Raw genomic sequence first — 71284 nt, 5'->3', positions numbered from 1 at the left:
AATTTCCCACACAGCAGATGATGCACAGCTCATGTCCAGGCAAACAGCGGGCATAGAAAACAAGCCAGGGAAGGAAGGCTCCTATGACTCTTCTTGCCATAGAAAAAGCAAGTAGATTCAGCCTCTTCCACTCAGCTCTTTTCTGAAACAGGATGATCTCAGGTTTTCCTCCCCTCAGAACAGTATCTAACTACACAAGTGACCCATCTCATCTCATCCTGCTCTTTAGAGCATACAGATAAAGTCATTCCTAGCACCTACCTTTTGTAGGATCCAGACTGAAAAAATGGAGACCAGGTTAGCATCAGGAGAGCAGGGAATAGACTGACTTCTCCACACAGACCCCAACTACCCTTGCACCAGTCCACATTTCCCTCCATGTGAACATGGTTGGTCCTGGGGTTGGTCTCAGGTTGGGCCAGGTGACCCCATAGGCCCGCTTAGGGATGCAAGCCTTGACATTGCGTTCCTTCCTTCTCTACACATCCAACCCAAAAATCCACCTACCCAACCACTCAGCCCCAGACCGATGCTCCCAGCAGCTCCCCAGGCTTGCCCTAATGGCTTTAGCCCAGGAGCTCAGGGATGATCTCCTGGAGCAGAGGGAGCAGCCTCCTCCAGCCTGTTTGCTGGTTACGATAATTCTTTCTTTGACTGATGATCAAGAAGCTATTACGTACGGAGAGGGAGCCATTTGTTCTGTAACACTTGTGGCATTGCTTCAGTGCTTGGCAATTCTGTCTTGTTATCGCTGGTGGAGAATTTTACAGGCCACTGACAGACCTTCAAACGCAGCCATTGCTGTGTGGAAAATCCAATTTGCTTTGGAAGCCTCCTGACACAAGGCCTTGTCTTCATGGTCCTTTGGCAAACCATTTCCAGCACATGCACTAGTTCATGACCCTGTGATTTAACGGACATCATTAAATTTTAGCACAGGAATCCATCACTTTGAAGGAACCCCTAACAAGTGTGTGACCTAAAAGTGAGACCTAATATACTGGCATCTCCACACAAAGGACTCCTTTTCTCTTAACTTTTGGCTTATCTCCATGCCACTCCCAGGTCAAGTTCAGTAGTAAGTCTCCCATGTCAATGCACCATTGATGCTATTTACTTTTCCTGGAGCAGCTCAATGCCATAAATGTAAATGTGCATTTCTTTGCAGCATCCCCTGCTGCCAAACAGATAACAAGTTTATGTAGGCATGGAAAAAAATTCCGATTTGAATAATTGTTTGCTTATAAATTAACCCACAGAACTGTGCCACATGCCGTAAAACAATCTTACATTACACGGGCTTAAACGGTAGGACTGGTATAATAAACCCTATGTTGAGTCACCAAATTCCTCACATTCTTTGACTTCCCATTCTGTCTCAAATGTCAGATATCTCACTGGGGTAACACAAGCAGTAGCAAGGGCCGGGGGTTTGCGTGGGTTTTAATTGTAAAAGCAACATTCTCGCAGAGAACAACAAGGTTCACAACCCCGCTTCGCAGCTTGGATGGGCTGAGGAGCTCCAAAAGCTTCTTGTCTCCCCACTGGCCAGTCTGGGGTTTAGGACTCCACAGGTCTGGCTGAGGGTCTCAAAACTCTACAGCCCCCATAACCCCGGGTCACTGAGCCAAGCAGCACCTCCGCAAGTTACTGATTTCCCATTAAAAATATGTATGAGTGGGTCTGAGCACACCAGTCAGCTTAGGGCTTCTGCATCTGGGCTGCAAACCACAAAGTCACTGCAGCCACCTCACGGCTACTCCCCATTTCTTCTGTACCCATCCAAAGCAAGGGCAGAGCAAACCTTCATCATCCAGATGTTATTCAATGGCAGCTGGGTTTTATTTATGACTTTGGTATTTAAAGGTTACAAAAGAGGAGAACCCACAAGACCTTACCGCAGCAGCACCTTGACTATGTATGGGACATTTGTGCTTTGTAGCTCTCTTCTGGTTGCTCCTGTCTCCAGATGAGCACCAGTGAAGGTGCTGCATCTTCTCCATGGAGCCAGGAACAACCTGTCAGCATCACCACTTTGACATAACCCTTCTCCCAAAGATGTAAGTGATGCTCAGACCTTGTGCATCTCCTTCCACACAGATGCTCAGTGGAGACACTGCAGGAGCTCAGGAAGAGCCTGAGAGACAGAAAATATTCCAGGACATTGTAAGAAGCTGAAGTGGTCTGCAGATGGACAGGTGGTTCTGTTCTGAAGTGCAGGGAAGGCAGCCACAGCAGGAGCATGCTGCAGCATACACAGTCTGAGAGGCAAAGCAGCTCTGCACCAGAGGGCCTGATTTGGTTCACTTCCCACTTCCAGATAACATTGCTTGAGGCTTAAAAGGCCTGTCACACTGTGAACGTGCAGCCACAGGCAAGCACTGCCTTTGTGAGCATGTGAGCACACATTTGTGTGCAGGCCTCGATTAAGAGAGATGCTCCCCAGGGGCAGCACAGGAGCTGGATTTCCCTTTCCTCCCCATGGAGCATGGGGCTGGTTGGTGTCTGACTCCACACCAACCCCGGAGGTGACGCAGAGCCTTAGGTCTCAGCAGAAGATGCGAGGATTTGGTGCCTGCAAGCAAGGCAGGAAACAGACTGTCCTGGAGCAAGGCTGTGCAGCTCTGCTATCCAGCACCCATCCATCCCCACCACCCAGCAGAGGAGGGTTTGCTCCTGTGAGCATTTTCACTCCCATGATGTGGTCCTGTGACTGAAATTTTCCCAGCACTGGGGGTGAGAAGTGAGCTGGATGCTCACAGGCAGATCCCCAGCACTCTGGGCTTCAGCCACTGCCACAGGAACCAGGGCAAGGAGGGCAGGGACCCAGCACCCTGCAGCTACAGGAGTCAAACATCGTGTGTCTGATCACCAAGATCTGTGCTCCCTCTCTCCTGCCAGCAGGGAGACAAGGGCTGTGCTGCCACAGTATCCTCCCCAGTGTCCCACACCAATTTAATTGAGCCTGGAAAAACCACAAGTGAAGCATATGAATTTAGCGTTCAAGGTCTCTTCCCAACTATGACCAACAGAAAACATCTGTAGGAGAAAGGAACTGCTCATTTACTATCTGAAATGTCAGTGAAACCCAGGAGAACAGGAACCAAATGCAGCAGTTAGCCAGGCCTCCTGTAGCCCCCTGCAATAAGCAAGCGCAGCTGATTTGCACTGACTCAGAGCAGCCTTCTTGTGCTGACTCTAGGCATAGAACAGAAAGATCACAAAGGAAAACCACCCCAACATCCTTTTCTTTAAATTTGGGAGCCATGGCTAAGCCATTGGAGGAAAACAGCCAGCAAGAAGGGCAGGAGCTTTAAAAGTTTAATCCTTTCAGGCAAATGCAAAATACTTGTGTTTCAGCTGGAGAATGAATCAGAGATGATTCCCAGAAATCCCCCATTTAATAACAGCAAAAGCCGAGTGCAGGCAATACAGCTTTCCCTCTCCCTTTATCTGCAACATCTATCTCCAGTTTTTGATATAGATTCAGGGCTGAATTACCTCAAACCTGTGCAGCCTGTCCCCATCATCAGCAGAGCCATGTGGTCAGCTGGAAACCAGAGAAAATCTGCTCAGTCATTTCTGAAAGCCAAGCAAACCATGATGGTATCAGTTTCCTCACAGTGTTTCACTGCCAGAGCACCTAGTCCCACTGCCTCAAAGTGATCAGAGACTTCAGTGAGCTGTAAGGCAGTCCCTTGCTTTGTTAATGAAAACCATTGGTTTCTTTTCAGAAAAGCTATCAAAGCTGTGTGCAGGGCTGTGGGGACAAGTGGGACCACATGAGGCTTGCTCAGCCCCATGGTGTGCTGGCATGATGGAGATCATGCCACCCTCCACACCATGGGCTGTTTGGGGGAGCTGCTTGCACCCACCCTGAGCAGATATCCCTCAAGTGCATCAAGACTTTGGTAGTAAAGGTGCTGGCTTCACCCTGTCCTGTCCTCCAGCCTCCTCCTTCAAGTTTCCCACTCCCCAGGCAGCTCCAGGCTGTCCATCCCCCAGCAGGATGCTGCTATAACCACGCTGCATAGAGAGGGCAGATGCAGCCCCTGGTCAAGGCTGTGGGACATCTCCTGGAGACATCAGCAGGCAAGGTCTGGAAGCCCCACACTCTGAAATGGCTGCATCCCTTTGACCCCAGGTGGTGAATTGTCCCAGCACTGTGGCCCTGAGGAGACCCAGCCACCTGGGGAAAGATTGTCCATCCCCACCTCTTCATGGGAAAAGGCTGAGTGGGAAAGGGTGGACCAAGAGCACAAGGTGAGGGAGGCATGGCCAGAGCCAGCACTGGACAGCCCGGGGCACTGAACAGCAATAACATGATACTGCACACTCTAAAGCAAGTAGCTCACAGCTTTTGCAGTTTCTGAGGTAAAGCAGAGCCAGTCCCCAAGTTCAGCCTTCCCCCAGCACTCCTATACACCACAATGAAAAAGCCTTTTCCAACCCGAGGACAGCAATTTCCATCAGCTCCTGATCTTCTGCACCTGCAGGACCAAGCAAGGCTCAAGACCTTGCAGTGCTCAGCCTGCAGCAAGCAGCACCACTCCCAGTGGCTTTTGCACTAAATAAACAGGATAAATAGAGAAGGGAGGCTCAGGGAGAGGAAGCAACTTGTCCCTGAGAGCTAGAAACAGACTGCAGGTCTCTCCTCCAGACCTGCCCTACTTCTGTTTGGGAGTTGTTGTCCTGGGCTGTGTCACCTCCTCCCTGCCTCTCCCCCAGTGCGGTTTCACTCTCTCCTCCCCAGCACTGAAGTATTTAAGCCGCAAGCCCAGGGTTGGTGGTCCACTAAGAAATGCAGGCAGGGAGGGAACCCCTCCCTGGGGACCAGAGTAGGTGGCCTTTTTTAGTTCATGAGGAATTCAAGGGGGAGGAAATAAAAGGAAGAAAAAAAAATCCGTGTCCAAAGCTTTTTTCAGCAACTGCAATTGTTTCTGTTTCCTAATAAATCATGTAGGCCAGGGACAACCAATCTGCACAGCATTATTATTGTCTCAATACATTTGTTGAAAGAAAAATAACACTGCAGCTTTGCTGGAGCAGACAGGATCTGCTTTTCCAAAAGGTTTGTTGATATTAGCCCACAATCTTGTCGGGCTCCATGTATACTCTGGACTCAAAGAGCTTTGCTGCATTCCCATCTCTAAGATACGGACAGTCACCAAACCCAAATATTACCCTCAGCAGCTGAGACCTCAAAAGGTCTTTCTTTATTTTCCTGCACTCTGTTTCCCATTAACTCTTCAGCAGCATTTGTGTGTGTTAAACTTACAGGGCTGAACACAGCTCCAGGCTGAACTATCTCACATCCATCTAAACAACAGCAACAGTTTGCAATGCACATGATTTACTCAGAGAGATGTTGCACGGGGACACGAGCAGGGCAGGTCTCCAACTCAGGGGCCATCCAGGGGCAGCCCAGGCTCCATTTTGTGCCTAAGAATCAGATTTTGGGCCATTCTGACCCAAGTCACCACTGTGCTGTTTCCCCAGCAAGTGACTCTGAGCCTGGGCAGCACTGAGGAGCTGTGGGCTCTGCTCCCCACCAGCCTGGCCCTTCACTGCTCCCCATAACCCCAAGTAGTAGCAGGGCTCTCAGGGTAATGGAGTGCCCACACCTGTCCCTGCTCCACTTACCTCTGAATGAGTGAAGCCTGTTTTTTTTTTGTTGTTTTGTTTTTTAAACATACATTTCCATCTCTCCTGGTTTCCATGAGCATTCTCCAGGATTCTCCCTTTCCCCATGGGGAGAAGGCGGATGTGACCCCATCACAAAACAGGTCCACAATGCCAAGGCTGCAGGTTGCCATGAGGCAGACTCCCCAGGCTCGCTCTGGTCCTTCTGAATCAGAATACCTGACCTGGGAGGGGCTGTCTTATAAGCAAAAGTGAAACCCCTGAGTTGTGCTCGCCCCCATGTCCCCAAACACAGCCTCATCTTCCAAGAGTGGCCAAGTCAACCTGCAAGTTTGGGGAAACAAGGCAAAGGTAGTCCCAAAAAGCCATGAGTAAGCTGCAGCATCCCAAGGTGTGGCTGTTCAGATCCAGGCTGATTCCAGCCTACAGACATGGAAAGAAGGGAAAAAATTAGACAAGACAACAAGGAATGCTGCCCAACAGCTCTGCAAATCATGGCAGTCAAATATCTCTACAGCTGGTATATAATGTCACAGCAGCTAAAATTTGTCCCCAGTATCTCCAGATGTTATATACGCTGATAACCATGCCTTTGAGAGGGGAAAAAGTTTAATTTACAGCTGTTTAGTTAAGGCTGTGTTGTTTTTGGAAGTTCAACAAGCAGAGGGGTTTTCCACCCAGCTTCACTTCTGCTGCCTCTGCAGCAGTTCCCCAAAACCAGGCTGCTTACGCAGGGGTTGCTAGCAGCATCGCCCGCTCACTCATGGGCCCGTGTCACGAAGGGGGAAGCAGAGTGCAGACGGCAGCGGGAGGGAGAGCAAGGCTGCAGAGGTGTGCACATGTGGCTGGGCTCAGCCCTTCCTCTCAAAGGGTCTTCAGAAACAGTTGAAAAAAATTAAGAAACGTCAAGGTCTTGTTTTAGACTTGGCAACATCTAAAGGTCTCTTAAGCACAGCCAGCACCCATGCTAGAGTCATTTCTGGGAGCTGCCTCTGTGGCATTTACAACCTTTGCGTAAGGAGGCATCTGTGAGTCAGCAGAAGACACTTGGTGTCCTCTCCATGCAGACGGGGATCAAATCAGACAAACCCAGTCAGCCAGGGACTTGTCTCCCTCCCTGGTGACCATGAGGTCACTGGCACTTCAGCCAGCCTGCCTGGCACAGGTCTTCCTTGGCCAAAATCAACTCCTTGTGCCCAGCATTTGGGGCCAAGATGTCCCCATTCCCCAGGCACTGACACGGAGTCAGGGCTGTGGCTGCCAGCAAAATGCAGCCACAGAACAAAACATTCCTAGGAGAGTTAAAGTAAAACTATTTCAGAGTAGGAACATTTGGGGTGGATTTTGAAATCATTCTTCCGTGGGCTGATTTTTAATGGATGAGGCCTCCTTGCGCTCAGGACACAGAAGCATGCAGGCTGTCTGCTCCTACTGCAGAGGAATCCAAGGAAGGGCCCAAGCCAGGGCTATAACACCACGCTGCTGGGAGCCTGCAGGCCAGCCTGAGACAGGACCACAAATCCTGCCCATGCCATCCCTGAGACGTGCCTGTCCCCACGTGTCACCACATCCACACGCAGGCATCCCACATCTTGTGTCCCCGTCCAACACACAGCTCCCTTGTGAAGCGCTGACACATCTCCAAGAAGCTCCAGCATCCAGAGCAGAATGAAAGATGGGTTTCTTTGTCTTGGCTGAGGCCATGCTTGTCCTCCCTAAAACCACAGTGTAAGGCAGCTCGGGACGACTCCAGTTCAGCTGGAGTGCCCAGCCTGGGTGCCTGAGGCCCCCACCCCTCCATCCACAGACTGCTGACCTTCTTTTATTATTTTTTCCCCCTCTCCAGGCAAATAAACAGGCATAAACCAGCCCGACAGACTGGATTTGGCACAAAGGAACTGGAGAAACTGGTTGGTGATGGGGCAGCTCCCCCAGCAGCACAGCACTCACTGGGGTGGCCATGGCACTCCCATGGCCTCACACACCCAAAAGAGACCACTGGGGACAACCCCAGTGGTGGAGGTGGCGAGGTCAGCATCCCTCTGGCCATGGGGGCACCTGGCATATCCCATGCTCCAAGCTAAGAAATCACTCCCCTCCTGAAGCAGGTCACTGTGGGTGGCAGTCCCGAGGGGGTCCCAACTTCCCTACCCCAAAGATGGAGCTCTGTAACACCACAGGGGGGCACAGTGCTGCAGAAGCAGCCCAGCACATGGCACTCTGCTGCCTGCAAGGCCTGCACTGCCACAGGGCCTGGAGGTGGCACCCAAAGCGATGAGGCAGAGCCTCACCCAGCACCCCACGCGCTGCCGTCACCAGTAGATGACTCCAGCAGATTAGAGGCACAAGTGGGTCCTAATTAGACACACAAGATGTTCCACACACTGCAGCTCAGAGCTTAATATGACACGGCCAAGATCTGCAAAGGGCAGAGCCAAAGGGCAAAGCTCAGCTATCACAGGGGCAGCTAGCTCACTGTGTCCCCCCCATCATAGCCTGCCCCCATTCCCAGCAGGAGACCACCTCCAGGGTGGTTTTTAACCCACAAGCTGGTCAGCACCTCACCCAGCCTCCTCCAGAGCAGCTTTGCTCTGACATATGCATGAGTAATACCACAAAAAACAGTCCAGCAGTGCTCTGGAAGGCAGAGCCTCTGCAGCCCTGATCCATCACCACCCCACACGGGGGGGGGGGGGGGGGAGGACATCACAGCACTACTGCAGCACACATTTTCCCCAGTAATTAGTCCAGGCTCACCAGCTACACCATAAAACACAGACCAAAAGCAGCCCTGAACCATTTACCAAATTTCTTGGCTTGTGCCCCAAAACACCCAAGATGTGACTCTCCCAACAAGGACTAACCACTCACCCCTGCTGCAGCACTGGGGCCCCAGGAGATGCCCCCAGAAAAAAAAAAAAAAAAAAAAAAAAAAAAAAAAAAAAAGGCAAAGCAGCTGAGTCAGCTCCCAGCCATGGGGAGAAAGCCCTGAGTCAGCCCTGCTGCTAGCACAAGCCAACACGCTGCTCCTCTCCCCATCAGCACTCTTGGCAGCCTCACCCTTGGCACTGGGAGCACTGCATCAGCCTCTGCACTGAGAGCACGGGGATGAGGAGCACATCCCAGGGGCTTCGCAGGCTGGAGACCCCAAACAATCAAGAAACCCGTCAGCATGCACAGCTCAGGACCAGCTGACACCATGCAGGGACCAGGGTCATCCACGGAGCTCCTAGGAAAGCCCCCAGCAGCACACACCACCACCCCCTAGGGCAGAGTTTGGGAAAGGGGCTGTGAGCCAGGTTATATAGCACCTGTTTCCTACAGCAGCCTCAGTTGCAGTGGGCTTCAGCTGGGGAAAGGAGACAAATGAAGAGGTCCCAGCTGCCCCAGCCCTCTGCAGCATTCACTAACAGCAAGCTGAGTGCTTGTTGCTGTGCTTCATGGCCCCGAACAAGCAGAGATTCAGCCATCCATCCTAGGAACTGCCACGGCTGTCTCTTCAAAGCCTCCCTACAAGCTGGGCCCCTTTGAGGCTTTGCAAATCCCCATGCATGCGAAAGCTGCTTGCCACAGCTTCCTCCAGATTATTATATTTGGAAGTTCTGCATCTCCTTCCCCGCAGGGACCAGGGAAAGTAATAAAATATGAGATGTATTTCTTTAAACTAGGTGAGGACTACCGGGAAGAAGCCTTTCTTTTGCCTTCCCCACTGCTACCCTTAGATCTAGCTGGTTATCTCCATGCTCCTAATCCCAGAGAGCCAAAAGGAGTGTCTCCATGCAGACACTGCTGCAGAGCCACCCAGAGACCTGCCAGCACGTCCTGGTGCCAGTGCACGCTGCGGGCTGGTGGCTCCCAGCCTGCCCAGGGCATCCGCACCACCCACACTCAGCTCCAGCACACAGCCCAGGAGGGACACAAGGCAGCAGCTACAGGTTATGTTTACTCTGTGATAATTTCTGCCCAGCCTTGGCTACAGATTTCCAAAGGCTGCTTGGGGCAAGATGAAGGCACCTGGGTCATGCTGAGAGGTGGATGCGATGCTGTGAGATAAGTCCATGGGGCTGTGGTGGTTCTGCTGCCCCGCAGCATCTCGCTGCTGGGGAGTGAGGAGCAGGGGAGGAGGAGAGCGCTCGTGGTTCCTCCTAGGGCCTGGCCCTTGGCAGCTCTCAATGAAGCCCTGGGGTGGACTGATGGTGAAAGAGAATTGCTGCTGTTAAGCTGGAAAGGTAAAACATGATTTCTTCTCCTTCACCCCAGCAGCTCCACTCCTCCAGGCCTGAAACTTGCTGCCATGAAGTTTCTGCACATTGTTTTGGCTTTGTATTGCTTCCAACCTCTCTTAGAAACTTGTGCATATCTCCCTCCAGACATTTTTCTGCTTTACTTGACAACCAGTCTGGCTCCCAGTTTGATATCACCTGGAACAGCTGGTCCCAACATTGCTACCCTCATTTAGCATTCAATCAGCATCTCTGACAGGCATCACTAAGAGACTTTTCCAGTTTCAGAAACACTTATCTTCTAATTAGGCTCATGACAAGCAAAAGGAGAGCTCCTATCTCCCTTGGAGGTATTGCACCACGTCATCTGGCCAGGCTCAGAGCTCATACGAGTCCTGCTGCACTTCAAAGGCAGGATGCACAGGAAACACCTGCGGCGTTGCCTGGCCTTGGGAGCACACCCGAGCATGGTGAATGCTCTGGGATGCTCAAGGGAGCTTAATGCAAGAGCCAGATCACCTCTCCTACCTTCTGCCAAGTGACTAACACCTATCACCTTTCTTCTCCTCTTATTTTGAGCAGCACAGGACCAAGCAGGTCTCTCTGTGCTGAACACACCAATGCTGGTGTTTAAGTTGCCAACAACTTGGCTACCTTGAGTGTTGCCGCAGCGTCCTCCCCCACAGCCTGTATGCACCCTTGGAGTACAGAGCAGCTGTACCACACCGTGACCACAGCATGCCCTGACATGGTAGATATATCAGGGCTGAGCTGTGCTGCTGTGCTGATAGCAGGGTGCTTCCTAGCATCATGGCAGTTCCCTCTGGGAGAAGAGAGAAGCAGTGCCTTGCTGTTGAGCAGCATCCAGGGCTTTCCAGCATGGGGACTGGGATCACCAGCAGTAGGACTGAGCTGGGAGAGGACTCAGTAATAGAGAAAAGCTCGCTGAAAAGCTGCTTGCAAATGGCTCTGCTCTTCCAAACAGTTGACTTAAGCATGTGATGGGGCATCGCCCAGCCACGCTGCAGGGAGGTGCGTGCCTCGCAGCTGGCCAGGGCTCACATGCAAGAGGCAAAGCCTATCAGTGGAGCTTGGAAAACAGCCTGTTCTCCCTGAAGGGGAAGCAAACTGGTGTTTTCATCAAGATCCTCTGGTCAGGCTGTAGGCAAACCAAGCAATAATCTCCTCCTCCCAGCACTGGGCACTGAGGTCATGGTACTTTGAGCAGAGATGATCCTGTCTCTCCGCAGGATGAAAGAGAGCAAACTTTCCCCGAGGCAGGCAGGATCTGACAGACCTCAAACAGACCAGCGCAGACACCCACATGAGTTTCTCAACCTACTTATTTGCCACTGCAGTAGGCTTGGCACAGCTCTTACTTCAGAGGTGACAGTGCTCACCAGAGGGCTAATTACTGATGCTTTACGGAAAAATCAGAGAAGTAGAGAGTTGCCATGGCGAGTGTTTTCACCAACAACCCAAACCACGCACTTGCCAGAGTTCAGATGCAAAAGCACAGCAGATGCCTTGTGCGTATGTAAGGGTAGTATTGCCCAACCGAAGGGGACTCTAACAAAGGCAATTCAAGTTCATTAGTTCTGCTTTCTTAAGAACAGATAAGTCAGAGTGTTGCTTTTAAGAGGAATTTAATTATGTTAATTAGGTATCAAGAGGAAGCTCTTCATCTTCAGAGAGCTGCAGCAGCAAGACAGGCAATGCTGTGCAAGCACCTGCCCCACCTCTGTCCTGGGTCACCTTCAGCCAAGGTGTTTCATTACGTGGCAGCAAGCATGTCCTCGCCTAGCACTACATCAGTGTGTCATTTGCTGCTCATTATAGAGCAGATTCAGCACATGTGAGCAAAGGTGGTAATTTTTAATCCATCCTTTCTACCCACAGCTCTGCTAACATATAGGTCAAGCTGTAATCATGCTTCAAAGTCTTAAGGGCGAGCATTTTGGAAGTGGATTTAAGGGCTGTGGGTGGAACCCCTCCTTTAGCCTCCCGCTGCATGAAGCGCACACACCTCACTATGGAGAGATGTGGCACCGGGCCCCGCGGCCAGGAGCAACGCCTGCAATTACTGATGACTTGCTGGGGATGCTGCACATCAACCAACCCTGCTGCTGCAAGCAGGGCTCAGGCCAAGGACAAGGGCGGAGGGGGGGAGAAAATGTTGTAGAGCAAGACCTTAATGCCGCTTTGATTAAAGATCTGGGCTCTGAGCTGGGTGATTGCTCATCCAGCCACTCCTCCGACGTTCTGTCATTGTGCTCACCCCAGCAGCGTGACGGGCACGCAGCAAACACGGAGCATTAAGGCTGCACCCCAGCAGTGTGGTGTGGAGCTGGGACACAGCACAAAGAAGCAGTGCAGTATCTCTTCTCCTGCCAAGGATTTCCACTGAGCTCAGAGGATGTGGGCAGCATCTCAGGGGAATTCAGCAGGGAGTGCCCCAGGGCCAGCACCTCTGGAGGAGGGTGAAGACAAAGCCCTGCTCCTCCTCAGAGAGCCAAAGAGGACAGCAGAGTGAAGAAAAGCACCAGATCAACATTTGGCTCCAAGCTTGGTTAAAAGTGTTTTTACTAAAAAATCTACCACTTTAATTGCCATAAAAAATCAAACTGCAGCCAAAGCTGAAGCTCCAGTGGGCAAAGTCTCCCTGACAGTATTTTACTAGCACAGTCCTCTCACAAATACTGGCTGAACATTTAATTCGGCCTCTTCCCCTCATTCCCACAGCCTCGCATAGGAAGAGGAGAGTGGGCAGGTTGGAGACAATTCCAGGAACATGTTGTTCTCCCCTCCTCGTCCTGCCAGCAGCCACTCTGTGCTGGAAAATACTCATGAAACACAACAGGGGAGGAGAGGTTAGGTACAAGGCTTCCAAAATGCCCCCTTAGATGCACTTGGGATACCTCTCGGTGCTAAATCACAGAATGATTTTCAATGGTCTAAGACAGGCTGGCCTAAGGTCCCTGAAGTAGTGGTGAAACCAGCCAGGGGGGCGATCCCACACAGGGAAAGCAACCCTCCAGTGGAGGGGCTGGGGCAGGCCAAAGACAACAAAGGAGTCATTTCCCTGTCCACCAGCCCTGACCCATCCCTTTTAAAACTCCAAGTAGGCTGGAAGAACCTCGAGCCATACAGAGCTGGTACTGGTGTTTGCTGGCAGGGCAGCAGAGACGGGTGCTGAACAGCAGCAGCAGACTCCTGAAGTCTCCTAAGATCTTCTCTGCATGACCAAAAGAAACTCCCCTTCCTCCGTAAGCCCACAAAATAAGTCTGTCTGGGAGAAGTCCCTGGACATAGCTTCAGAGGGATTTCTGTCCCACTTCAGGCAGGCAACAGTGTACCAATGTTTTGGTACAGCCTTTTATTTTAACCACTAACAAGTCTCATAGGACATCTCTGTCCCATCCATCTTAGAACTTCCTGCTTCCACTTGAGAAGACCAGCCTCCAAATCACTCCAGACCTCCTCCCCGAGCCTCAGAAGCAACAACCACACAGAGGAGATTTAGGAGATTTGAGGGAGAAGGCTCAAGACTCACTAAGAGGAATTCTTTTACATAAAGTAGGTGATGGCCTAAAATAAAAGTCAGAGCAGTAGAAAGTGCTGAAGAAGTAGCACAGGCAAGAGGTTAAAAATCCTTGGGAAGGTACTATTAAAATGATATATTGCAGGTTACAGAGAATTATGGGACTGAATAGGGAGGGGAGAGCTCCTTTAGCTCCCATGGGGCTCTGCCTACACGAGTGACCCTGATGAGAGCACTCATTTTTATGAGGTGGCCTGGCCCTAGGACTCCCAGGCAGGCACAGGCACCCACCCCATGCCCAGCTACCAGCCAGGGTGATCAAAGGCTTCGAGCTAAACACGAAGGGGCAGCCTGTTCCTTGGAGCCATTCCCAAAATAACCCCAAAGGCATCAGAGAGAAGAATGCTTAGAGCCCTGCCTGGCCACGTGTTTAAAAATCTCCAAAAATAGCTCCCGCTTCCCCTTTGAAAAACTTTGCGGTTCCCAGTGCCTCACAGGAACTCTGCTTCTGCTCAGAGAAGCCACAAAATAAGGGAGCAGCCCAGAAATTGATCCATGAGCACATCTGGTGCAGCCGAGATCGGCCTTATGGAGAAGGAAAAAGACAGATTTTCAACAGCATGTGTCAAATCCAGGGACCTTTATTTCTCTGGAATGGAAAGAATTTGCCAGCCTGGACGAAAAATTGCAGGCGGCGATTGTACATTCTTTCAAATAAAAAAAGAACACACACACAAGAGTTTGGCTCCATAAATTTCTGTCGTAAGAAACAACTGTGAATTGTACACCAAGCTTTTTACAAAGCATCAATGTTAGGATGGTTTACCGTGCTCTATCACATTCTCGGCCATTTATACAGAATACACCATACCAAATGCTACATCAGCTTAAGACATTTTTAAAAATTAGTATTAAAAAGATACAAAGGCATGTTGGCTTTCATTTGGGTTTTTTATTAAGACACGGGAGTTTTCTTGGTTTGTTTTCCTACGGAAGTCACTAAAAAAATATAATAACTTAATTCATAAGGACAAGATTGGTTAAAAATCCAGCCTTGCTTGCTTGGCAGCCTTCTGAGCTCGTACCTCTGTTGCTTCCATTAGTCTAACAGCACCGCAGGCTGCAGATGTGTCCTGCGGGGTCTCAGCCTGAATCCAGATCTGGCCATGCTCTCAGTTACCGTTTTTATTCAGAGTGTTCACCACGGCCAGGAAATATTCCCGGCCAGACGCTAAAAGCGGTCTTCAGCCAAACAGGGGATTTCAATCTGGGCCGATTTCACATGGATTTAGCCCTTTGTCTTTCGCCTCTTTGTACATCCTTTGGAAGTCTTTAAATCGAGGGGCACAGCCTAACCTGGCTTCCCCAAAGTGCATGCGTCCCGTGAAGAGGAAGTCTCCATCTCCTGGTCTCACCCCACATTCCAGCAGGGTCTTTATTTGTCCTCGCCAGTTCCCACTCTCCCCCGTGAGCTGAAAGACTTTGCTCTTCTGCCTGTACAGTTTGTTGACGCCGACATGAATTATTGATTCTTGCTCTTCTGCCTCGTTCGTTACATCTCGAATGGAGCCTCTGATCACTGGGAACAGAAAAAGGACATGAGGAAGGGTTTCCCAAAGCCCCCTCTGGAAGGAAGGGGTCCAAACTCAGCCCCCTATAACTAGGCAGCTCAAGGGGAAGTGATTTCACTACAGCAGCCCTGTTTTTGGTCCCTTGTTATTTTTAGAACTGAGTTTATAGTAGTAACCTCCAGCACATATTTGTGTTTGTTACAGTTTATATTCATAACCTGCCCAGAAAGGGCATCCACATATTAAATTTAAACACAAAAATAATTTCATTGGAAAAATAGCATCAAACCCAGCAAAGAGTCATAACAACAAGATAGATGCTTAGGGCTCTGTGACAATGTACTTTCTGTTCTGCAGCCATCACGGATACCAGCCAGTATTAATTTCCCCTTTTAAAAGGGAAGCACAGAAAATTATTGAAACTTTTGGTGTTTCGTCAGCAGCCCATTTTAGGGCAGCAAATAGATGCACCCAAGAAGTCTTTGAACTTCTACTTCCACCGTGGTAGCAGGGTCATTCTCTGTCCACCCTGGGGAAGTGCCAGATGAACTTTTTTAGGTTCTTCACACCATGTCCTCCTCCCTCTCCCAGGCACACAGCCCCTTAGGACAGCATTTACTGCTGGTGGAAGCTGTCAGGCATGAGCAGGTTTCTGTTGCTGTTTGTGGAGGTTTGGCGACAGATACCACTATCAAGAAAGACAGCAAAGAGAGGGGGAAAGCAACAACTCACCAAAATCACTAGTGCAGACAGCCAAGAGGACCTCTGTGTCACTGCATGGTCGGCAGGGAGCTGGAGAGAAAGGGGCAGAGTTAGCACAGGACCAAAAGAGAGGCAATAAATAGCCAGTTTTAAACCAACCAGAATCTCATGGGGGGGGAGCAAGTGGTCCAAAGACCTGACAGGCATCAATAATGCTGCAAGAAATGCCGGCTAACCCTAGCCCCATGAGATTTTTGTAATTAAGACGGAATATGGATCTCTTTAACGCTCCTGATGGGATATATTATCTAGCAAACACCCCACACGCTCACTGCTCTTATGCAAAATATGTTTTGATACTGGGTGCATTTGTAGAGTGATCTGCTGTAAATTCAAAGCTCTTGAAAATGCTTTGAAGATCATGTGCCTTTTACAGGCTGATGGCAAAGCTTCTTTTTTACAATTTCTATCAAGCATCGTTGGGCTATTTCACAAGCCACTTACTCTATCACCACATCAAAGATCCAGGAGGTTACAGAAAGGGGGAGGCAAAGAGGGGAGAAAAAAAAAACACGCATGTGTTGGAGGGCGTCAAGGCAAAGCGGAAACTCAAGCCTGTATCTGGTAGAGCTCAAGCAGTACAAAGACCATTTCCTGTACTGCTGGAAACATTTGGATATCTGCACTAATCTAATCAATGCAAGAATGTGGCTCCTCTTTGTACTCAGCCAGCTATTTCTGAGGAGAAGGTACTGTAGTTGCAGTACAGATGTTTCTATAATACCCCATTGAGTTCAGGAATTTGCTTACTATCAGGGTCTGCCCTGCCTAGGGATGCTAATTAAGTCTGTCCACTGGAGGCTCAGGGATCAGAGTCCACGTCTTTCACTTGATGTCATCTCGAAGCCTCGCTTGCACATCAGTCAGAAAAATGCAAACCCGTCGAGCTGTTCTGCCTGGATTAACACAGCCAAAGGCGAAGCACTGGAGCTACAGCTCATGTCATCACACTGTCCGAGATCAAACCCGAAAAACCCAAAGCTGAAGTCACCCCACTCCCCCCCCCCCCCAAAAAAAAAAAAAAAAAAAAAAAAATGCAAATGCAGATTTTGAACCTCAACATCTGAAAACACTTAGTTACCGGATTCCCAAATTGTCACACCCTTCCTCTCACCCCCGCCTGCTTTCTGGAGAAGTTTATCCATTGCAGTACGAAGTACTTTTAAGCTAGCCTAAACAATGAGGAGCCGGTGCCTCTGACGCTCAGCCATCAGCCCTCCTCTGTTAGTCAGCACAAGCCAGTCTTCAACGTAAGACAGGGCAAACCTCTTATTTTTTCCAAGGTCCCAGAAAGGCAGTGATCCAGAAAGAAGGATTATTGAACCAAATCCACCAGATTTGCTCCAGTCAGATGATTAATACACAGTGTAACACACTGTTTAATAGGATTAAAGAGGATGTAAAGTACACATTTCTGGGCAGAGATATTTGAAGGAATAATTCAAAAAGGTTAAAAAGCTCTAAGAGAAGAGAATAGGAATAGGCAAAATAGTTTTATTAAAGCATCTGGATCTTCCAGGCATTTCTATTTAGTCAAGTCTGAATGTCTTCAGGGCCTTTAGAAAAAGTCAGCCTTTACTGTCCTTCTTTCCCCCCCCCCACAGCCCTACATACCATTTCATCTCTTTCTTGGAAAAGTTTGGAAACTGTTTAATATCGTGAAAAAAGCAGAAGCAGCCAAAGCCTGGACATAATTGAGTACTACAATAAAGTCAGTTTAAAGGTATTTTAATTTTTAGACTCAAGAGATTTTGATTAGTGGCTAGACCAAACATCCAAGTTTCATCTGACAGAGAAACTTCTAACAGTCACACAACATCCTACCGCAGAGTCATTTCACTCATGGCACCTACCGAACCCATCCAGGGCCAACTCCCCTCTTCCCCAGCCTCCCTCTGCCCAAACCGGGACCTGGGTCAGATCCCCCAAATGGAGGTGACCTGCAAACCTGTGGGAATCCCACAGCATTTTCGCATGGAGAGAAGTTCTGAAACAAAGCACAACTGACGGACATCCACAAAATCCACAGTTGGATTTTTGACGCCAGATTTCAGATATTTTGCTCTGCAAAGATCTAATAATAAAAAGGCATCCCGGCTTTTTTAAGTCTGAGTGAAAACAGTCTTGGTTTAGACCAGACATCTCTGTAGTTCGTCCAACCCCATCAGAAAATTGAGAAAACAAAATGACTAAGCCATTTTTGTTCTCAGAAGGAGTGCAACACAAGCAACTGCATTAAAGATGAAAAAGAAAATACTTTAAGTGGTTCCTTCAATTTAAATAGACTGACACTGTAATACATCAAATGAACAAGCACACACATATACACGGAACCAAATCATTTTAATTGTGGACTCTAGGCAAAATCCTGCATCCTTTTTAAATGCAGGAGGAAATTAAAAGTGCTCAGTATTGCTCACACTAGATCATTACTTAAAACCTACTTCAGATCCATGCTGACTCACAGCAGTTTGGTGGCATGAAAGCTCATTTAACAACCATTTACCACCATCCATCGCTGCAATACCAGACATATGAAGAACAGAAATCCTCTTCTGTGGAACAGCTCCCACATCTGCATTCACAGAGTATCAAATACATCGTGCAAGTGGCAAAAACTAGGTATGCAAGCACAGATGGAAAGCGAGTTGTGAAGGATTACTGCTGAGGTAAATGGACCATTAAAAAGCAAATAACACTCACCCACTACAACCAAAGCTTCATTCCTATACAGTCTCACAAAAGAAACAAAGTCCTAAGAAGGAGGAAATGCCTATGCTTTCTTTTGAATTACAGCCATAAAGGAATCCGTGTGTTTATGCTGCAGTTTAGTTATTTGGGGTGCACTTCGGGACTAATTCACTCCAGATTGGGTGGCAGGTGTTTTTCTCCATCAGCAGATGAAAACCGCGTGCACACTTTCAAGCTAAAAGAGGAAGCATTCTTATTTATATGAAAACTAAAAATAAAATAAAAAATTACACATGCACAGCAGGCGTAGATGTTCATTTTCTGAGGAAACCAGCTCAGTTGCTAAACACGAGACAGTGTTTGCTGGATGACCGACTCCCTGGGGACGTCTCGAGGGCTGCCCAGGTTCTCGTGTCCAAAAGCAAGTCTCCGAACTTCCAGCAGCAACAACATCAACATCAGCTGCCCTAATTCCTTTAAACTCGATAAGCCAAAGAGTCTTAATTCATACAGCAGCAGGGGAAGGAGGAAAAAAAAAGGGAGAGAAAAGCAACATTTTATTGAAGCCCTCTAAAGTCCAGATGCCTATAACTCAACCACACCGCTTGTGGCATAAAGCCTGCATTGTGCACGTCGGCTGCCGACTCCCCTGGGAATGCCTTTGATGGATTTTGACAGTATCCTGACCTGAAGTAACCTGAGGCAGCCCTCTCCCTCCACCCCGCCGTCCAGCGCCTCCAAAGGCCTCTCTATTCACCTCCCCGCAGAGGGAGATGTAATTACATCATTCCTCACAAGCCAGCAGTCATGTCCCAGCTGCTTTGAGCGATTTGCCCTCTGAACCTGATGTTACCGAGGAGGACGTGGCGATGCTAACAATAGACTGCACTTGTTGGCCAACAGCTCTGTCGAACACGGTGCTGGTCCTCTCCGCAGGGAGGCAGAAATGCTCAGGAAGAGAGGGGGACATGCCCTGAGGAGGTGCCCTGAGCTCCAGAAGGCCCCTAACCCAGTCAGTATCGAAGAATTGAGCTGTCTAGGGACAATCTCCTGCTATGTTGGGGATGCATTTAAGGGTGCACTCAGTGCTGCAAGGTAGCACGAGTCTCCCCACCACCTCGTGAGCTGCAGGTAGGTGTTGGTGTCCTCTCAGGGCACACGCATACATTTCCAGCCCTTCCTCCCTTGGTTTGAGGCACTTGTGCACAACCCCTCTATGCTGTGAAAGCAGTAGCTGGGGTTATCTGAAGGGCCATCACCGTGGTGTAGGACAAAAGCTCCCTGCAGGACTCGTTCAAAGTGGTCTGTGTGGGCCCTGGCTGTAGATATCACAGAACCCACAAGAACAGGCCTGGTCTTCCTTTCAGCAAGTGTCATATCCTTTGTTTCAACAGCCCCCCCGGGCTCTGACCGACCTTACCTTACTCTGAAACCAGCTTCTAACCAACAAATAATAAAACCCAGTCTGTCCCGCATGTTCTCAGCATGCTCCCCAACCCCACAGATATCAAAAAGCCTGGAAGAACTGGGCTGCAGGCCCTCACACACCGTCCCAAAGCTCCATTTACCAAGCTCACACAGCCTTCCCCATCCGCACCATGGCTCTGGGTAGCTGAACAACATCATCGCCCTGACAGCATGCACAGGAAGAGAGGCGCCCTTTAAGCAGAAGTGAAATTGTTTAACACAAAGTAATTGCAGAAAACCGCTTTACCGAGGAATACCCTCTGGTTTTATTAAGCAGCCTGCACACGCGTGCGGTGCGGTAGAGGTGCAGATCGTGGGGGAGGGAAGCACACCACTGGTTTCTCTGCACTCCCAGTTTCCTTGGCGTACGTCACCCACACATTCGTATTTCTGAATAACCCTTTGAAGAGCAATCAGACGTTTTTAAGTACCTAAAGCTACAGGGGAGATACAAACAGGGTTGGAGCATTTTCTGTCAGCCCTAGGTGTGAATCAATGATTAAAACAGGCAGCTCTTCCTCTCGGTTCCAGGCTCAACAGAAGATATTCAAATGGGCCTTGTCACAGGCCAGGCTGATTTACCCCACACCAGCCGGTGCTGCAGGACCTCAAGCAGCTCAAGTGTGGGGCCACAGGAGACCTCGGTCTCCAGGATGAAAGCTCTCAGGCTGACATCAGCACCGGTTCGTATGGAACAAAAAAACACCCACCCACACCCTTTACATTCTTGCTGGCAGCTCTGTAATTACAACCATACTGGAAAAGGGCATCGTAGGATGAGTCTCCTTCCTGGAAGGACAGAGTGCAGGCTTCCGGGAGCATATTATAAAAATACAGATGCGGTTTCTCCAATGATGGTGCATTTCTCAGTCATTTTTCTGAGTCCTTAGCAGAAATGACTACGGTGCAACTGATCACGGGCTCAGTGATTTAGCTTGGGCACAAGGATTTAAGGGCAAACATCATATGAGCACACAAAAAAAATCTTCCCCCGATCCTGCTTTCACAAATTAATAAGCTGAATAAATCCTTCTAATTCTTGTCTAGGTTTCCTTTTTGAAGGAGCATCACTTCTGCCATGAAATCAGCCTCTCACAGCTCATATCTGAAGCTAAAATACTTGCTACTTTGCAGCAGAGGTAGACAAGAATTTGACAACTCTCTGGTTTACCAGGTTCTGACTAATCACCTCCTTTCTAAATATACCTTCAACTTTCCTCACTCCCTCAGAAAGCTCTTCCTGAGGAAGCCAAAATAACACTGAGCCTCAAAGCACTCACTACCCCCACACTGAAACACCACCTTGAACTATATCAATATATCTGTAGCTCAATACATCTTACATTTAACATGAAGATATTAGCCAGGAGCTCAAGCCAACAGAGCACACCTGCTTTTAACAAAATACCTGCAGCCACACAGATGGGGAAAACGTGGCCGGACGACACAGAGCATCTCCCCAGCTGGGCTGGAAGTTACTGACACCCAGTCACAACACACAGAGGAGCTCTCTCATCACTCCTTTGTTTTACAGGGCTTTCCTGTCTTTGGACGGATAGGATTACACTGCTTTCTGCAAGCACTGCACTTTTCCCAGCGTGTCAGTAGGAAAACGCCAAGCCAGGGAGCAAATCCAACAGTGGGACCCACGCTGTTCCCAGATCCTTGGCTTGATGATACTTTGCACACAGGGTCCAGAGGAATTGTGCTTCTAAGACCAGTAGAAAGTCAGTGCTCTGGATCAGGTACTGAGGCAGCTTAGGAGCAGAGTGCTCCTCTGAAGGCAGGATTCATCCCTGCGTTTGCTGGGAAGTTAACCTGAGCTCCCGTGCTGAGCAGAGAAGGGAGCTCAGAACAACAGTCTGACAAAAAAAACACAGCACAGATAAAAAACTTGAGGTCTCCCTTCTTCTACAGCCACAACTCAGCCACTGCTTGGTACAGGACAAGACACTGATTTAACAGCTGGACCAAAACAAGGATGCTGCTGCACTGCAGATTTTCTCCTGACTTCTGTACCTGAAGCAGGGCCATTGGTGATTTTACATTTTTGGAGAAGAAAGCACCTACTCTACTAGCTCCTTGTCCTAGCTCTTTTCTAACACTCAGTCCAACTTGCACGTATATACAAGTTTCCAGAAGTAACTTGTAAAATAGAGACCATGACTGAGTATTATTTAAACCTGCAAATAAGTTTAACGAAATGCAGACTTTCACATGCTGTGCCATGGATTGTGCCAAGAGAATCGAGTTAATACCACTTCCTTCCTGCATAGAAAGAATAAAAAAAGCATACTGTAAACCTCACCATTAGAGATGTGATGACCTTTGCATTCTCAGAAACGTTAAGACAAGAGGCCATAAACCAGAAATTTATCTTTTCACAGAAATGTCTTCCAAGAGGGTATTAAAATCCTAAGCACCAAAGAAGACTATTTATGTAAACAGTTTGACGAAGAGATTTGGTACTAGGCAAGCTCCATTTGCAACAGCTTTCAAAATGAAACTTGGCTCAGCAGCTACAGAGCACGTAAGGGTCCTCTGGGGCTGCAGAGTCAATGTCTTTCTGCTGTTCCAAGATGCAGTACCCATTCTAACAAATGAGCTGAAAGGTCAGCAAGAAACACAAACAGCCATTTGTTTGTTGTTGTTTAAAAAAAATAAAAAAAAATCACAGAGCAGTTTTTATTCAAGTATCATCAGATACCGTTAAGCTCGACCTCCAGGCACAAGTTGCATCAACCCAGGAGAAATTCTGCAAAGTGTTATACCTTTGAGACACTTCCTGCTGTCCTAACTCTTCTGGGCTGCTTATTGCATGTCCCAAACACTTTCTCCCAGCCCTGTCTCCACTCCTGCCATATGTAACCACTGCTTACCCTCCATTGCTGCCTCCCCTCTTGTTCCCAGTGCAGTGCTGGGCTCCAGGCTGCTGCAACAAACCTCGTGGCAGAGCCCCGCTGGGGCAGGCGGTGATGCCACAGTAGCAAGGCCAGCGCCAGGCTCCTGCATTTACCCCTTGCATCACCAGCCCTATAAAAACCCTCAGTTACAGTCAGGCCTGAAATGTATTCCATCCAAATAGCCCTACTGAGCAAACCAAATTTTCAGTTGAATTTCCACTGTTCAAAGTGCACCAGAGAAGAGAGCCCAGCAAACAAGAAGCTTCTCTGCAATTATGCTCGCACACGCTCCTGGACAAGCAGTATTTGCAATCATCTGCCATTTCTTTGCTTTCTCTCTCTTCCTGCAATTTAAGAGAAAAACAGACAGCAAGTAACTGCTAGGAATTTCTCCTGGTGTTTGGGCACAAGACACCAATATAAAACCAATATTAAAAAAAAATGGTCTGTTTATCCCAGAGAAGATGCCTCTCTCCCTCCTCGAACCTAGTGCTGCTGCCCCAGCAGGGACAGGGGACTGGAGGCACTGGGCAGGTTGGGACAGTCGGGGCATGAGGAGCCAGCAGTGCCTCTGGGTGCTTGAGGGAAGACTCTGGAAGGGCTGGGCAGGACCTGGCTCCCCACCAGCACACACAGCTGCAGCATTGCACCTCTGCGCTGCCCCTCCGCTGCCCAGCAAATATTTCTCCTGACTCAAACAAGATTCATGGCTTGATTCATCCACTCCTGAAATTCCCTCAGAAAATATGTTTTTCTTCTAAAGAAAATGTCATTCCGTGGCCTTGTAAAAGCACGCCCTAATGAGATCTAGGAAAACATAAAGCTATGAAGAAAGTTTTGATGTCTTGTTTGGTTTTGTCTCTGACAGACAGCTAGTAAAACACTCAGCAGAGATGGCATGCGATGCTTGCAGGGCAGAAATTGGAAAAGTAATGTCGTTTTCACTCCTGTGTCCCAGGGAAGCTGTGTGGCCAGGCACATGGCTCAGGTGCCAGAGCCCATGCCCAGGAGAGGCTGGAACAGCACCTACAGCCTGGCAGGAGCTGAGCCAGACGCCTCCCCTCCTCTTTGGGCCATTAATGCCTCCCATGGAGCAGGGGAATAGAATTAAGTAACAAGTGCCTGGTTAAACTTAAACCCTGAGAGCAGAGTAATGACAGATCAAAGATGAAGTGACTCTTAAAAAAAAAAAAAAAGGCACTTTTGCAAAGCACTTTTGCACTCACATCCACACAGGCCCTTCTTCCTGTTTCTAGAAATCAAATTCTTTTTGGTATGTGGGAGAGCTCTGAAGGAACAAGGCCAGTTTTCATTTTAAAACCACATTTATTTGATCAGCCTGTTCTTGAAGAGGACTGTGCACAGGCTAAGTCTCATGCAGGCAACATCACTGTTCAGTTAACCCTAGAAAAGTTACTTCAGGTTTGTCATTGGTAACAGGAAAAGCTTTAAGACAGATATGCTTTTTTTTTTTTTTTTTTTTTTTTTTTAACCTTAACAGCATACATTTCTACATCATCTTAAGATCATTGACCTGTCCTACAGAAGCTAGGACTTTTTTCTTTCCTTTTTCTGCCTTACATTTCTCACTTCCACTTAGACCTAGATTATGGTGGTGTAAAGCTACCAACTGCTCTGCTGGGGCAGAGCCCATTCCTGCACGAACAAACGATCCTGGGGATGGGTTAAGGCACTGGGAAGCCAGGGCAGGCTCTGTGTGCACATCCCAGCACTAAACTTCACTGCCAGACTACCAGCAGCACAGTATCGATGCAGAAAGCACACGGGCAACAACTGCTGTCTGCCCAGGTAGCATGAGCCCACTGCAGAGCCCATGCTTACTGCAGGAGTCAGTGCCCAGACCCCATACAGGAGTTGAGGTGGTGTAGGATACCTGAGAGGGCAGAAAGCCCACAGAACCACATACACAAAAAATAATATTCATTTATCATATTTGAATCATCAGCAGAAATTAATGCCAGATCAGAGCTGTGTCTCGTATGGCTGCGGCTTTTTTGACCCAATATTAAGCCTCCCAAGGTCAGATTTAGAAAATGACAGCTTTAGGTCCAGGGTAGCTGCCAAGTATCCATGCAACATTACTGTGTATATTTTCTGACTTCTGCAACAGATTAGAGCTAAAAAGATTTTCTGCCCTGAAAATCAAGCCCCTAACATAGGCACATTTTGACCTAAGTTCCTTATTCCTCCTGGAAGGGGGGAGATGGGGGGTGAGGAATGCAGCCCCCCCATCCCCTCTATAACTACAGCCTCAGGAATTAGCAAACTAAACACTTCTGCCGAGCAAGCACAGAGCATTATTAAAGACTGCCAAGCAACTCCGCTGGATTGCAAATCTGTTTGTGGGGACTATCTCCTGCAGTACATAAAGGTCAGAGCAAAGCAGAGCCCCAGCTGCCCGGACAATACACCTGACTGCTTATTGGTTTTGACTGCCCACTGAGTTGGGAAATAAGCTAACGGCATTCGTGGCCAGTCTAGCAAAAATAAGCTATTTTCTTACATGCTCTCCCCTGCAGCTGTGTATTTATCATTGCAGCTCCATTGTCACCTCGTCTGCCCACTGCAGAACGAGCTACTGTCCTGGCAACATCAAAAGACACGCGGGGCAACTGGAGACTGCTGTCAAACCCATTTGACTGGGGAAAGGAGAGACTAAATTAGGGCACTCCTCCATTTTATTTATTTTTTATTTTTTCTGTTGAAGACTTCTCACTTCAATATTTTTGATCTTATTGAGGCTCAGATGCCCAAAATCGTCTCCCTTGCTCAATTTAAGACTGTAAGTAGGGCATTTCTGCTACCCATGCATCAGAAACGCACTTTGAAATTGTTTCGCACAGGAAGAAGCCCCCATAGCCTCTGCTCTTTAACTCTTCTTGCAGTCACTCACTGCAAATCTGGCCCCTTTAGGCACATGAATAATTAGAGCAGGTTTCTAGCTCCTCAAATTTAATCCCATTCCAGACGTAGTTACACAACAGCCACAGCGTGATCTATTCAGATGTGGACCCATGACACCCTGTTAAGCAACATCCCCTTGAAAACTAGTTTATTTTAAAATGCTTTTTCAGAAATCCGATTTTCTCTTCCATTAGGAGTTACTTTGTTTCTAGGTGCTATCATCTCTTACCATGGGAAAAGACATGAAAGTTACTAAAGAAAACCTTCCTGCAAAGAGGATAAGCACACAAAGAAGTATTCAGAAAATAACATATCTTAAAGTGGGAGTGTCAAAAGGGTCCCTTGCAAGCCAACAAATGAAGCTGGTGTATTCGGGGCAATGGCATTATAGGCTGCTTCCTGGTGAGTTGCTGCTGATCTCTTAGGGAAAATAAATAAAAAAAATAAAAAAGCATAGAAGACAGCAGCAAACTTTCAGCTGTACCAGAAGGCATCCCATGTGTGCATGCCACCCAACACTAGCTCAGCATTAAACAGCAGATCCCCCCCATGCTGCTTTGCTGCTCGTTATGCATTTCACAAGCGAATCCTGGTGGGAGGAGTGCTGTTTAAATTCTGTTAATTGCAACTCACACCACACCATGTTCAGATTTTATTTTTTTTTCCATAACACAACTTATCCCCAATAGGTGTGAGTTTTATGCAGTGCAGAAAACTGTGGGGAGGGGGTGTGAAAAAAAAGAGGTCAAGAAAACAAATTTTCAGAAGTCATGGGGACTACTGGAATGCTTTTGCCCCATGCACACCACGGTGCTCCCAGCCCTGCCATGTTGCTCTGTGCCAGCACCTCGGATGGTCACAGTGACTCAAGAGTACCTGTGCATAAAGGTCACGGGGACTTTCAGTTTAAGTGTTCCAAGAGCCTTTTTCCATCACCTCTGCTGCTAGTGCCAGTGATGAGCACACCAGGGGCTGAACCGCAATTTCCATGCTGCATGCACCTTGGCAGAGAGCAGGCATGCCAGCCACAGCTTCCTGTTAATTAGCCTCTTGTACGAAAAGCAAAACTGCTTTGACTTTAGCAAGAAGTGAAAAACACAGCAGTGCATCTGCTGCTTCAGCTTACAAAGCTTAGCAGCGCATTCAGCCTGCAAGAAGTAAAAGGAATTGGACATTTGGGAGCAACCAGACGAAAGGGTGAGATTAGGGGCCTCCGAGCTGCAATGGCAACAGCTCTGGGAGAACACACCGAGATAAGGCAGATTGGTGCCCCACCTCTGCCAAGCCCAAACTGTAGGAAAGGAAGGATCAGAAGTTAAGAAGGGTGCTTCAGAAAGCTATCTGTTAGGAGAAACACTGCCATAACCCATATATTTATGAGCTTTCTTAATTTCCAATCTGTTTTCTCAGGCTAGTGAATTAACAGCATACAGGAAATAGCTGAATACTGTTCTTAATTACTTAACTGGATTTATCCAGTTTTGTGGTGTTTTTCAGATACCCAGTAGAGCACCGTGCCTTCTATCTATTACTGTTCTCAGCCAGGTGCCCAGCATTAATAAAGAAAACGTACAAAACAGTTACCCGAACCTGCACTAAGTGGGTAGATGCCATCAAGATAAAGGGACATTTTTTGTTAAAGTTTGACTTCTTTACTACACAAAAGTGGGTGGGTAACGAAATTGCTTTCCATTTACCTCCTGAGCTCCAACAATCAAATTATAGACATCCCTGGGAGTGTACAATGGGAAAAGCAAACTGTGCTTGCACAAAGCTGCATCCAGAGCATGAAAGCAGACTTCAGGTAACAAAATAAAGGTCTTTGAGTCCTCCACAACGCTTGGTCAAACCTGTAGATCCTCATTTCGGATTATTTGAGCAGAAGCTGAAGAACTGAAAAAGCAAATGACTCCCAAGGGACCTTCACACTTTTCACAGGAATTTAACCCAAGCAGCCCTGGTGCAAGGCAGACCCAGACCGAGCACGTGTGCTCCACCACAGCCGAGTTCTGGTGGGTCATGGCCCTCAGAAAACTGCTAGCAACTGCAGGGATTAAGACATCTTTTGGCAAGACCTACATCTTCTTGCCAGTATAAGAGAGACCCAGGGTATTTTATTCCAGCCCAAGCAGCACAGATTAGAATCAACAGAACTCAACAACCTAAACAAGTTCTGCAGCTTCTCGGATGGCCTCAGGCCAAAATGTCACCCTGCCTCAGTTCTTCACTTGGGCAAACACGAGGCTCCAGAGCCTACTGAAAGCATAAACTGGAGTTAATGGACCATCAGCATGCATGGGAATTATACAGGGGTCCAATCCAAAACCTAATCTGAAATCAGAAGCATTTTCAGTCACCTATCTCTGGGTATCAAGGGGAGTACATGCCCACCAAGGCACCTGACTTGTCAAGGTGACCCTCCCGTGGGAGCACTCGGTTACAGAAAACCAGCTCTGTAGCATCCTTGCCTTTGCTGCTGTTCCCAGGACAAGAAACTGCAAACTCCCAGCACTGTGAAATGCATTATTCACTGGCTACTACCATACTAAAAACTATCCTGTGCCAAACTTCAGCAATCCAGATTAAAACATACTGGTGCACAGCAAGTATTTCCTTCGGCTAGGGAAACCTTAAGAGAATGTGGCTAGGCAAACTCAGAGCCAGCAAAAGGGGTAAATCCCCCCCCAGATTTGGAAAATTGTAAGGGTGTGCTGTGTCATTCAACCTTCCCGAGAAAAGGGAAAGGCCTATTCAGAACCTATGTGTGTTTTCTACTAAATTATTTGCTAGGCTCTGATTAAGTGGGAAAGAATGACTGTAAACTAATAAAACTTGAGGTTTTCTAATTAAACCACAGGCACCCTGCCAAGCTTTGCTGATTTGTTGATGCACCCTGCAATGTCAGGGCTCTGAGGACACAACAGGTCATTAAAGTATTAAACAGATGACTTACACTCTTTAATCAGAGCTGGGGATGCCAGGTTAGGAAGAGAGAGTAAACTCAGGGGCAGAGTACAATAATTATCACCAGGAAACAAACACACCATTTGAGGAAAGTTGAGAGAAATCGTTGGTGATTGCTGGAGCAGTTATTGCTCAAGGAAAAGGGCTGGAGCACCCCACACCTGGGGTTTTTACAGCAGAGCCCAGATGACAACGTGCCCTTCATGCCCTCAGCTCTTCGCTAACCGAGGCCAGGAAGCGGGTGAGCTTCCTCTGCCCCGCTCTGCGGCAGCATCTACACACCTACCTCCCGCGCCACCGATCTACCATAGATGGGTGGTCAGGTTCAATCTGCCACCAAAGCGCCCCAAGCCGCTTGTGTGACTGAGTATGAAGTATTCTTGGATGGAAACACAGAGCCTCAAATCCAGTTTTCAGCTCCTTTAAGGTCAGCACTTGCTCCTGGCTCGAGCCTCCCCTCTGACAAAGAGGCCGCCGGTGATTTCAGTCAGTCACTTGTAAACTTCCTCTCCAAACGAACGGCTCGGCAAAGGGCATTTATTCGGAGGTTTCACAGAAAAACTAGAAGCAGCTACAGAAGAAAGGAGGTCCACAAATTGCAGAGAGCCCCAAATATATTTCTCCATAGAAGCCTCACAAGGCAGCTATTTGGCAGTTTCCCCAGACATATAGATATTTATAGGAGAATAAAAGTGCTCATCTGACTGAGTAGTGGAAAGAGTCATGTATGGCATTTTCATCATGTTTTCACCCCCCGCCACCCCTCCCCAGAGTCCAGGGATCCAAAAAAAGGGAAGAGAAATAATTTAAAATACAATAGAGATCCCTAGTTTGCCCTGAAGGCTCTGCTGATGAACTATTAAAAAGCTTCTTCTGTCCAAACAAGACACTTGGAGCGTGAAGCAGATAGCCTACCACGTTGTTTTATAAGACAGCACTGAAATTCAATCAGTGTCTGTTACAGCTGAAAATACAGCAGTCACAGAAAAAGTGATTTAATATGCCTATCAAAGAGGAAGGCTGTAATTGGATTCAGTCCTCACTTTGACTTCTGAAAGTCTCTGAAGAAAGCTCCCATCAACTTCAGAAATCTCCAAGATTTTATGTGGAATGAGGAGCACTCAGTTCTAAAAACACTGCAGTTTGTGCCGAGTGGGGATAGTGAGCATGCCAGCAGCAAGTCCACTTGATTTTAGCAAAGCTCAAGAGAAACCGTATCTATGTGCAAATTAAAAACAGCAGTAATGAGCATTACTTCTCGCATATTTTTACCTGTATGCAAAAGCAATTTCAACTTTTCTTTGAAAAAAAAAAAAAAAAAAAAAAAAGTGTCTAGGACTTTCCTTGGTAAGTTTAAGTGACTTGCTTATGGCTAGCCTGCCTGTGTCTCCATCCTCACAGCCAAAGAAAGAAGCACTGAATCTGGGAACATTCTCCAAATAACTGATTAAACAATGTATTTAATGTCTTCTGCAATGGAATTTTACTACATAGCTAGCATTCTGCACAGTATATTCATCTTTGCAGAAATGATCTTGCTGGGAAAACAGCTCTGCAGTTTTGCATTTGCAGACACCCAACCTCTTTTGCAGCATTCATGCAACATAGAAGCAGGGATGTCTGCTTTAAATGCACAACCCTCGATGCTGCCCTGCAAGTTGCACACAGGGCAGGAGAAAAGAGGGCGACTTAAATATTTGAATATTTGTGTTTATAGTTTTTTGGTTTTAATGGCAAACACGCCATCTATCAGTTACTGGGGTTACTGCATTAGCCCTCAGCCAACTACCGTCTTGCTAAGTTAGGAACCGTCTATCAGGGTCAAACTAAGATCTGTGTAAAACAAAGCCACATCTGAACCAGTGTGCCAACATCCAAATGCTAGCAGAGGGGCAAGTATGCACAAATATACAGCCGTATAAATGCAGGGTCCTGTTGTGGAAGGGAGCGAGGGGAGGAGGGAGAATGGGACTCGAGCTCTGCAATCATTTATCCCAAAAAAGGATGAGAGATGCGCTGCCTAGAAATACAGCTGCAGTCTAATTAGCCACACCACTGCGTATCAAGTAGCTTCTCAGCCGAAGCACAGGGCATCCATGCCACTGAAACTCGGCAGCCTACATACTGCTTTTGGGGCTGATTTTTAGCTGGGTTTTACCCTGTGCCAAGACATTGCAAGTGTGCATTGCTGTGGGGCTGCCTTCACCCCACACCACTACAAAAAGAGAAACCTGGCTGCCACCACAGCTCCCCACAGAGGACACCCAAACCTTGATGCCTTCCTAGTCCTTTGGGACAAACTGTCCTCAGCCTGCTGGTTCTCTAGCTGTACTGGAAATCTCCCCCCCTAGGTTTCAGGGTAAGAGTTAGGGGCAATTCTGCACAGAGGAGAAGCAGGGATCAGATAGTGCCTACCTGAAAAGAATTTCCCATTCCCCTTGCCATCCTCCACAAATGCTAGTTACTCTTTTTTTTCCAAACTGCCTAATTGATTAGCATAATTCAGGTTACACCTAGAGCTTTTGTTCTCAAACAGTATTTAGCTTTTTATTTAGTATCAGACTTTTCAGGCTTGTAAACTCTTTCAATTTGTCCATACCCCCTTCCTACAAACATTCCTGGTGTAACACTGCAGAACTTGCTCTACAGAATGGGTGAGAGAAGACACCGTGTTAAAGCATCACACAGTAATGCTCCAGAGAGTGTACCAGCCAGAGTTGAGGAAGGAACACACCACTTTTCTTGTTTAAAAAAAAAAAAAAAAAAGCAATAATTAGGTCAGCAAGCAGCAGTAGTTGCAGAAGAAAAAATAAATCACGGAAAAGGAGTTCCTCCTTGTTTAAATGTTTGTTATTCAAAACATGCAGTGGGGTCTTAAAAACTGAGTAAAATAGTGGTTAGAAAACTGTTACAGCAAGGCTCGGAAGCCCAGTTCACACTGGAGTTCACTGCAGGGTAAAGCCAGTTCCTGTGATTCACCCCATGCCTGTAAGGGGAGAACTGTTCACAATGTAGCCCTTAACAAATCATTTGGAATTCAGCCTATGCTACCAGCTTCCAAAAAAACAACAAGGCAAAAAAAAAGAAAAAAAAAAAAAAAAAAGAAAAAAAAAATCAATTCTTCCGCAATAGCCTGTTTATAAAACATGTCCTTAAAAGCACATGAAATTCAGACCCAACCACTTTCCCACTCACTCACTCCACCATCTGTTATGCATTCAATACAGTACGTGAAAATATGACCATTATCCCAGAACTCACCAGAAACTGTGTGCAAATCAGATGCAATCCCCTTGTTCATCAATTCGTACTGGAAGCCTGTAATCTTCCTGCTAATGTCCTGCTGAGGAGTGGCCTCAACAAACAGGCCCCCCTGATCGTAGCCAAAGCAGTACACTTTACTGGGGCTGCGTTCTCCATCTCGGACCAAGAGTTTCAGTTCTCCAGTTTTTTCCAAATAAATATTTGCTCCTGCAGAGTCCTTGAAGGGCTTTATGCAAACAGTCAAATGTTTGTATGAGGCAGGTGAAGTATTGGGTCGCAGGTTGACTATGAGTGCTCCCGTGGGATACATCCACTCTATCGACCCTTCAGAACAGCGGAGGTAGACCTGTTCAACATCCTTCTTGTGAGACTCGTGAGTTAAGCCACTGAGGGAAGAAAGAAAGAGAAAGTTAGGCAAATGACAGAGCCAATAAAGTGATTGTCATAACCTCAAACCTTCAAAGAGCCACATCAACAAACCCGGGAAATCTGCAGCAGGGTTGAGTATTAGCCCAGCCAGCAGCCGTCAGAAGCATTCATCTCTTGCAAGGCTGCAAGCTTAATGTTATGGGACAATTTAAAATCATCTCCCAAAAGAAAAAGTCAAACCACTAGTAATTGACTCCAAAATTAAATAGGATATAAGCACATGATCAAACGCAATTAAATTACTAGAGCCTCAGTTACTGCCCATCAGCTGAGCTGTGGCAAATGACTTGGCGCATGCTAACTTAAACACGTACGCTTCAGTTCCCTTCCTGGTGGCTTAAACCAGCATGGACTCAGCTTCACAGATCAGACTCCACCTTTCTCCAAGTACTTTGTTCCCCTTCCAAGTCTATATTCCCAATGGATCTGAAACTGGGAGGGATGCCAAGCTCACCCTGTGAACTGGAGCAAAGGGATGCTCTGGGTGCTACTGGTATACCCCCCAGCTGGGCAGCCCCAGTCTCCAAACTGGGAGGTTGGGAGAGAAGACACTGATTTATGCTCCTTTTTTCTGTACGTGTGCCATGCTCTTCCACTTCTCCCCAGTATGAAGTTTAAACTTAGCCCACCACGTAGCTCTGCCAGGCTATGAGCAGACACACAGCTCTGAGTGCTCAGCAGAGAAAGCGAGCATGTGGCCAGTTACCAGTGCTGGGACACCAGGCTACTGCTGCTCCTGGATCCTTACCCAGCACCAGAGCAAAAAAATAACACCCCAGCAGCCATTTTGAGTGCCAGTGATCACAGAGATGGGACAGAAGAGCAACACAGGGATTCCAGGCCAGCTGCCAGGGAGAAGGGCAGCCCACCAGGGCAAGATGATGGAAAATTCACCATTGCCTAAACTGAGAACAGCTCTGAACAACTCCTGCTGCATATCACTGCTGCTGGGCCAACCCCACAAATCTTTACCCAGTGATTTAAAGCACTAATATTCAGTACTTAAAGGGAGGCTCCATTACTTGGGGGCCTACAAGAAAGTTTCAGAGGGACTTTTTGTCACAGCGTGGCAATAGGACAAGGGGCAATGGTTTTAAACTGAAAAAGGGTAGATTTAGGTTAGACATCAGGACGAATTTTGTTGCTATGAGAGTGATGAAGTCCCAGGTTGCCCAGAGAAGCTGTGGTTGCCCCATCCCTGGCAATGCCCAAGGTCAGGCTGGATGGGCCTTGAGCAGCCTGGGCTGCTGGGAGGTGTCCCTGCCCGTGGCAGAGGCTTGGAATTAGCTGGGCTTTAAAGTCCCTTCCAACCCAATCTACTCTATGATGCCACATGCTGTAGACACTTAAGTTAAAAGAGAAAGTTGTGGGAAGCCTGGTTTATTGGTGAAGGTTTTGGGGCCCTTACTTAAAAATCAGGGCCTTCAGTTCCAGTCCCTGAGCTGTCACAAACCTAGAATGTGAGCATAAGCAAATCATTTCACCACTAAGCCTCTTTCTCCTCCTACACTTTGCATACCCAGTTTCCAAATATAAACAGCTATTCTGTGCCCATAGAGCACCACCCAACATGAGACCCTTCAACGCAGTTCCCTGGTCTGCTTTGCAGTACTCTGGAGAAGCTTTACAACGCTCCCATTTACAGGCAGATGAAACAAGACAGGAGAAAAACGTAAAAAGGATTAAGTGACTTGTCTAAGGGTACACAGGAAATCCGTGGCAAAGACAGAATGTATTTTAGCATAGCTCAAGCAATGACATCAAGCTCTGGTTTCTCAACAGAAACCTCCAACTACATAGCTCCCCACCCCAAAGAGATATTCAGGTGCTGAACGGGGTTTAAATTCAAGTCAGCATTTAGAAAGTAACAAGAAGCCATGTGTAAAATAAGGGGGGAAAAAACCACACACACAAGCCAACATATGGTTTGCATTTACTGTTGATGTGACTCATTATTGTGAGTGTCAGTGTGACCCACTTGATAGAGGTTACATGAGGAAGCTCAGGAAAAAAAGTCATATTTAATAATAATAGTGCCTGCAAACATGTGCTTTTGAATAATCTTGAAAGCCACATCAAGCACACAGATGAGGAGAAATGAGGGACGAGTTTTTGACCTCTAGTCTCTTGCCCTCAAATTCAGTAGTACTTGACATGTTCAGGAAACTTAACTTTCAATGGGATATTTCAAGTTGACTGTAAATCCACATCTGGTCCACAAAGTCAGTTTTCACTGCAGCATGAGCACGATGCCACTCAACAGAAAACACAGAAGTCTGTTCACTCACAAGCAGCAAATAAGTAAAATGAAATAGCGTAAAGCTTATCCTGCAGCAAAGAGGCAAAAAAACAACCCTCACACATCACTTGTTCCTACTCCAGACATCAAAACAAGCTGCATAGGTTTTGCAGACCTTCAACTGGGAACTTCCACTCCGAAGCCTTAGTGCTTAAACAGAAGGAAGATACCAGGGGCAAAACTCTGAACTTAAGTAGTGAAACTGCTGTAGCAAGTGATCCTACCGAGAATGAGGCAGTGCATTTCTGCCAGAGAAAAAAAGCCTCAACATTAATTTTGTTCAAACATTCATGCTGTTCAAACAGCAACAAAAAAAAACAGGGTGGACTCTGAAATTATCTTCTGAAAGCCAATTATATCCCACAGGCAAGAGTGATGCCATTAGACAGATGCATCAAGCACAAGTACCTGTACGCATTAAGCCTTATAATAAAGGATGACTCAAAAGTTAAGCAGATTTCAAAATACATGCTGGCATTACTTAATAGCAACCACCATCATCCAGTAAAACCTGTCACTTTGCTTTCTGTCAAAATGACTTGTCACCACGCTGAGCTTGTTTAATGTCATATTTAGCTCTCAGTAGCCAGCCATATGACACAGCACATCCACATAATAATGGAGGTCCAGGAGCCTTTTTTTCCCCAAGTTTGTTTGAGGTTTGTTTTTGTTTTCACTTATATAGCAAAGAGATAGGGCAGCATGGTTACAGTGATGGATGAGCCATCCACCACCTCCTTCAGACCTGAGCAGTTTATTGGGACTTAAATCTACAAGTACTACTTCCTCATACTGATCCATGAGAACATCCTGAATCACTGCACTTGTCTCTTCACTCTTTTCTCTTTCTGGTTTCAGCCCTGTCCCTGTGTCTACCTTGGAAGATCTATTGGTGTATCAGTGCAGTAAGCTGCAACACTGTAACTTGCAACAGGCGTCATTCAGAGGGAAAAAAAATGATGGCACAGGGAGGGAATGCTCACACTATCTACTCTAGCCATTTATTTATTCTATTTTAGATGTTCTGAAGAGTCCTCAGAGTACCCATGTTCTCCCAGCACCCCTCAGCAAACACAAGGAAGGAATTTTAGATTCTTATTTGGGGGATCTAATTGAGGATGACAATCTAGATGACCATCAAGACTTCCCCAGAGTGTCCTCTGGTGCAGAGGGCAATACCAACGGATTCAGCCACATCAGAGCTGAATTCTTGCTCTTCCAGACTATATCAAAAAGGCCAGACTAGCATATTCCCATGTCATCAGGGCAGTTTTGCCCACAGCATGGTGAAGTCACTGCAACATGAAAACCTGAACTTGCAGTGAGAGTAATAACCAGATGCACACCACAGTGAAATTTCTGCTTGCTTTTGGACAACGCTCTCCTGCAAGTTCTCTACCAAACTATTTATTAAGATGCTGCTATGGCCTACTGAGTGTACTTAAATTGCAGGTGTCGCATTGTGCATTGCATCAGACTCCCCTGGAAGCATGAGGGATATGGATAGGAATCCTAGCAACGCTCTTCATAGTACTCAGGGATATTAGCAGGTCACTTCTCCAACAGCTAATGTGGAAAAAAAAAATCACATCCAATATATTCTACTTCTAAGGGCATTGCTTTTAATATAGAAGTATATAAAGGTGAGAATACACTTTCAGGTTTACTGTAGGAGATGACTAGACTCTCAATTCTGCCTGTACAAGACAACCTAGAACTTTTCTGTGGGAAGAAAGGTTTGATTCTGGCATTCATTTGATTCTGGCTCACTTTTTTTTTTCTTTTTTTTTTTTTTTTTTCTCCAAACAGTTAAGGTAAAAAATATCACATGACTTCAGAACATTATATTCCACATAATAAAAATCCTTTCTGACCCAAGTAGCTATTAGTATCCACACTGAAATACTTAATTAGACAGTATTTATTGGTACATCAAAGTACCTTTCTTTCCTTTTTAACTGCTAGTCCTGCAGGACAAAGCAGATGCTGTTTAACACCCGTAGGACTGCCAGCACTTCTGAAGACACCTGTTTGCTACCAGCAAGGCCAGAGCCAGCCTGGTTTACACCTCCCAAGACCCCTGTCCACCCGGGCATCAGGACTGTTGCCCACCAGTGGAAGCACCCAGCTGAACAGCGCGTGCAGGGAGGCAGCTCTTCCTCCTCCGTGCATCAGTGTGGAGCTGTCATCATCGGTCCTGCTTGGCTCACAAGAGCAACAACAGGCAAGTGAGTCCAAGCTTGCATCACACATTTGCCCCGAACTCAGTAACAGGAAATGATATTTCACTTTTTTTTTTTTTTTCAAGCATCACCCCCTTAGCTGACACACAAGGCATTACTTATTCCAGCCCTGCTCAGGTGACACGGATGGTCACTGCTTGCTCTGCAAAAACAGAACAAAAATGAGAAGCTGCCAGGACAGGAACAGAGGGTTTTGTCACTTTTTTTTTTTTTTTTAATAAATGGTGCAGTAACCATGTGGTAAGGTCCAGGTACCTACATACAGCTAGAGGGCTTCGGGATGAAAGGAGGAACAGCTTTTGGGGGGGGGGGGGGGGTAGAAGGGGGATTGGAAAAGTGAAATAATACAATTAGGGGTTTGCCAGAGAACTAATAGGTTTTGTCCATATCAAATGGACTCACCTTCAAGTGGATTCACTGGGATTAACTACACTTCAATGGTCAAGAGACAAAAAAAAAAAAAGTTCAGAAAAAGTAAATAGCAGGCATCAGCGCGTTTCAGAGAGTAACAGCTAGGAAACTGTTCCGCTGCGAGTCAGTCCAGCTGCTTCCCCACTCCGCACTCTCCCTGCTCCAACCTACCTTACCGACACAAGCTGGCCAAGCCTTTATTTTAAGGAAACTGAGGTTTAAGCAGAACATCGGAGTCAACATTTTGGACTCCCCGAGTACTCATCTCCGAGCCGACGGAACGCCTGATCCCCAACACCCGCTGAAAACTCCCAACAGCCCAGGAGGTCCCAGACCCAACCACAGACGCTAAACTTATTACGAGCAATTAAAGGCGAGATAATTCGCCAGATAACCACTTGAGGAGCGGAGAGGTTTCACCAAGCACCGCCAGCAGCCGGCAGGACGCACCGGGAGCATCGGGGGGACCCGGGGAGCATCGGGGGACAGCTGGGGGCAGCCGGGGCGATCCGGGGATTGCCCCGCAGGTGCACAGCGTGCCGGGAGGAGCCGCACCGGGGCTGCCCCTTTCTCCCGGGGCTGCTCCGAAGTGAAGCCGCTGCAGAAAGCGGAGCGGCCGGATCCTGCCCGTGGAAGATGAGCGCGGGGAGAAACTTCTCCTCAGCGGGCACGGCACCGCCCTCCTCCTCCTCCTCCTCCTCCTCCTTCTCCTCTTCCTCCTCCTCTTCCTCGCCGCTGGGCAGAGGGGGTCCAGCCCCCTCCGGCCCGCAGCCCCCGCTGGCCACCCACTCCCCCCGAGCCCCCTTTTGTTTTCGGCTTCCCTCCCGGGGGAAGAAGGGGGAAGGAACGCGCTTTTCTCCCCCCAAGAGCCCGGCGGGGGTCTCTCCTCACCTCCCCTTCCAGTTGCACAGGTCGCTGGAGTACTGCGCCTCGGCTCCGCCGCCCAGCAGCAGCCGCAGCCCCAGGAGCAGCGGCAGGAGCCCGGCGGCGGGGGCGCCCCGCATGGTGCCCCCCGGCCCGCTGCGATCGCGGAGCTTCGGGCGCAGCCCCCGGGGGCTCTGCCTACATGGCGGGGCGAGACGCAGCAGGGCGCAGCGGCTACCCCATACCCGGCTCCGCGCCGCTCCGCTCCGCCTCGGCTCTGAAGTTTGCCCCGGCTCGCTGCGGGCTCCCAGCTGAGGGGCGGGAGAGGTCCGGCCTCCCCGAGCCGGCTCCTCCTCCTCCTCCTCCTCCCTCCCTCCTTCTCCCTCCCTCCTTCCCCCGGCACTTGCTGCTCGAGCAAAACGCGGCGCCGGATCGGGAACCGCATCTGCCCCGTGGGCACGGCTCGGCTCGGCTCAGCCCCGAGTGTGCTGCCCGGCAGAGGGAGGCCGCTGCCTCCCCGGGTCTCCCCGAGCCTCGCCGGGCCGTGCTGTGCCAGGTCCCCCACGGCAGGTGCCGGGCCCTCCTCCCGCCCTGCCCCTGCCCCGGCCGGGGCTGTGGGGCTGTGAGGCTGTGGGGCAAGGCGGTGCCCGTAGAGCCCGGTGGCTCCGAGGCCCCCCCCTTGGATCTGCACAGCCCCCGGGTTGCCCTTTGCCCGTGGGTGCCAGCAGGGACACGTAGAGGGGGGACACAGCGCTGGGACGGGTTGTCCAGAGGGGTTGTGGAGTCTCCTTCTCTGGAGTGTGTCCACAGAGGTTGTGGAGTCTCCTTCCTTGGAGATAGTCAAAAGCAACCAGGTTGCCATCTTGCACAACGTCCTCAGGGTGATCCTGCTCGGCAGGGTGGTTGGACTGTGTGATCTTCAAGGCCCCTTCCAACCTGTCCCGTTCTGGGACTGATGCAGCACCGTGCTGCTGCAGGGGGCTCGGCCCGTAGTGGGATCCCCACCGGGCCACGTTCCCTCAGAGAGTGCTGGTTGATAACTTTGCTGGAAGCTTCTTGGGTCACCATTCAACAGGAAGCACTCAGGGCTCAATCATATGTGTAAAGTCTCCAATGCTTAATGAGCACTCTGCTTACCCCCTTGCCTGGTTTAATATCCCTGTTTTATCCATAGTTGACTTTGGATACTTAAACTTCGTGGCAGAGGCCCTTCTGCAAGAAACAAGAAGTAAAGATGTGTGAGGTCTGCAGGGGGTGAATCGGCCCCAAAACCAATCACCCCAGGCCAAGATAAACAGGAAAAAAAAAAAATAGATGTGGGGATGGGGGGAAGATCCCAGTGCTCACAGACAGCGCTCTGGTGTGCCAGGCCCCACACATTCCTTTCGGAGCAGCAAGAAGGGGATCGAGATTGACATCATACATCCACAGATAGGAGAGGGGTTAAAATATTTCCAGATCACTGAGTTTCTTAGTCTCCCGTTGTTCTTTCAAGTGTCTGTCACGCAGCTTTGTTAAGGGCACTGCACAGCTTTTTCTAGGTGAGAGTTCATGGATGAGTATTAAACATTTACGCCTTGTTCACAGTTTGGTGTTACCCTCGTTAATACCTTTTAAAACACCTTGTGAAGTGTCTCGGGCGGCTAAACCAGGATATTCCAGTTCGGAGTGCTTCCTGCCTGCTTCTGCACTGAGGATTAAATCCTCAGCAGCGTATCCCCTTCCATTTGTGGGTTTAGCTTTTCATGTCGTTTTTGTTTTGTAAATTACAGGTACTGTTCTGTTGATTATGAAGTATTAACATAATTACAGTAATTATGTCAAATGATGCAATGCATGTAAACATGTAATTAGCATGCAGGGACAACACTGAGCAAAGCGATGACAACATGCAATAATGCAAAACGCCTTATTCTCCTGGTCATGTGCAGCGACACAGGCTTTAGAGCTCAGTGCCTTGATTATTTCTTTAGAAGGAGGTTTTGTTAGAATGTTTTGCTTCCTGCCCTAGCTTTGGAAAGAAAAGCATACAGAGAAAACACCATATTGCTTTATTCCTTGGTGTGTTTATATGTGCAACCCTCTGAATGCCCCCCAACTTACTGTATCTGATTCCCTTTGCAATACTCTAACTCTCTGTGTTTGTTAAAACAAACAAGTGCCCAGACAGCCACTCACATTACACTGGAACTTTTGAAACTGCCTGAAAACTGGGAACTTTTCAGACACTGAAATAGAGAGAGCTGTTTTGCAGTGGCTGCTGCCTCTGGCTTTCCTTCTCAGAAAAGGCAGTGAGTGGCCCTTAGTGCTGGGGGCCCAAGGCAGTAACGGCAACACAGGGGCTCTGAAAGCACTGCTGATCTCCATGCCTTCATGATGCTGCTACAGTTCTTCATCAGCCCAAAGCTGACGAGTCTTAAAAGTGACCACAGCCAGAGGCTGTGGCTGCAGAGCCCGGGACGGTGGCTGCAGAGTCTGGGCTGGTGGCTGCGGAGCCATGCCCAGGTTAAGCCTCCCCCAGTTCAAAAGTGAGGGGCAGAAGGAGATAGGGAACCTCTGCAGCGAAGGGGCTGCTTGGTTTTCTCATTTGCATCTCAATCCCCACAATGCTCTTCCGGCTACTCACAGCTATTCCATAGTAGTGCTCTTGGCTGAGATCTGGGAACACGCTCAAAGGGTGAGGCAGCTTTTGGATGCACTGAGCTGTTTTCTGTTTGAGCTGTGAAAAGCAAACATCTTTTCAAGAGAGAACATTTGGAACAGTAATTTTTTGCATTTACAAGTCAGAGAGAGCAAAACTTCACTGAAATCTGGGAGGAAAATATTGTATAATGTCAAGAGGAAACATAAATCCTCCACAGCAAAGGCTTTGCACTCCCCTGAAAACAGCAGTCGCTGAGTTACTGCACTGGCCTAATGTGGCAGGTCTGGAGATACAGGCTCTGGAAACAGCTCTGTGCACTCAAACACTCGAACCCCAATAGAGCTCCCTCACCTTCCTCAAGGAGCAACTCAAAAGATGAGGATCTACACAGTCACTCAGGACACTTGCTTTCAAAGCCACTTTGAGTGTTTGCTTGTCACAACTACAAGCGCAGGCACAAACAGTGGTGACTTTAAAGGATTCAGAGAGCAGGAGGCTGCAGGAGGAGAACCTGTTCGAGGAGAGATGGCTAATTTGCTTTAGCACTCAGATGTGCACATTTGGAGAAAACAAAATCAAGCAGTGATTAGAGATGGGCTCAAGCTCAGGTCCGGATTTACATTTTCTTCAAAGCACGGCTGTGTTTAGATCTGGGGTATTAAGGACAAAACTCTCCTGCCAAGTTGGGAACCAGCCGGAAGGCACAGTGTAAGGGCACTTTCAGTGGCAGGATTTTGGGTTAAGCACATCTCAGATGAACACGCAAAGCTGGTTTAAACAGTGGGGCAGAGCTAATCTGTTGAAAAGTCTCACTCAGCATTGTGGTCCCGAAGGGAATATATACGGGAGAGCTGCAAACTCCTTGAGAGCCTTGCTGGTCATTACCCAGCCCGTGTGTTGGTTTCGACATGCGTCCCCGTGTTTTGCAACTCCCAGGCAGCTCCCTCTCAGCTGATTTATTTTCACGCTACTCAGCGTGCGGGAGGTGAATCAGGTCCTGTGGCAACCCAGCAGAGCCAGCCGCCAGCGCGGTGGGCAGCCCCTCACTGCCTGCATGAAGGGAAATCTGAAACTTTGAGGAGGAGGGGGAAGGAGGAGCAGGAGGGTGTTTTCTGGGAAGGCGAAGCCATAGCTAACCAGCACGCATGGCAAGGCAGGAGAGAGAAGAGAGTGGTGTAAGGATTCAAACTAGCCACAGAGAGGACAAGAAAATTAATGCAGGAGTGATACTAAATAGATAGAAATGTAAGGTAAATCCAGCAGACAGACAGGAATAGGCAGAGTAATAAAACAGAGAGAGGATCAGCAGCTGCATGAGCAGAAAATTTTTTAATTTGGTGAGCATGGACAAGTGCCACTTGCTCTCACAAAATTAAAATTAGTAGTGAAAATACTTTCATCCATAATTGCACCCTTCTGATCATTCCTGCTTACTTCTGTTACTACTAATATCCAAGCATAGTTCCTTATACTCTTAAACCACTGCCACTCGCCTCTTGTTTTTCTTGTTTTTGGTTTGCTTGTTTGTTTGTTTTCTGATGGAAAACTTTGGAATATTACAGAAAAAAACAGGTATTTAAAGGAAGCTAAGCACATTTTCCTAAAGGAAGCTACAGTTAACTGCATGCCTAAAGTCAAGCTATAGAACAATGAGATTTCAGATGGAAAAGGGTCAATGTGAAGATGGCATTTTAAAGAGCAAGGCAGCATTGCAGAAGTGTTGGCAGAGGGGGCCAGGGAGTGCCGGGAGCAAGGCTGCCACGTAGGCAGCTCAGAAGGAGGCAGCTGCCCACTGCACTGGCGGCTCCTGCTGCAAGCCCAATGGAGCTTCTGCCTCTGGATGTTTGTGTTAGCATCCCCAGCAGCTCCCACCCAAACCAATGCATTTTGCTGTCAGCACAAAACTGAGGCTTAGGTGTTTTCAGTGTCTACTTGTCCCATAAACAGAAAAGGTCTGGAAAACAAATATTATTTTTATGTGTTAACTGCAAGACCTAACATCAAAATAAATAAATGAAAAGTGGAGATGCCCAGACTTGTGATGTGGCCAAACCAGTAGGTGTACCTAAAGTCACACCTATCGGCTCTCAATGCATGAGGGAACGTGAAAACAGTGACACTACCTCTGCAGGCAGTGAAGTTCATTTACCTTGAACACTTAAAAGGTATTTAAGGCAATTCAGTAGTTTGGCCAATATTCAGGTATGGATATTTTATTTTCTAAATTTCTACACTTCAGTTGCTGGCAAATAAATGTTCCTTTGTCCCAGTGGCCTTTATTTCCATCTCATGGGTACACAGCAGGGTAAAGCACAGGACTATCCATCACAGGGGTTGAAGTGTAGCAGCTCGGAGCTCTCTGCTCCCCTGTGTCCCCTGGCACAGAGCACAGCCCCTCTGCAGGACAGGTGGCTCAGCCCAGGTGGGAGCTATTTTGCCTTCTGCAGGTGCTGGCCTCTCCTCACTGGGGCAGACACTCATGGCTACACCAATCTTCATCTAAGCCCCCCAGCCAGCTAAAACACATGCAGGCTGTAGAGGCTAAATAAAACTCTAATCTTGGTCAAGGAGTCTCAGGTAGAATAAGGATTTAATCTCATGCTCTGTGATAGTGATAAAACCGTAGCTTTAGGACACCAAGGACCATTTTCCCTGAACACACAGCTTGGTTTTTATCATACTAAGGGCCACAGCATCACATAGCAATGGTTCCTGTGCTTTTCTCTCCCCATTTGCCCCCTTTCAAACACCTTGAACTGTTAAGCAACATGGCCCAGGCAGACAGGAATTTGCGTTTTACCCTGTGCACATCAAACTGAAAAGCAGTGAAGGGAATCATGTCTGGACCCAAGCAGCCTATTGAGAGGATCAAAAAGGTAATACAAAGCACAAAAGATGGCTAAGAAACACAAATCATTTGCCATCCCACACAGCAATGCTGTCTCAGGACCCGGGGACCCAGGCAGAGGATTTAGTGCCTAAGCCTAGAGACTCCTCTGGGTTGCAGGCATTAACTCATGCTTGCATGCCTGAGACCAGATAAAGCTGAAGTCAAAAACAAAAACCTCTAAGGAGGCCTCAGCATATTGTTGTTTTGGGGATAGTCCTGCGCATTTCATCTACAAAAATTAGTGTTTTCTTTTCATTTCACAATAACCTAGGTATTCAAAAAGCCTGCCAAAAAGTACTCAGAAACTCCGTGTTTAATCTGAGAACTTTTCAAGAGGACCAATTGTTTGTTTCTACTATCTAATGAACATTAATTTCCTGTTTTAGAAAACGTAATTTATGCCACTGGTGAAGCTGATATTTATCTTGATGCATATCCTCTTGGCTGGCTTAGTTTTTCATTTTCTCCATCTCCTCCAGCCTGCGTGCGCTCTGCAACCTGTGGGCTCAGCCTATGCAGTCAGCAGTACCTCAAACCTACTTGCAAGTTTCCAACACGCAGAGAGAGAGCCTGGTAGTAGTCAGTTCTCATAATAAAAACAAAGCTAAAGAGAATATTTGTAACAGTGGCCTGAAAACAAAAATATTTTTTCCTTTCTGTTTCAGAATTTAGACAAAACTAATGCAAGTTACGCTAAACAAATCCAGCCCTTGCCAGGATAAACAAACATTCGCAGTGTTGTTTGCTACATGCCTGTCATGAAATAAAGACACTGACATGCATTTTAATGCAACTCTCCGACAAATTGTGAAAAAATAATTGTGCACTGTGTATTCGTTGCTAGGTTACAAGAAGGGAAGAGAATATTTTTGCAGACATGATGAACTAACAAGGTAAATAATTCAACTTAATCATTTGCAAATTTCACACTTAATTTTGAATAGCAGACCTTTTCAGAGCCCAGACCAACCTCAGATCTGATGACAGCAATTTTTTAGATCAAGGTTGACAAGCTCCCATGTGCCACATTTGGCCTATGGGGTAGTTTTAATATGACAAACTTCCCCCAAAACACAGCAGCAGTTTTTCTAGAAAAAGGGCAGTGAGATTTGCATCATTGTTGTTAACAGCACACATATTTTCGTTTCTTTTTAAACTCAGTCACTCACTAAATGAAAGACTTCTTAGTAAGTATTGCAGCATTAGCAGAGAAAAAAAATAAAAGATCTCTCTGTACATATCCAGTCTGTCTGCACAGAGCTCTTATCAGCAACATTCTGGGAGACAGACCACTAATTCTGATTAAAGCAGATCAGGGACTGCCTAACTAATCCATAAATTCCGACATTATTACATATTTGCTTAAGGAAAAACAGTGGATCAAATCACAGAATCAGATGTACACTGCTCCACAAAGTAGGGTCCTTTGTGCTGCTTTGTGGCAGTATTTGCAGGGCAGAGGGAGCTGAAGGAAGGGGCAAAGGGCCACGCATTCCCGGTCCCCTTTAGCACCACCGAGCTCAGCAGCAAGAACACCCCTCCAGAGTCCCGAAAGCTCAGAAGGGAGTCTTTCTATTTTGCAAAGTTTCCAGATAACAAACAATATATCGGCTGAAAGAGTTTTTGATTTTTATTTATTTATTTAGGCAAATAAATAAAATTTTCCTCTTTTTCCTTAGATCAAAGCATGTTTTGGCTACAGCGGCTTCATTAGGCCAGATTACACTGTCATTTAGGTGCCTACAAGTGTGACCACAGAATTGCCACGGTGATTAAGTAGGGGACTGAGGATAAGGCAAGTTAAGTTCTCTGTCAAAGTCTCTACTCAGTTCTTTGCAAGACCTTCTGAAAGTCATTTCTCTACATTATGATTCTGAATTTAGCCAGTGGGAAATTCTGAAGATCAATTGACACAAATTCATGTTGCCCTGGCTATTTAGCATTGTAAGAGTAGTGGCAATGGCAAAACAACATGAAAGCCTGAAGGTATGATAACATGCCTTGTTGAGGCTAAAAGTTTTAATACCGCATGTCCCAAGGACAATGGCAAGCCATGAACTCTAATGAAAACTGGCAAGCAATGACGTGTAAATGAGAAGGTATCTTTACGCAGAAACACCACGACGCCAGAATAAATTTTCATATTTTTAGTGGATGTTGTGGTCAACAAAATTTTATTTCTTTTAATGCTTTTGGGAGCAGTACTTGCATATTAATTCTATAGTTTCCTAGCTTGGTAATTTCAGATAGGAACATCCAAAGTATATAAAAACAGCAGAGAGGAAATGTATATATATATATATATATATATATATATATATATATATATATACACACATATAGGTATCTTCTGCTTTCTCAGACAGGATTCTGGCTGAAATTCTGATCAAATCCATAAATCCATTCAAGAGTAAAAACAGTAGTGTAAGCTTTGAAGGAAAGGGAAACCTCCCTCCTGTTGATTTCACTAGATAACTCACACTCCCAGGAAGAGCTACAGGAAATCTCTTGTTAGGTATCAAACTTGCTCATTCTTCTCTTCCTTAGCCTCGTGCTCACCAGACTGGGTTGGGCCCTATGGGAACCCAAATGCTTGAACAGACATGAGAATCTGACAGTCTGTATTTCTTTTTCCTAGTGGTAACCTAGCTTATGCTAATTAACATGTCTTATAAGTAGAATTCTAGAGTTCTCATTCATCATTTAGATTGGGTGCTGTTTTTAAATTTTCCTTCTTCTAGACTGCAAGAAGGAGAATACTCTCTTCCATATTGGAAAATTTATCTCTTATCAGTTATCAGACATCTTTTTTTTTAAATCTGTTTTATACAAAAAAAAGATCATTTCAAGAGAGAGGGAAAAAAAAAAAAAAGTTAAAAAAAAAAAAGTAGAGCTAACACAAACTGTTGATTATCTTTGTATCTGTAGTTCTATTTCATTTCATGCCTCCCTCACTTCACAGTACTATAACCTTTTTGAATTGCCCTCTGTGATATCCACTCCTTCACTGTTGACCATTGCTCACTTATTCATTGCTTGTTGGATCAGCTGGGCACTTGCACAATCAAGCCTTTGTTATGCTTTCAGACAGGCTGCAAGCCACAATATTGAAGCAGCACAAGGACTGTTTCCTCTGCTGGTATTCTTCTTCCCTCGCATTTAGGAAGGCAGCATCCTAAATGCATGGAAATGCACATAAAGCAATTACAGCCATAATTCACTTAACAGTTCTCATTTAACTGGTTACACAATGTCTTTTCCCCTTTAATTGTCATAAGAGAGTGGAATACCCAAAATTATGAAGAGTTTTTGCAAGTTGGTCAACTGAGAAACAAGTACTTGCTTCTTTAAACAGTGCGTTTGAGTGCAGGTTTATTTAATGAATCAGTAGATGATGGCTAGTGATGCACAGTTAGCAGGGATCCTGCAAGAACTGCTCCCTCCAACCAGTTAATTGGCCCAAACAAATTGGAATGTCGCTTTCTAACTAATAAGCACTGACAATAATGAAGAGCAACTGCAGAGATGGTGGGAAGATAAAGGAATGCACATACCAAGGTTCTGCAACAGTATGAAATGTCAAAGTTCAAGTTTACATGCATAATAACCACAACTGACACATGGGTTTTTGGGTGCATAAATAATTTGAGAACCCAAGACGAGGACACTAACAAATATAACTTTATACAGTTGGAGGTTTTAAAACAAAAATGAAATGTTTGTGTGCATATACAGATGTCCTAGTATTTAAATATCCATAGGATCTGTTTCTAGGCCAGTGCTATTGCTGGATTTGGACACCTAAACACCCTTGGGCTCTGTCTCAATAGGCAGAGTATCGGACATAGCACAAGAAGCAATGTTGGCAAAACGTTATTTTTAGCTGATTTCACTTGAAGTCAAGATGAGGATCTTGGCTTCCAAGACGGCGAAATTAAATCTCTCTCTCTCCTCTCTCTCTCTCAGTAGGAAAAAAAAAAAAAAAAAAAAAAAAAAAAAAAAAAAAAGTACCTTATTTGGGAAGGAAGAGTTTAGATAGAAGTTAAGTAGCTGGGCTGATTATGGAAAGAATAAGAGTATTCAGCAGAAGTAGAGTAAGGATTTTGTCACAGGGAGGGAGAAGCAGAGTCTTTTGTGTATGGTGGTTTATTGCAGGCTCTAATGGCATCAGGATGATGTTACCAAGGAGCTTCTACACAATGAAATAATTTACTGTCATCTCTTATATCCTGCTAGCACAACAATGTGGTCTCCATAGACCTGTCCTAAAGCAGTTGTGATCACCTAATTCCATTTGTAGTGCTCTATCACAGAAGATGTCATAACTTTATCTAAAAAATAAATACATACTTGAAACCATTGTCAGCTTATTCACACAAAATTGTTGTGAATTGGTAATGTTTTTTAAGAGGATTCAGAAAGAGCAGTCAGATCTGTTGAGGTCTGAAGGGCTCCAGGCCTTTCTTTCCTTTCTCACACATCCCAGTGCTGGCAGCTCCCACTGTCCCCAGTGCTGTATGGGGCCACAGCTTCTTCTCTGCTCCCCTGAAGCCCAGGAAAAACTGCAGGGCTGCAGCCCCGAGAGCTTGGGGGTGTCATCACCTCCCGCTCCCACCGCAGCCCCCACTTCCTCCAGCTGGACACAAGGGCCCATGAGGAATGTCGTTGTCATGAGCCTGGATGGGACAGATGAGCTCACTGGGCTGTGCCTCCATCCCTCCCACAGCTCAGGAGCCACATGCACTGCTGGGGAAGAGACTGACAAGGCATCACAGATACCCCTTGAGCAGCTTTTTGGCTTGATCCCAATAGATCTCGGGGCTCCCAGGTTAGCAGCATGCTTGTCAGGCTGCTCAAAGGCCTTCCTGGCCTTGAGACCAGTTACAGTCAGAAAAGCACATACAAATGGGGTAACAGCTTTTCACTGAAAGAGAACAGTTTCCTGTCTTTGTTCTGCTCACATCTGGTCAATTTTCTGACAAGAATTGCATCTTTACTACTCTTTTACAACACACAGCCAATACAGCTCTAAGGGCGTACGCTGCTCACTAAAGTAGCCTTTGTATTATCAGCAGAATTATTAACTTAACTGAAGCTGTAAAATCTGTTTTACTGAAGATGTATGAACATCAGAGAACTTTGAATTTCATAACCCAGGGTGAGTCTGAAGAACTGGCATTTACAGGAACATGGAAAAGCCTTCTTTGCTTGAAAATCAAACAACACTGAAGTGGAATTAATGACAATAAACTATACTTTAAAACCCAGTTTTCAGAGTAGCTTAGCACTTTAAGAATGATAGAAAAAAATATAATAAGATATGATATAATAAGATGTCTTTTATGGGGTAGTATAAAGATTTAAATAACCTATTGAAATCTATTTTTGGTGTAGAGATATTAAGTAAATATTGCCATGTTCTCTAGAGCTATACAATTCTTGTAATATTTTCTTCAGAGGCCTTTGGTTAATCCATCATTCAAAATGTTATTAATTTCCTTTCCTGTCAGTATGTCATATAAAGATGTGCATCCAATACATTGCCTTGTGAATCTCTGCATATTATACACGTCCCAGTTCCTGTTATGTATACATTCCTTTGTAGGAATATGATTTATTTCTTTAAGCACTTTCCCATCTTAAAATGTCAGATGCTTCCTGTCCTTATATACAAAGAAGTTTAGCCTCCCAAAGGTATTGAAGTTCAACAAAATTCTCACTGTGGACAATATGAATTCTGCAGTGAATCCTTGGGAAATATACAATTCCACCTCTTTACCTCAGCTCTCTAGTGTAACTTTATTTCATAAGTGCTTCACACTTCAGTCATCAAGAAGATCAAACAGAGGTATGGCTTTGAAAAACAAAGAACCCAAACTGAACTTTCTAAAAGTTTACTCTTCTTCAAGTAGACACTTTGATTCTCAAGAGTTATCGCTTGTGGTGCACAGGAACTTGTCAAGATTAGGAAAATGGGATTTCAAGGCTAACTTTTATCTATCTTCGTTATCTGAATCTTGTTATCTCTTGTAAATAACATTTTTCCCTCAAATAACTTACTTATAAAACTTTTTCGGTAAGTAAGGAAATTACCATTATTACTTTACTGGGTTTCAGATTGGTTACTTAATAACAAAACCAAACCATATTAACCGAGGTGGTTATACCACAAGCAGTTGCCTATCAGAGGACTTTCTGAAACAGCTTCACCAACTAAAAAGCAAAGATGCTTCATTATTGCATTTTTTAAATGTGGTATCATATAGAAACATTCATTTCAGAAAAGACTGCCAAATGGAAGTCTAGCTTTGCATAAAACTGCTCAGTGTTTGAAGCACTAGGCAAAGAACTTGCTCTGTCGAAGAACCATGCCTCTCCCTTTTCACTGCTGACCTCCTGCCTGTGAGGAATTAAAGCATCTCCAGCCACCATGCCATAAAATCACACTAGCCATAAAGGTATATTCGGCTGCCTAACGTGCAGCAGCTAAGAGAAGCACTCAAACAGAACAAGGAAAAACTTCAGAAAGCTACAGCGTGGCCCAGCAGGCTGATGAGAGAACAAGAAATGAAAGTGCGCACCGGGTGGGATGACTGGCAGCGGTCAAGAAGAGTGTAGGTTTGGGGGTGTGGACTGGTACTGAAATGAACCGTATCTTTCCAGTTCCCCCCCAGAGGTACCTAAGTCCAGTACTCAAGTTAACAGAATATTTATGACATTTGCCAACACAGAAAAACAACCACAGGCTTCTTCAGATTGACTCATTAAAAAAAAAAAAAAAAAGCAACAACAATATCCTCTGTAACGACAGCTAATGTTTCAAGAGAGAAATGCATCACACAACAGCTCTTCTCCTAAGAGCAACATTTTTTTCAGAGAGGTTAATCAAACTCAATATGTCTAAATTATAAGATGTTTTCTTTCAAGCAATTAACCCTGCAATTTCAGCAGAGCGTTTGAAGTCTTGAGTACACAGGGAAATTGGCTCAAACAGGTCCTAGGGACTGGTCCCCACTGGTAGTAGCAAAGGAGGTGAAGGCCAAAGGAAGGCATTAGTAACACTTGTGCAACTCCCTTAACAGGGTGTACACATGTAACTAATTGGAAACCAGTAAACAATTCTGGCATTGAAGCACAAAGCAGATAATCGCACTCACACTACCTCAGTCATTTTCTTCTCATGTGGCTGCCTGGAATAAAACTGCTAAAATACTGTTTCCCTCATGCAGAAAAAGATCTAGGGGATATAATAGATCACAAGCTGATTAGGAGTCAACAGTGTCAAGCCATTGTGAAAAAGGCAAACACTGCACTAAGCTGTGCAAACAGGAGTATGGCTTGCAAGACGTGCAGTAATCCTGCTCTGCTCAGCACTGCAGCAGCCCCAGCGGGAGCACAGGGCCAGGCCCTGGGTGCCCTCCTGCAGCCGAGATGCGAAGGGCCAAGAGAGAGTCCAGAAGAGAGATGAGAATAAACAGAGGTGTAAAACACCGCCGGTGAGGAAAGACCAAATGAATCCAATGCATATAACCTAAACAAGAGAGGGGAATGTAACAACAATTTGCAAACACATAAATCACGGCTGTGGAGGGGAAGGGAGCAACTTGTTCCCTTTGTGCGAGGTGGATAAGGAACAAGAGATTTGGGATAGAGTTTGCAAGGCCTAGCAGGCAAAGGAGGGGTTAATGGAGGCATTAGTGAGAAAGCAGCTGAGAAGGCACACAGCTGCAGGGGAGAGAAACACTCAGGAGAGGGCTATCAGAGGACTCTTAAGGAGGGGGTCCTCAGGCACTCTTAGGGGGAGAGGTGCAGGGTTGGAGGGTGTTGGGTTGTGTCTCTTAGTGGGTTGGTTTAAGAGATTCTATTCTTATCTTTGGCAGGTTATCGGCTTAGCCTAGTCTTTTGCATTGATTTGGTGTGTTTGATTATGACAGTAGGCATTCTTTTTAGGTCTCCAAAAAAGTGGTGTAGGATGCTAAGTCTTTCCTTAAATAAAATAAAATAGAGCTTTCAACATTTGGTCTAAAATGTGATCAGAGTGCTGAATCTACTAAAGGAAGAGAAAGAGGATGATTTTTGCCTAAGGGAAAATATTTTGGTTCTTACTACTACCAAGGGACTTCAGCTGAGGAACTGTACCATGAGGGCTGAAGACCTTTTTCAGGGAATGGAGATGGCTAGCAAGTGGCTTCTATATAAAAGGGAAAATGTTAAGCAAGAGGTTCAGGCTTACTAGCTCTGAAACCAGGAGGTGATGAGTTCCAGGATCTTTTTGCTGGGGGGGGGAGGGGGAGGACGGAACGGGACGCAAAGATCTTAACCTGGCACACTTCAGGGGGCTTTGAAATCACAGTAAGATCTAGGTCAGATATCAGGAAATTCTTTCTAAGGGTAAAGATAGCAAGGATTAGAATAAATTGTCTGAGGATGTTATGAAACCTCCATTATTGAAGGGAAGACTTTGAGAATAGGGTGGTAAGTAGCTGTGAGGGAATTATAAAGCTGATCTTATCTCAGGGCAGTGGGACTGCTAAATGAGCTTCTGAGGTCCCATTCTGCTCTACAGTGCTATAACCAAGAATATTGCATCTCTTTTGTTGCCACTCAACTGTGATGGTTTATGAAAATAACAGCATTTTTTGGAGGCTAAAAGCATTCTTTGAATAGAAGTGGTTTCAAAACTATCTCTAGGCTGAATATTTTACCTACTTTATTGAATGATTCTTTCAACATGGTGTACTCTGGGACTATTACTGAAGCTTGTAAATTCAGAGGCAAATGTGTTAGAAGAAACCCCTGTACTTGCTTATTCTGTCTCTCCAATAAATATAAAAGTTGCCATTCTCTACAATACCAAACATCTTTGTACAGATAATCTCCACTCCCCCCCCCCCCCCCAGGTTAGCTTGTCCTTTGGAGAAGGACTCAACCCAAGATTATTTGCCCTAAATAACCCTATAGTGATACCCTACAGGAACAGTGTTTTAGTGTTTTGTTTTGTTTTGTTTTTAAATTTCCAGTGAAATCAATTGATCTGTGCTTACAACTCTCTATGTCTAAATTGTTCATGCTATAACTAGTCTGTGCCATATTTGAAGTGACAGAGTAATGAAAACAAGGTTACTTCCTAGATATGTCTTTCCACCAAGATGAGAAAAAAAATCTATTTGATAGCTGAAGTGTTCAGAACTTGCAAGCTTGCAGTAATGATCCTAAAGAGATGATCAGAAATAAAGCTGAAGACAAGTATAAGGAGACATTCTTTGATTCTGTAGCACTTCTAGTTGAAGCAAATATTTGCGTGCTGTTCCCTACCACTGTGAAAATTTTCAAAGTAAAGCAATTGGAAGTACAACTAGGCTCAAAGCATTTGTGCTCGCTTCTAAATAAGTCTGTCATGGCAGCATTAGGAGACCTCTTTTCATTCTGACCCACATGAAAGAAGAATAGGCACTGAAACAATGAACTGTTGTTTTGAAAACAACTTAGTTGCCCAAGAACACAGAAATTCCTGGTAGGTTTTCAAAAGCCAGTTAGGTAAAGGCTCTCAGAGTGGAAGTTAGACGCCTAGGTTGTACTGAAGTCCCATGGAACAATTTTTTCATGTTTGTGGGCCTTTAAAATTCTGTCCAAAAACCTCCAACATAAGAATCCCATTTTAAGTAACTTTATTTAGTTACCCTCTGTGGTCAGCTACAGAATATAACTTAGAAGACATTTCTGGTGGTTTTGATGGGTTCTCTTTCCTTGGGGAAGGAAGCAAGGGGTTTGCTCTGGGTTTTGTAGGCTGGTTTGCATAATGAGGCCTTGGTCTCTGACTGGAACTTTTGTTTGGTTCAGCGTGAGTAAAGCAATACTCTTCTACACTTTCTTAGATAAAGCAAGGCATGCAGGCAATGTAAAAGCGCTAGCAGTCTTTGTCGCCAGAAAAAAAAAAAAAAAAAAAAAGAAGAAATGATCATATTTAGCGATGCTGTTCACAGCAAGATTAAACCAAAGCTAGATGGAAAGAAGCTGTGTAGATAATTTGAAATAGATTCCGAGGATGAATTACTGCTTGGCTGTCTTCCGCACCTCCTCAGTTCTCAGATTTGTGTGCCAACAAACATTTTAAGATAACTCTGCTCTGTTTGCTCCTTGAATTGTCTAGCTGTTTAACAGGCTCTTCAGATAAACAGGGGATAATCTCAGGATTTTGCTCGACAAAGATTGCTTTGTGCAAATTTTAAAAATTCTGAATAGGTTGTTGTACAGGGCCTGGTCTCGCGCTCCCTTTTAGTTGTGAGTACTTTCAAGGGAGTAAGTGGTTGCACAGTCATGGCTGGAGTAAGTAAATGATCAATAATGATATCATTACCATCAATTTCTGTTGTTTTTTTTAAAGGTTATTAAAAATACAATGGTAGCACTGAACAGGACAGTCTTAACCCAGGAAAGTACTAAACACAGACACAGCGAACAAACTGAATTAAAGCACATGTGGGGGAGTGCAGATATTTATGACGTTTATTTAAGACATCAGCGCGTCCCCACACCGGCCCTTCAGCTTTGGTACCACGGGGCCAGCACACCCCTTGGAGCAACCCCACACACGAGCAGCAACGCTTGTAAACTTCAAGACAGGCGACAGAGAGCCGGCGGCGGCCGGGGCAGCCCTCACGGGCCGGGCTCAGCCCCGGGACCGAGCCGAGCCAGGCCGGGCCCCGCTCCCCTCAGCGCCTCGCTGCTCGCCGTCTCCTAGAGCGGCGCGCCCCGCCCCGCCGGCGCTTCCGGCCTCTCTGCAACCGCCCTCATCTATCGTTGGTCCTCCGGGCCGTGGTGGCTGCACCGGGCCTGAGGGGACGGGGGGGGGGGGGCTCGGTGGCGGCCCCGGCGCTCGGCCGTGAGGAGTGGGGGGGGCATTGCAGCGGGGCCGGTCCTGAAGAGAAACGGCCTCCCGCCCTGCCGGGAGCCCCCGGGCAGCCCCGCCTCCCCCCGGGGGCGGAGGGGCCATGGCGGAGGCGGGGGGGGCGGCCGGGAGCCCCCCGGTGGGGCCGGGCTGCGGCGTGCAGGTGGTGCGTGGGGCTGGGGGGGCTCCGGGCCTTCGTCGGGGTCGGGGGGGCTGAAGGCAGAGGGAAGGGTTGGGAGGGGCTGTGGGGGAAGGCAGAGGGGTGGGTGTGCCGGGGCAGTGGGATGGGTTTGGAGGGGCTGTGAGGGAAGGCAGCCTCGAGACCTGGTTGGCCTTAGGGAGTGAGGCGCTGGGCACGGTTGGTTACCTGGGTTTGAAAAGAGAGCCTTAAAACTTTCCTGCAGAGCTCTTTCTTCTCCCTGGAAGGTTTTGTTTTTAATTAGTTTTTATTAGCAAATATATACACGAACCCAAACGTGTACACGTACCGCAGATACGGTTTGGCAGCAATTTATATTTAGGTTTAGCGAGGCAAACATACTGGTCCTGAAAAAAAGCAAAATAACACAGATTATTAGGCAAGTGAAAATGAAGAACTTCACAGAATCTCAGCCTAAAAGCAGGTCAAAGCTTGTGTCCTAAAAATCATCCTGGGTTCATTTAAAGTATCCCATATATGAGGTTTGGCAAAACCAGCTGATTTCTGCCAACAACTCTGAGTTTTTAAAGGGTTTGGAATGCTAATATGAAAACTATCATTTAAGAATAACAGTTTCTGACTTATGTAAAATCTTCAATGGTGTTAAAATGATTTAAAAAAAAATTATTTTACACATTCACATACGGAGATTGGTAGGAGCCAATGTGAACTGGAATTTGCTGAAGCTGAAAATAACATTTCACTTTGGGGTTGTTTATGGTGTATGCCCTCAATAGAGGAGGTAACACCAGAAACGAGGTTTCTTGGGTGTAAAAGTGAGTTGCGCAGTTTCTGTCACTTTTTTTTTTTTTTTAACTCACATGTCTCCAACCTTGTGATCGTTGTATTGTTTTTCAGTAGCGTAGCTGAGGGAAGAGTTATGTTGTTGAGTAATATATTTGTAGAAGAAACAGGGTTGAAGTATCTGCTAATCAGTTAGCATTCTGTCATTTTTCCATACATCAAAACTCACTTAGTAGAGCAACCATGAATCATCTTCAGCTTAGTCAGAGCAAAACGACTTCACTGAAACCACCTAAAATCACTTCAGGCCTTATTCTAGAACTTTGAAGTCCAGAGGAAATCAGGTAATGTCACAATGCTCCAATCCAGATCAGGTTCATAATGCTGTATTTTAACTGTTGTGCTTGGCCATTAGGCCATGAAATGCTCCTCTGCTGGATTTCGCTGTAAGTCAGTCTCAGGTAATAAAAGAATAATTTGGACTCAGCTGTCACTCAGTTGACCTTGTAATGACAAAAACACATTAGTCATGTGCAATTTATTTAAAGGAGCATTACGTGTATTTGTCGTTCTCTGTTGTGACAGTTTTAAAATATAAAAATGCTGCAAAGAGAACTCAAACAATAACCTGTGCTGTGAGTGGGCAGTGGTAGTTAGCATCAACTGAGCGAAAGGCTTTAAGACATTAGGAAAACTGTGTTCCAGGTCTCCATTAGAGACCTGCTTTTAGAGATTGCCGTAGCAAGGCTGGTGTTTCTCACTGGAGACTGTGATTTGTCAGCAGTGACAGAGCTGTTGCTGGTTTTGTCCTGGGACAGAGCATCTAGACAGGATCTCTTCAGGCTACTACCAGATGACTTTTTTCTACAAATATGCACCCGTACATGAAATATTGTGCCCACGTTCACATTTTTCCCTTTTTAAATGAACCAAGGAGACTGGAGTGCTTTGGTACAGTCACACAATGGTAAAAGTCAGTTTATAGGTACCCAGCTTAGGGCAAGTGCCAACTACAGCTTTTAAGCCTGGCTACAAATGTACAAATGAACTAGAGAAAAGTGAAAAGTTAAACTCTGTGGTGTATTTCTCTTTGGCCTAAAAACAAAACAAGAAAAAAAACACAAATGCAGAAGAACAGTAAACTAAGAACAGTAGAACCCAATCTTTACTACTGTGTGTTAGTAGTACTCAGGCATTTTAATCATATTGCGGTGTGCAGTTATTTGTATGGATTTGTTAATTTTTCAAGTTTTATGTGGAAGCATCAGCAATTCAGTGCTGTACCATATTTTGACAGGCATGTAGCTTTCCGTTGCTGTGACAGTTGTGTGAAAGTAGAACTTGCTCACAGGAAAATGTTCAAGAGCATGCTAATCTGTTATTAGTTGCTCTGTTGAGATCAGAGTTGGTGACCTCAGGTATTTATGGATTGCTTCTATCTGTGCTGCCGTTGAAGTACTGCTTTTACTGTTTTTAGTTCAAGCTGAGCAGAAAAGTCCTTGAATGATGATTTGCACTGCTGCTCTGACTGAAAACAGGAGCTCACTATGGAAAAAAGTAAAGAAGTTCCAGTTTTACAGTTTTCAAACCAATGTCAAGCCAGTTTGTGATGGTGTAGTCAAAATTGTACCAAGTTAGGTAATTAAAAAAAAAAAAAAAAAAAAAAAAGATGAAGAATCAGTGGCTATTCTGAATGTACAAAACTGCATTGGAAAAAATGGAGAATGCTCTTCTTTCTGAATGAATATGTTAGATTGATTAGCATGACCATTTAGGGGCTTATTTTAATTGCAATCTAAGCATAAGGGATATTAAAATCCTGAGCAATTTGGATGTATTGGTTTAGGATCTCAGGCCTGCTTATTTTTTGAAGTCTAAATGCACTATTGAGCCATACTTATGAAATAATCTTTTTTTTTTTCTTTGTTGTATTTTTTTGTATTCAACTTGACTTTTTTTTTTTTTTTTTTTTTACTTTGTCCTTATTTTACTTGCTTATCTCTCTACAACAGGTCAAAGACTTTCTTTGCTTAAAAATGTAGATACCTTTGCCTCTACTTGTTTTAAATACCCCTTTTTCCTGTCACAACATCCTGCCAAAAATCAGGATGTTCATTCATTTTAGACCAGTATATATATTTTTTTATTTTGCTGTGCAGTGCTGTTAAGCTTTTTATTTGTTAGTCATTGTTACTGTACATTGTACTCTGCGATATCTGAGTGTACATATATTGTACTGTGTACAAGAAAAAAAAAAAAAGAAAAAAACAGTATGCACAATAGCTCCTAATGTGTGCATTTGTGTGTGTTTGCCAGATCTGTAAGAAGTCCATTTCAGTGCTCTTCTGCTAGCTTCTCAAGATTCTCATGTGCTCACAGTAGGAACTAATCATCTGGTTCTTCCAAGTGTGTGTTTATGGTTACACCACATGATAAGGACTAGAGTTCTGTTTCTAGAAACTTCTTAAAATGTCCTGTGAGGCTTTTTACAGGTTACTCGGGCTCTTTGTCTTAAATTCTCCATCTGTTATAAGGCACCTTAGCAGGTACTGGTTTGGCCTCCCCCTTTACGGACATTGCCAGTGTACTGTTACTGCAGCAAATTTCCTAGGACTGGCATGCTGTGAATGGAAGGTATTATTTTTTCAAGATATAGAAACAATTTTGGGGGTTAAAAATGAGAATACTGATGAGTACTTAAACAGAGAAATCCCTCATCTGTGATTTCTAACCAATTTTAAAATGAAGATTTCAGATAAGTTTTCACACAATGCTTATGGGGCTGAAACAACAGAAGCTATAGGAGGAAAGCCTGTAATTGAAATGAGAGACTAAGGAACTATGTCATAAGTCATCTTCTAATGTTTTTTATATCAATTTTAGATAAAACCATTTAAAAAACTTGTCTAGAGTCCAAGGATTCAGGCTGCACATACAACATCTCCAGTTAGGTAATAAGTCAGAAGAAAAATTGATGAGTAAGATCTATTAATGGAAGATAGAAGCAAAGAGTGTCTTATGAAATGTAGGAATACTGGAATCAAGTTAGTATAGTTTAATCAATGGCTTGTTAGCATTTTTTGTTCAGTAGTCTCTTGTTTCCTTGGAGATCTACCAAAAGTAGAACTCAGAAAATGTGAAGTTTGAGAGAGGTGAAAGCAAATCATGTATTTAAAAGGAAAATAAAGGTACCTTGCCTACTTCCATATTCTTGTGATCCCTTTTTGGTGAAAGTTAGTTTCAGAAAGATCTGGCACTTCTCTTTTTTAATGAATATTCTTGTAGTGTAAGGACAAAAAATAGTGTTACTGACTTTTTCTGTTTTTTTGTAGTCTGTCATTGTGCCTGTTCACAATAGTGAATGCTGGTTAGATGAGTGCCTGAAATCTGTCTGGGAACAAGATTTTAAACAAACGATGGAGCTGTCAGTTTTTAATGATGCCAGCAAGGTATGTTTCAGACCTTATTGAAAATGCTGTCCAAGTCAATACTGTCTCTGACAGAAATTTTTATTTGGGCTGTTTGGTTCACCACACAAAATAGAATAGCTGCACCTCTGTCATCATTTTTCTAGGACAGTTCAGCTGAAATCATTGCAAAATGGAAGATGAAGTTGGAAGATGCTGGTGTTCCAGTAATCATCGGTAGCAATAATTCATCTCAGCCTCGAGGAGGTATGTAACTTAATAGTGATTTTTTTTTTTTTAAAGAGTTAGGTTGCTATGATAGACAACACTGTTTTACTTCGAGAAGTGTCTTAGTAGCCACTTGTATTGCAATGGAAAAAAAAACCACATTGGACACGGAGGTCTGGAAAACAAAAACTCATTCCAATTTAGAATTTGGCCCTGTTGTTTTTGGCTCCATAAGATTTGTTTATATGGCCAGGAAAGAAGAACTTGGCTTGATACTTATTCTCTACTCAGCAAAAGAATTTTGTTTAATTGAAGTGTACACAATGTTGTTAATGCTTACAATTTTACTGTGGCTTTCTGATATCTGATTTATCTTCAGAAGATATGTCTTAAGAAAAAAGAAATACAAGATTTCTTACATAATAATTTAAAAATCATTTAAGTGCTTGTCAGGATTGTAGAGCAGACCCTGAAAATGTGAAATAAAGACTAACAAGCAAAATTATGTGAAAAGGTTTATTTTCCTCCTGAATCTCAGTCTTGCTTCTCAGTCACTTGAACGATTTCCCCCTTTCCCAAGATACATTCCTTGGAGTAAAGTCCAACTTTATAAACAACGCAATTTAATTAAAAGTCACAGATTTTTATTTTTATTTTTTACTTATTAATGGCTGCGGAAAAACTTGGCCATGTTCTGTAATGTGGAGATTGCAGGTTTCTTACTGCTGCCATTGCAAAACTCTACTGATTTAAAACAGTTAAATTTGTGGTCCAAGCCAAATGGAGAGGTGGTTCTGGGGTTTTGCAATTGGGCTGTAAATAACAATCATGTTGAATTATGAAGTACTTTGCTGCAGGATGAAGATACAGATGGTGGGATATGAACTGTAAAACTTCTATGTTTTTAATTTTAATCTCACTCTTTTTGTCAGAAGTGGAGGAAAAGCCAGTGTTTGCTTTTGTTAAAGGGGCAGAGGCCTGGGGTGAAATGGAAAATGCATTTTTGATACCACTTTGATCAGATCAAAACAGAGCTTTAAAACAAGTTTTGATGTGGGAGCTAAAAACTCACACTAAAACTCCTTGGTATTTACACAAGAGGCTAAACCAATATGTGCAGTGAGCTACCTGACAGGTCCGTAGTGGGATTCCCTATTGATTTACATGCTACTGCAAATTGCATTTAACCACTGGAAGAGATAACAAACAAATATCGCTATCATTTTTTTTCTTCTTTTTTGTTTGTTTTATGTTTGGGCTTTTTTTTAAGCAGACAAGCTTGCTAAAATGTAAAATAGAAATGAAAGTATGTTGCTCTTTGAAGAAGCAGATGTTGAGTGGCATTAAAGTTGGAGGATCACGACTGTGTTCTGAAGATCAATAAGAGGACGAAGCAAACAGAACACTGCTCATATTTTTATGGGAGCTGTAGATAGAATATTTCTGTCATTCTAGGTTTTGTGACAATGAGTAGCCAGGTAGGAATTAATATAAAATTTCATCAAAATTTGTGTCTTTCAAGATAATCTCAATTAAGAGACGCATTTTGGAAACACTGTAACACAACATCTGGTAAGCTTGTTTTTTTTAACACAATATCCTGTTTGTAACTGAAAAGAAACCCAGATTTATAGACCAGTCAAATTGGTCTTACTATGGAAAAGCCCAGTTCTGTTTCAGAAGGCTTAATTTTCATCCCATTGTTGAAACACAAATAACTACGAGTTTCTGAACTGAATTCATCTGTGACTTGGTGTAGGCCCCTGGCTTTATTTGCTTTCATTTCCTTTGACTATAGACTTCTTTAAAGCTTTTTTTTTTTTTTTTTTTTTTTTTTAAACAGTTGTCAGACCTAGCAGTACTGAAGTATAGCAACATATCTGTTACTATAAGTAATTTTAATGTTTTAACCTTTCTAGCGTGATCTGTTGTTGTTTTGACAGTGCAGCTTGTAATATAAGCACTGTTGAGCCGGTGATGAGACAAGGTTGGTAGAGCAAATACTTTTGGGCAACTGATATGCTGGAGTTAAACAATGTAAAGAATTTCTTGTATTCCAGGAAGCTTATTTATTTTCCTTTTTTTCCACCTTAACTACTGGGTGATCTGTCTTCTTTAAAATCTTACCTCTTTTAGTAGCTGATGATCTAAAAAGCTAAGGAGGTTGTGATTTATTGTTAATGCCATCTTGTTATATAGTTTCCATTTTAATAAAATATTTCCTATGTATAAAGTCTTGTTCCAAATAGACTTGTATTAATGGCATGTGTAAACTAGTTGTAGTTTGCAAGAACACAGGTGCAAGGTTTTGACGATAATTTATGGTAATACTCCGAAGTCAGTTCACCTTTGCACTCTAGGAAACTGAAACTAAGTTTGAGTTGTGAACTACAATGAGTATCTTGTGCCATTAAAGAGAGATGTCAGATTAATTTTTGTTTTAACGTGTATTTGCCAGTGTTAGGATAGCTGAAACCTGAACAAATCTTTAAGAAATTGTTGGAAGGGGGCACAGCTGTGAGCATTGTTTTAAATAATAGTATGAAATGCATAGTTCTTTTTTTTTTTTTTTAAATAAAAAAAGCTTATTCATGTGGAAGTCACTCTCAGGTCACCATTAAAATGAGGACATCTTTTCTTCATGGTTGTTACATTTTAGGAGCAGGTTACTTGAAATCCGTAGTATTTGTTTGCTTTCAGTGATTTACTTTTATTATGTTAAGGACTAGTTACAACTGTAAGGAGTCTTTCCTTTAATAGAAGATGCTTTAGTACAGAAACAATGTACTAGTCAGGCTTCACATCTTCAACTATTTACACAAGATTAGGATTTATTTCTGATTCTTTTCTAACATGTAAAAGAAAGGGGGGGACCTAGAAAAAAAGAAAGGGTCACTCGCCTAAAAAAAGGAAACCTTTTTCTTTCCAAGAGTAAGGAATGTTAATATCTCACTGAGGCTTAAGTTTTTACGGTTGTAACCATGGTAACAGGCTCTTTTCACCAAGTAAGCAGGCCTTACAAAACTCAGAGACCTGGCACAAACATTTGATTTTCTTCAGTAGAGTAATATTAAAGAAATTCTTTAACTCATGCCAAACATAGGATTCATTGTGGTGAAAACTTTTTAATATCTAGTTTCTTCTACAGGGAATTATATCTCATTTTAATAGTTTTTTAAATATGCATATTCTCTATTTAAAAAAAAAAAAGCTAGCATAAGAAAAGCTTCAGGATGGTTTCTGTTTTAATCTTAATAAATATTTTCCAACTCTTTTTCATAATGAATATTTAATACTTCAGATTTTTTTTTTAAGTGTTTCTATTTGAAAACAAGATCTGAGGTATTTCAGAAAGTTCATGTAGTAATATTACTGTCGTCTTGTAGTTGTCTTTGAATCTGCTTCACTTTTTTCTTCGTTATTGATTCCTTGGACTTCGTTAGTTTATACTGAAGATGGTTGAAATGTTGGAGTGTATACTAATGGCAGGATTGAAATGTAAATACAGGCTGCTTTACAGCTGGTAATGGTATATCCGAGTATTGATTTGATTGATGTTGGGTCAAATTTTGTTCTATCCTGTACTTTTTCCTCTTTCTTTAGTAGGGACCTCTGCAGTATTAGGGTTTTTCTTGTTTGGCATGTTCAGACCTGCTAACTTTCATCAGTTGTTTCCTACTAAAATCACTCGTGCCAGGATCCAGCTCTGCTGTTGTGTGAAGTACTGACTTTGCCAGCTGCTTTTTTACTGCCAAAAGAAAAAGAGAATGAGAGTAACTGTATATATGAGATTAGATATTCATACATGTATAAAAAGTTGTATGTAAATATGCTTTAAGGTAATAAATCTAAGAAATCTATGGAGAAGTTAAGGTAACTCAAAGACACCCACAAAGTGAGAATTAAAATACTTGAAATACATAAGAATAAAACAGTTACAAGGAAGAGCCTTTATCAGTACTGTTGCTTTGGCAGTTGATCTGATGTTCCTTTGAGGCAGTAAGAAATGCAGTCATAAGTCTTTTTCTTTACTTGGACAACTTAGCAAGATAGCCAAGGAGCAAGTGTATTAAACTAAGTGAACCTTTGAGCCCAGTTAAATTTGTTTCCTGAGCAAACTTAAACATGGATCTCACAAAAAGAACAGAGAAAGCTTTTGAATTTTTTGAAATGCCAAATCAGGAACTTAAGGAATAATAATATTTAAAACTACCCGACTCCATATCATGGTGAGACATGGCTTTATCTTTCCAGTTTTCCCTTTAAAGAATAATAAAAATCAACACAACAGTATTAAATATCATTGCATCACATGGTTAGCAAGCATATCAGAGCAATCTTGAGCTGGATTCTCTGAGTGAGTTTCAGAAATAGTTTAAATAAAGCTTAAATGATTACATATATATATATATATAAAAAAAAAAAAAAAAAAACAAATAGAATTTCTATAGGGTTTTTCAGAATAATATGATATAGCATGGTCTTTTCTTGTAATGCTGTCTGTAACAAGAATTCAAAGACCAGAATGTACTTAGGCCTTGTCTACGTATAAAGTGATCCCAGGTAAACCAGCTCATACTTGTTCCTCATAGATGTGTTTCCATTTCTGAACTCACCTTGCTGCTGGTTGCTGCAGTTCCTTCCTTACCTTTGGTCGTGCATTCCTGCTCTTCCCTCCTTTTTTTTTTTTTTTTTTTTTTTTTTTTTTTTTAGCTTTGTTGCTTGTTTGACCCTCCAGTGCTGTCCAGTGCTGCTTCAGAAATTAAGCTGACAAAAAAGTTTTCTTCTAGTTCAACTTCCTGAAATGGCATGGTAGAAAAGCCTGGATTGTCATCTGACTGAATTTGTATTTTAGGGTTGTCTTCCAGAGATGGTATAACATGTTATGGTATAAATAAGACAAATTTGTGCTTTTTGGACATGTACTCTCCTCCTTGAATAACATTGATTTTTCTCTAACTTCCTAATGAGACTTTTTTTGTTTTAATTTTTGTATTTGCTTCCTTTGTATTTAACATACAAAATGGAACAGAACTGTTTTTGTGTACTGAGGACTTGGCCCCCAGGTAGGGAAAACAAGTTGACTAGCAGTCTCTTGTGCTTTCTTTTATTATTAGTATTATTTTTTTTAATTCAGAATTTGTTGCTATTTGTTACGATTAAAGAGATGAATATGTATATTCAGCCAAGGTTTTTCATCATCTGGATGTGTACTGGATGTGAGGCCTAAGTAGCTGGACTCTTCAAGGTTTATATTATGTATTATATCTTTGGGGAGGGGTAGTAAAAGTTCAGTTCTGCTTGGTGGTAGAATTTTGATATGTACATCTGATTAACCACACAGAATAATACTGAAATGAACATACAATTTAAATATTTAAAAGTTACCTGGTTTAAAATATGGAAAAATCCGTATTTTGCTTGGTACTGATTTTTATACTTTCGTCTGTTCCTGACTGCAGTAAGCTTAAAAATTCAAAGGTTAAAGCTACTATATAATTTTATCTTTATTTTCTCAACAGTTGGATTTGCTAAAAATCAAGCAGTAATACAGAGCTCGGGAGCCTATCTCTGCTTTCTGGATTCAGTAAGTTGATACATCATGCTTGACTCAGTTTTGTCTAAAAGATTGTCTCATCATTTTTGATGTCATGGTTGGTTTGCTTTAAAGACAAGCTCTTCAGAGGTGTTTGGGTGTTAAACATGGTGGTTACTATTTATAGCCCTAAAGTTGCCTTCCAACCTGTAGCATGTCCACAGCCTCATACCATTCTTTGATCCTATGGGATTTCACAAGCGGTTGCGAGCAGAGTTGAGCAGGGTTGCTGTTTAGCTGTTTTTAGAATTTTTGCTTTCCCATGTGCTTCAGAAAATGATACAGATGAGAAACTAAGAGCTAATCTACTGGCTTTTTAATGCAAAATAGGAGATGTCTCATCTCCCATCTTGCTTTTTTTTTCTTTATCCTTTGTTGTATACCTTCTGTGAACCCATTCAGCTCACTAACCCACAGATAGCTATCTGACTTTATACAGCTTAATATGCAGTGAAGGGTTTCACAAATGTGCATAGCTGATCTGAGGAATGGTGCCATGTGGCTAGGATCAGGCAAAAAGAGCAAGACCTTTAAGGCTCACTGATCTTGTGTAATTTCACCTGAAGATTGATACTTTCCTCTGAATTGGCTATGGTTTAGTGTAGTACTAGGAGGAAATGGCTGCAGGAAGTGTAGGCTTTCAGGTAGGGTACAAGTTAACATTATGATTGTCTGTGCTCATTAGAAAGTGGCGTGATCTTTTTCATGAGAGTAGGGAGGTGAACTCTACAGCCTTATAATCACACAGCTTTCACTTTGGATGTTCTTTCAGTTTGCAAACTCTATTTGTTGTACCAGCTATGCAGTTTTTTTTTTTTTTCCCAACAGTGTACTGTTGCAAGACCCAAGGCAATTTGGCATATGTTTCTGGTCTTACTTTTAAGAAATTAAGCTTTGCTGTTGGCTTTCCTGGCCTTTATTCTTGCTGTTATTAAATTATAAAGTATATATCAACACTTTGCCTTTTTAAAAGAGTATATTTGAATTTATCCTTCCTGTTAGTGATTTTTTTTTACAGAGTATATTTATATAAATCTTTGTGTACAAGTTTAAGGAGGGTGAAGCTTTGCAATGCAGTATCCAATATGCATATGTATAAAATGGTATGTCAGAAAACAAAATTTGAGCATTTATTGGACACATGGAACTCACAATCACACATACAAATTAATGGGTGTTTGGACAGGTCAGCTTCTTACACGTCAAAGAAAAGTACTTCATATTCAGCACTGAGTGTCAGTATCTGTTTCATAAACAGATTGTTTTGAGGAAGTATGAGCATGAAATCCACTGCTCTGTTTTTGATCTCCTGATTCATCAGATTGTAAGAGCGTGTGAGTCTTACAAATTATGCCATGAAGTAGCTGAAGTGATAGCAGTTTTGTTAATGCAAATATACCTGGGATCCAGTTCTTTTTGTTTGTCTTCAGGTAGACACAGATGCCAGGGCCAGTTAAATTTATGATTCTGTGGATTTAACTCCTACATTGTGAGTCAGTGAAACTACTTACATATATAAACAAGAAAGAAATACATATTAAAATTTTGTAAAGGTCAGGTGTTCCAGGCTTGGATAAATACTACATTGTATGGGGTATTACAGGAAATACATGGGATGAGTTGTGTACATACTTACGTTGACTGAAGTTAGCTGGAGTCCACATAAGCATGAGTGAGAAATTAACATACTGTTATATTGTCCCTTAGAGCTTCACATCTGTCTCAAATCTGTATAAAATAATTTACAGAGGTAAGTCTTTCAATCCAGACAGATGTAGTTGTTTGCAAGTTAATATTTCTATAGAGATATCTTCAGAATTCTTAATTTATTTGCTTTATGGAGTTTATGAACTATGCTTCTTTGTGCTGCTGTGTTCTGTTTGCTGACTGTTCTATTTGCTGTGCATATGAGAAAACAAATTACAACTACTATGAAATCCGTGGTGGTTTTGAATTTCTGCAAGATTATTATTAGCATAAGTTGATGTTTCATATAATTAGGACCTAGTCAAAGTGCTATGATTGAGAATTTTATGACTTCCAGTATGGATAAGTTTGGAAGAAGCTAACAAGGCTTTCTGTTCTACACATTTCTGTTCCTGCTATTGAGCTACATGCTGCAGAACAGAAGACATTCTGATCTAGCAGAAGCCTAATCTTGGTACAAAGAAATGCTAAATGATTGGCATTACTTAAGTGTATTTTCTACCATCTCCCCTTGTGGCTACCATTGTTTGCTGAAAACAGATTGGAGGAAATAAAAATGAATGTGGAAACTGCTGCAAGTCTAAAAATTGCTCAATATTTTGGCCATAGTTAGTAAATGCTGTGTGATAATAGCTGCAACACAGATGTTGCCAGCTGTTTAATAGCTCTGCTTCTACACACCACCTACCTTCTTCGTTTCAGTCACCAATCCAGCGTCAGGCTCTATAGGAAGGAATGCTGATATCAGCCGTTTGGAATGTGCTGCAGTAATGCCAAGGAATTGACCTTCAGATGTGCAGGCATAATTGAAGCTTTGCTAGAGGTGGATGGAGAGAGAAATGGGGCTGTGTCAATAGCTTGTATACATTTCATATAGGTGGAGAAAAGTGTTGTGGCTCCTCATATGTTCATTTCACTTACGCATCTTTGGGAGTATTAGTCCCGAAGAGACTGTTTTGCTTGCCATTCCAGCTGGAGTCAAGCTGCTTGTGTTATGTCTCTCAACACAGATTTGCGAGGACAACAAATTGGGAAGAAATGTGGAGGGAAAAAAAAAAAAAAGGTTACAGAGCTCAGAACTGTCAGAATTTGATCAGCCTATTCTAGTATGAAGTGGCAGCTGTTTGACTAATAGCTATTATGGAGTTTCTTTGCTGTAGCTGTTGTTACAGATTTCACCTCTAAGCTACTGAGGCATTTTTCCCACCAGCAAAAGCAGAAAATGTGAAGATACTTAACAAATTGTTCTTATTGTACTCCCAGAAAAATCTTGGTCATAATGACATCAGAGTTCACTAATTATGCTAATGTATTTCACAGTTACTTTCCTCCTTTTCAAATTGTCTGTAGTTACTTTATCTACCAGTTGCGTTTTATTGTGATTTTAGTTTGTCAGCTCTCCGGGGTGGTTGCCATCTTTGTTATAATCATTTACCCAGATTTAGCACAGGAGAGGTGTAATACTGAAAACTCTTTTTTTTCTTTGAAGTGCTATTTTCTTTGACACTTACCAAACATACTTATCCTTCTATAAAACTGCATTTCTTTAAAAAGGAATGTGCTTTCATTCCATCCTAAGAATCTGTGTAGTTTCCCATTATTTCAGGTTTAATCAAGGTGGTTTTGGAGGTTATATAAATATATAGGTAAATATATAGAAATATAAAATCGTGTCCTTTATTTGACCTGCAATGTTTCTAGCCCAGTCATATTTACTTGAGTCCTTGACCCATTTGTTTTAGTCCTTTGAAAGGCTCTGTTGGCAATATATTGCTGTTTGCAAGATTCTTACTTAGCCAGTTAAGAGTTGGCTGTTCCGTGCTGTCCCAGCACAGGGAAGCAGCTGAGCTTTATTCACCAAATCAAGGGTGGACCATCAGAGTCAGCACTCTGCTGTTTGAATTGGCAGCTCCCGACCTGTGTTTTCCCATTTGTGAGATTTGCTTTTAGGATTTCAGTTGCAGAATGTCAGTGTTGCTGTCAAATGGTGCATGAGCTTGTCTTGAATTTCAGGTTCAAAAACACTTCAGTGAGGGGAGTTCTTAAAGGTCTTGGGAGAAGGTGGTTGGGCCTCAGCTAGCTGCTTGATGTGTTTCAGGGACTCCAGCCTTCAAGCTAGTTCTCAGTTATTAAAATAGCTGCTTGGTTACCTAGGCTCCTTCACTTGCTGTTTTTGGAAGTTGGTGTTTTAAGTTACTTTGCAGGCGTTAATAACCTTTTGAAACACTTTCATGGAAATTACCGTTTGTATAGCCTAAAAAATGCAGCAGTGATCAGACTTCATGTATTTGCTTTTTTATTGTTGTTGTGACGTAATACTCCTTGCAAATTTGATCCTCAGTTTAAAAACTGAGAGAAAGTGTCACTCAATCAGCAGGTGAATGGATGTAGTGGTGAACTCCATTCCCAGAAGCTCCCTCTCCCCCGAAGAGTTGTACCTTTTTTCTGAATCACTAAGGAGAACGAAAATATTATTAAAAAAAAAAAAAAAAATTGGGGGGGGGGGAGAGTGGAGGACAAACAAGAAGTACTTGAAGGCATCATTCCTCTTACGTATATGTCTTCACAGAACAGTATTAAAAATGGATTAAATGTCCCTGTCTGGAATGTGAAATGTTACTTGTCTGTTTCATAAATAACCAAACCTTTAGAATTTGCTCTATTCTATTTATTTTGCCATAAGCTCCTTCCACACTTCTTCATCAGTTTATTACTTAAAGGGGGTAATTGAAATTTACAGGGAGGATTTTACTCTGGTCTGAGTTTACTGATGTTGCAGTGTAAATGACTTGCTTCCCCTGTCTGTAAGCACTCCCATGCTTTTTTTCAGCGATCCAACTGTGAGAAAGATCCAAAATCTATCCCCAGTGACTTCAGAAATGTTAGGTATAGAACAGCATATGTCTGCGCTTGCTGCACAAATGCACCAAGGTGGGAATTGCCTTGACGTCAAAAATTTCTCATCAGTTGATAGTCATGTTGAAGTAAAAGATTCCATAGGAAGATTCTAGTTAATTTTATGCTGTTGGAATGTGCCAGTCAGCCAGGTGTAAGGTCACCAAACATGTCCTCCCATTTAGGGCTCTTTGTTGCCATGTTCAAGAAAGAAATGGTGCACCATAAAGTCAGTGTCTTAGCCTTGGAAGTGTTTCCTTTGTTGTCCCTTTCTTTCTCAAGGTATTTCAGAAGTAGAATCTGAAGAGCAGTGTTTTTTTCCCTGTGATATTGCAAGTACTGGCAGTGTGTGTGTTTTACTCAGGTGAGACATGTGGAACTCGAGTGTGTGATTTTAATGGGTTTGATAGCGTGGGGCTTCTTTAAAAACACTGCCGATGATGAGCGTATTTGCTTTGGTAGTCCTGCAGACAGGCCAGTTTGTGGAGGCTTTAGGCCTTTTACTTCTCTAGCTCAAGGAGTTGTACTGAACAATAGCAAAGAAGGATTTCACTTATAGTCTGAGCAGGTGCAGGGTAAATGAATGCCCGTTTGATGGATTGAAAGACTGGAGATGCCGTGTCATTTCTTAGGGAATCAGATGTTCCTCCTGGTACTGCTACAGGTTGTATTTTAGGGGCAATAGCTGCAATGACAAGAAAGTGCTGTTACTGCCAGGATGGAGCATATCAGCTTTTTTTTTTTTTTTTTCAGCATCATGAAGGAATTTGCAGAAGTGTTTGATGCTGAGTCTATAATGTGAGCTTAAGGAAGCACTTCGGTACTGAGCTTTAGTTAGTGTAGTATTTAGTTAGTGTAGTATTTATGTGAGCTTGTCCTTGGTTTTAAAAAGTAAAGACGTATTGTATGTTGAGTTGTATGTTTTGTGTTTACTTTCTGCAGTAAAAAAAAAAAACAGTTTCAAGGGAAAATCATCATTATCACTGTGGAGTTCAGTGTGGTCCAGACAGCCTGCCTGGTTGAAAAGGCCAGTGAATGTTTGTCACTTAAATGTATCCAGAATGGTTTAAGAAGCAAATAATAAAGCAAAAACAGCTTTGAATAGTATCTTTAAACTTGGATTATTGACTTAGATTTCCTTTTCTTCGACTAAACATATGAGGAAAGTAAAAGAACTAGCTCAGTGTAAATTGTGTGTGTTTATGATGAGTGCTTGCCTCTGGTTGGAACGAAAACAACGTAGCTGAGAGCTGTGTAATGAGCGGTTCTGGTCCTACAGCATCTGCAAGTGGTGTAGAACCCAACAGGAGCAAGGCAACTTTCTGCAGAAGGGATATATTGGTAGGACCGCAAGCAGGCAGAATGCCTGTCTGACTGAAAGGTGACGGAGATCACGGCCTCCCACTGGCAGAAACACATCTGGGCTTGTTTAGAAATCCCTGCTGGCTTTTCATGTGAAATAAAGTCCTTTTCATTCTCCCATCTTTCAGCAAATTGTTTCCCTACTCAGAATGGACACTGGAGAACAGGAAACATGTTTGTAATCAACAAAATTCCTACAAAATCTGGGTTGTTTTCAGTGTCTAATGTAGGCTTTTGTTTATATTGCTTTATTGCTTGTCATTTACCTGTTTGGCGTTGTTTGCACTGTATATATGTATGTATTTAGCTGGCAGTAAACCCAGCTACTACCTGAGATTTTTCTTAATTTTTTTCCAAAGTTTGGGGAATGCAGTTACCTGAAAGTAGATTTATTAACAAATTATTTTTATTTCCTTATCCTACTGTAAGTACATACTTAGTGGAAGCATATTTATTGAACATTATTTTAAATATATTCTTTTGTTATTCTTTCAGTGAGGGAAAATTTCTCTTCATCCTGTCTG

General features: G+C 44.3%; 2 protein-coding genes and 1 long non-coding RNA gene across 4 annotated transcripts in view; 1 reads left to right on the top strand and 2 right to left on the bottom strand.

Moving 5' to 3' along the window:
• Window positions 1-1823: 1823 nt before the first annotated feature.
• Window positions 1824-8921, bottom strand: LOC311420782. The gene is made up of 3 exons (XR_014684551.1): window positions 8704-8921; window positions 3502-3582; window positions 1824-2575 (listed from the first exon to the last, which is right to left on the bottom strand). It is a non-coding gene; the product is annotated as an uncharacterized lncRNA (long non-coding RNA).
• Window positions 8922-14032: 5111 nt separating this feature from the next.
• Window positions 14033-38493, bottom strand: METRNL (meteorin like, glial cell differentiation regulator). The gene is made up of 4 exons (XM_084491869.1): window positions 38228-38493; window positions 31952-32340; window positions 15711-15770; window positions 14033-14986 (listed from the first exon to the last, which is right to left on the bottom strand). Exons 1-4 carry the CDS (start codon window positions 38338-38340, stop codon window positions 14670-14672), a joined length of 879 nt encoding a protein of 292 aa, XP_084347995.1. The 5' UTR covers window positions 38341-38493; the 3' UTR covers window positions 14033-14669.
• A 16158-nt stretch (window positions 38494-54651) lies between these two features.
• B3GNTL1 (UDP-GlcNAc:betaGal beta-1,3-N-acetylglucosaminyltransferase like 1) overlaps window positions 54652-71284 on the top strand; it is a 124212-nt gene continuing 107579 nt past the window's right edge. The window contains exons 1-4 of one of the 2 annotated variants that reach the window (XM_084492637.1): window positions 54652-54788; window positions 58898-59014; window positions 59140-59239; window positions 64723-64787. In XM_084492637.1, the coding sequence (XP_084348763.1) occupies window positions 54726-54788; window positions 58898-59014; window positions 59140-59239; window positions 64723-64787 (345 nt within the window). In that variant the 5' untranslated portion in view covers window positions 54652-54725. Of the gene's footprint in view, window positions 54789-57564; window positions 58200-58897; window positions 59015-59139; window positions 59240-64722; window positions 64788-71284 lie in introns of those variants that run through there. The other variant, XM_084492636.1, reaches the window with a different exon arrangement.

The sequence above is a fragment of the Aythya ferina genome (genome assembly GCF_964211825.1).
Source record: "Aythya ferina genome assembly, chromosome: 18".
Classification (NCBI taxonomy): Eukaryota; Metazoa; Chordata; class Aves; order Anseriformes; family Anatidae; genus Aythya; species Aythya ferina.
Note: the sequence above shows the minus strand (reverse complement) of the source record. Positions and strands in the feature narration are given on the sequence as shown.

Coding starts and splice junctions, on each gene's coding strand:
- METRNL (XM_084491869.1), bottom strand. CDS start 38,340: ATGCGGGGCGCCCCCGCCGCCGGGCTCCTGCCGCTGCTCCTGGGGCTG. Junction 32,341..38,227: donor CTGTGCAACTGGAAGGGGAG/GTGAGGAGAGAC, acceptor TTCTTCCCTCAG/TGGCTTAACTCACGAGTCTC. Junction 15,771..31,951: donor TGATTTGCACACAGTTTCTG/GTGAGTTCTGGG, acceptor CTTTCTCTCCAG/CTCCCTGCCGACCATGCAGT.